General features: G+C 45.9%; 2 protein-coding genes across 2 annotated transcripts; both read left to right on the plus strand.

The window, feature by feature from the left end:
* Positions 1–13,235: 13,235 nt before the first annotated feature.
* Positions 13,236–44,816, plus strand: TMC3 (transmembrane channel like 3). The gene is made up of 23 exons (XM_053364371.1): positions 13,236–14,049; positions 16,164–16,705; positions 21,074–21,217; positions 22,602–22,677; positions 25,904–25,985; positions 26,855–26,961; positions 28,263–28,361; positions 28,474–28,616; positions 29,020–29,167; positions 30,165–30,208; positions 30,344–30,491; positions 31,187–31,296; positions 32,699–32,777; positions 33,352–33,615; positions 34,039–34,167; positions 34,885–34,952; positions 35,442–35,570; positions 38,193–38,303; positions 39,025–39,150; positions 40,071–40,149; positions 40,355–40,397; positions 41,263–41,608; positions 43,863–44,816. Exons 2-23 carry the CDS (start codon positions 16,608–16,610, stop codon positions 44,722–44,724), a joined length of 3,435 nt encoding a protein of 1,144 aa, XP_053220346.1. The 5' UTR covers positions 13,236–14,049; positions 16,164–16,607; the 3' UTR covers positions 44,725–44,816.
* A 5,670-nt stretch (positions 44,817–50,486) lies between these two features.
* STARD5 (StAR related lipid transfer domain containing 5) lies at positions 50,487–60,487 on the plus strand. The gene is made up of 6 exons (XM_053364370.1): positions 50,487–50,805; positions 53,803–53,852; positions 55,210–55,342; positions 55,795–55,912; positions 58,737–58,830; positions 60,315–60,487. Exons 1-6 carry the CDS (start codon positions 50,716–50,718, stop codon positions 60,460–60,462), a joined length of 633 nt encoding a protein of 210 aa, XP_053220345.1. The 5' UTR covers positions 50,487–50,715; the 3' UTR covers positions 60,463–60,487.
* The last annotated feature ends 461 nt before the right edge of the window (positions 60,488–60,948 follow it).

The following is a 60,948-nucleotide window of genomic DNA, read 5'->3' on the forward strand; positions in this document are numbered from 1 at the left end:
AGGCCACACCCACCTCTGGTCACATGTGGAGGAAGTCCGTCCCCAGGAAGTTTACCTGCTTGCTGGACAGACATCCCTCCCCATGTTCTAACATGTACACTCTAGGAATGTTGTCATTGACTGCTCCTGTGTTTACATCCCACAAGTTTCAGCACCTCTTTTTCCAGAAAAATAGCACTGCCTACAGCTGACATCATAGACCAGGATTTCCCAAGCAGTGGGTTGTGCTCCATAAGTGGGTCACAAAGCCTGTGGGTTGTGGGCTTTATAAGTAAACCCCAGATAATTAATCTTTAGCTGGCATGTGATCAAAATCTTTATAACTTTGTTTTTGCAATACTGCAAAATATTGCAATACTGTGTTGACACTTGTAAGCAAACACTGAAAGGATCAGGTCTTGCATTTTGATGTTAAAGAGCCTCTCTTTGGGGGCTGGCAAAAGATTCAATGATGGACCCAACAAGATGCTCATAGGTGGTAAGTTAATTTTGGCTTGGATATCCCAAGAAATGCTTGTAGAATTGGTTAACCTGCAGTTAAAATGCAGAAAGACAATGGCTGCCAAAGACCCGAGTGGATAGCTCAGTTGGTTAGAGAATGGTGCTGATAAAGCCAAGGTTGCAGGTTCGATCCCTGTATGGGAAGTGTGCATTATTCCTGCATTCCTGGGGGCTGGACCACTGGCGTAGCAAGGCCAGGTGGTGCCTGGTGCAGAAAATTTCTTGTCACCCCTCTCCCCCACATTGAAATTATTAAAAGAAGGAAAAATAAGAAACTTAAGAAAAAAAATAAGTTGCAAGTGTTATTTTCTGGTTTATTTATTTAACATTGTGAGCATAAGCACTGAAAACCATTTTTTCCTGACTTTGTCCTCTGCCCTTGAGCAGGGCTGAATCATGTTCAGCTTGTCATCTACTACAGTCCTGAGATCCTTTGCACATGTAGTAGTGCAAAGCCAAGTAAGGTAAAAGGTAAAGGACCTCTGGACTTTAAGTCCATTCAAAGGCGAATATGGTATTGTGGCGCTCATCTCGCTTTCAGGCCGAGGGAGCAGGCGTTTGTCCACAGACAGCTTTCCAGGTCATGTGGCCAGCATGACTAAACTGCTTCTGGCACAATGGGACACTGTGACAAGTGCCAGAGCGCACAGAAACACCATTTACCTTCCCGCCACAGCGGTACTTATTTATCTACTTGCACTGGCGTGCTTTCGAACTGCTAGGTTGGCAGGAGCTGGGACAGAGCAATGGGAGCTCACCCCGTCATGGGGATTTGAACCGCCAACCTTTCGATCAGCAAGCCCAAGAGGCTCAGTAGTTTAGACCACAGCGCCAAGTATCTACCATCCCATTTCTTGTGTGTGTGTGTGTGTGTGTGTGTGTGGCTAAATGCAGAACTTTGCCCTTGTCTCTGCCGAATTACATTTGGCTGAGTTTTCCGCTCTGTAAGTAGTTGTACTTTTGCAGAGGAAACAGCTCAGGATATACGTAGATGACATATAGTATTGACACATCAATCAGATTCTGCACACTGAAAGGATCTGTTCAATCATTATTGTTGTCGCTGCACCCAAATGTGGCATTTCACTAAATAAAAGTATCCCGGCAGTTTAAATCCAGCACAGATGGGCAGGCTTCAATATCCTGAAATGAACCCTGTCAGCTGTGTCTCTCTCACAGGCCACCCTTGGCACCCTCTGTGTTAACTTACAGAGGTCCTGTGCCAATTTCCCCCTCCCTTATTGTACATCTGAATTCTAAATACAATCTGCAAGGCCCACACAGCTTTCTTTGTTCCTCGCGTCCATCTGCATCAGCGGTCTCCAGTAGGCAATGTGCTCAAGCGCTCTTTGCTTTCAGATTGCGCGATCAAAGCGCACTGAAGTCAGTGGGGCCTTTTAATGTGTGCTGTTCATTTCCAAAGAAATGCGGTTTACCAGCTCACAACATGAGCCAAAACAACTCCGAGCAAATATTCAACACTAGTATTGCTATTTGCTACTTTGGTGGGGTTTTTTTGTCCGTTCCCCCACCCTCAATCTTAAAAGTGGCATTTTCGTTTAGAAAGTAACATGTGAACTGTTCATGAGGCAATTTCATCTTTAATCTCAATTGTTTGAAGGCAAGGGTGGAGAACCTGAGGCCTTGGGGGCACATGATTCTCATTCTGGCCCTTGGAACACTCCCCAGGCCACAGACTCTCTCTCCAAGCTACATCACCCAATGGTCCCGCTTTGCATACTGAATGTTTTTTGCCGGGCTGGAATGTATCCTTGAACCTATGAACCTATGAAGCAATGCCTCGTTTCCCTGGATGAAGGCTCGCAAGATGTGTGTGAGGGTGTGTGGAACCTCACCTACTGTGCAAAGGTAATGTTTCCATTAATTGTGCTGCCCGCTTTTGATTCCGGCTGCACCCAGGACTCAGCTACATTAGTCAAAAAACAATATTTTGAATAGTTTGAATGTGCTGCATGGAACAGCAGGTGGAGCTGGAGAGCAAAAAATTTTCCATGCGGTTTTTCATAGTGCTTCCCCCACCCCCACCCCATTTGTTATAACGATTTAATTTCTGACTTATTTATAGTGTTTTCTTCCTGTGTGTAGATCCACCCCCAGTGGCATGGGGGGCAGGAACCCTCTCTTGACACCATTCAGAAATCTGAGCTTGTGCACTGGAAACCAGTCTGTGATGGTAGCTGTATGCATGCTGATGCTAGCTGGGCACATCATCTTCCCCAGTTTGGCATCTGACTTCACTTTGCAAATGTCACGTCTGGAGCATTTGCTTTGGCTGGCAAAAATCAGCGTGAGCCAAATCCCTCATATGCTACCGCTGGCTTAAGTTTGCTTCTTTCAATTGTACATTATTTTATGGAGGAAATAAAACAGAAACACAACAAGAAACTCCTTTTAAATTCATGAAGCTACCTTCATGTTTTAGGAAGGAATTAATAGGGCCCCCTGCCATTGGAGAAACAGCAGCAGTGATGAAAGCTTGCACAGAGCTCTGCCACGGCTTATGAGATCTCACTGGAACCTGCCACTGCTGCTGCCACCACCTCTCCTTGCTTCTCCTGCAGTGGCAGCAGTGGGCGGGAAAGTGTGGCCTCAGGCAGGTACAGTGGTGGTATCTGCCACCTCGGGATCCCAGTGGGATCCCACCGCCTGAGCCGATTACCTCAGTTTGCCTAATGGCGAGGCCGGCCCTATGTGCAGAGCCTAATTATCAGCATTTGCAAAGGCAGGAACAATCTGTGCTTATCAGGGACTTGCCTTCTCAGTTCCCCAAGAGCCAAGTGTCTGAAACAGAATAAACCTAAATCCTCTTCCCTCCTGGGCAAATTTCCGGCTCTAAACTGCAGCATGTGACGAAGTCTAAACGCTGGGGCTCTCCGTGAAGCATGAATATATACATAAGCGATAAAGCCGAAAGGAACTTTTGTAGCGAGCTTCTTTGCAAAGGACAATTTTCCAAATCAGTAGCCTTGGTCTTGATGAAGAGGGCGGTGAGTTGAAGGCGAGCCCTTGGCGCCTCCGACACACCCGAGGCCATTCATTATGTGCTGTGCGCTGAGCAAATGAATGCCGGGGAAATCAGAGGCACGCCTTGAGCATAACTGGAAAACTGGTAGCGGTGAGATGCTAAAGAAGTAACTTATGCCAATGAATTCGTTCCATGCAGCAGAAGGAGTGCTATTTATTTATCTAGAACAGACATTCCCATCATCCCTGACCACTGGTCCTGTTAGCTAGGGATGATGGGAGTTGTAGTCCCAAAACATCTGGAGGGCCGAGTTTGGGGATGCCTGATCTAAAACATTTGTACACCTTCAGTCAAAAAGGCTCCCAGAGCGGCTGAAGGTAAAGGGACCCCTGACCATTAGGTCCAGTCGTGACCGACTTTGGGGTTGCTAGCTCATCTAGCTTTATTGGCCGAGGGAGCCAACGTTTGTCCACAAACGTTTCCGGGTCATGTGGCCAGCATGACTGAGCCGCTTCTGGCGAACCAGAGCAGCACACGGAAACGCCGTTTACCTTCCCGCTGGAGTGGTACCTATTTATCTACTTGCACTTTGACGTGCTTTCGAACTGCTAGGTGGGCAGGAGCAGGGACCGAGCAACGGGAGCTCACCCCGTCACGGGGATTCAAACCACCAACCTTCTGATCGGCAAGTCCTAGGTTCTGTGGTTTAACCCACAGCGCCACCCGCGTGCCCCAAAGCGGCTTACTTGCAAGCAAAACAAGACAGTCCCCACTAAACCTAAAAAAATAAAATAAAAGGGGGAAGGAACAGGGAGGGAAGAGGAAAATCATCTCCAGCAAAGCCAGAGAAATGAATGAGCCCTGCTTCCTATCTCTCCCACTGAGGCAGTCTGAGGGAATGGCAGCCCCCAGGTGGCAAGCAGATGGCAGAGGAGGTCTAATGAAGCTAGTCTGCCAAGGGGTGCCAACTTGAATAAAATATGGGAGGGGGCAGGTAAGCCCATATTTGATCACATGACATGCACACACCATTTGAATGGCAATGCCCATCAACTTTGGGCCCTTGGCTCCCTCAAGCATTTTTTTGGGGGGTGCAAAGAGACCTTGGCCCCTAGGAGTTGGCTCCTATGGGCCTGCCGCAGCAGAGCCAATGAATAAGCATTAGGAGGCAAATGGGGGCGGGATGACAGGGAAGGGGCAGGCTGTGGCAATTAGACTCTAGTGCCCATTTACAGAGTATGCGGAAGACAGCCCTGGGTCATTTAACCCTTTAATAAGTTTTCTAGAAAAACTACACAAGACACTCTCTTTTGAAGTTTAAAGAACACATTAACTTTTACTTAGTGTACTTACGGTTGCAGATTGAAGAGACAATGCAGGTAAGTGATTCTTAAGTTGCTAATACAGTCATAGCTCGGGTTAAATATGCTTCAGGTTGCGCGTTTTCAGGTTACGCTCCGCGGCGACCCGGAAGTAACAGAATACGTTACTTCCAGGTTTTGCCACTCGTGTAAATCGCAACCCGCGCATGCGCAGATGTGCAGACACGGGTTGCGTTCTCTTCAGGAATGTGAATGGGGCTCCGGAACGGATCCTGTTCGCATCCAGAGTTACCGCTGTATGTCTTAAATAGGACTCAGCTACACTGGTCAATTATAACATTAAAAATGTGTTATAAAATGTGACACCAGAGGGCGCTGTAGAGCAGCGATCCATCGCCCATGGTAAATTGTGTTGAGATATATATATATATATATATATATATATATATATATATATATGGATGGCGTTTTTTTCATGTCAGTGCCGATCCAGCCATAGATTACGGACTAACTAGCTCTGAGACAGACAGCACAACATGACATGCTTGTTGCTCTGACTGTTCAGACTGTTCAGTTAACTGCCATAATGGAAATAACGGCCATAACGGCCACAGAGCATACGGCATCACAGAGTTCTACAGCTCTTGCAATTAACCCTTTTCATAGGCATTTTGGATACTAACATCCCACCCAGGCTGGCTGCAAGAATCGCTTAAGATAGGAAGTAGGGCTCATACAATCAGCTCTGCTGAAGGATTTCCTCTGCCAGGCAGGGGGGAGGAAGGGGGGTGGGGGGATGTGGGCCACCCCAGGTGTCACCACTGAGGGGGGTGACAAAATGGCGGGGGGCACTCACCTCGGGGCATGGGAGTGACGCAATGGCTTGGGCGTGCACAGGCTCCACGCTGCCCAAACGGTCCGCCCGCTGCCTCCCCTCCAGCTGTAGGGCAGTGAGAGGAGTGAGAGGAGGCAGGCAGACTCTGGAAGCCCCACTGTGCACCTTGCCCCTATGGGCGGCTCACCCCAGGTGCCTGAGCGGCTTCCTCCGCAACTGCTGCCAGGCCTCCTCTATCTCACTTGTTGCTTGGTAACTGCCGTTCTAGCAGCCTGCTTCAGTGAGAGAGATGGGAAGAGTCCCTTCTGCCGCTGAAGTGTTGCCATTCCTGCTGGTCATTCCCTTCCATTATTCTTTAACTTTAAGAACCGGCGCCTGTATTGTTATTTCATTTTTTCCCTCCTCCCTCCCTGTTCCCTTTTCCTTTCGTGCCATGACTTTTAGATTGTAAGAACTGCAGACAGGGACTGTCTTGTTTGATTGTTAACCACCTAAGGAGCACTTTGGGCTGTAGAGCAGCGTACAAGTGCTCTAAAGAAATAAACATTAAAATGACTAGTCTGGTTTTCTTGACTCCAAACAAAAAAACCCACTTCCCCAGGAATGGTTGGAGGGTGGGGCCCCTGCTCTCTAGTTAATAGTTGCACAGAAGAGGAATTTCAGCAAGGGTGGCTTGTCACATGCGGCTGCTTTAATGTAAAAGTAATAATATTTGATGTTTTATCATGATTTTTATGTTCTGTTGGGAGCCGCCCAGTGTGGCTGGGGAGACCCAGCCAGATGAGTGGGGTATAAATAAAAAAATTATTATTATTATTATTATTATTATTATTATTATTATTATTATTATTATTTATATCACTGGGGGATCTAGTCACAGATCTGCTGTGCAGGGTGTAGCTTAGCCTCAATATGAACAAAGGAGGAAGCATTGGGGGGGGGGTTCCCATGATTTTAAAACAATTTTTTTAAAGTATGAAATTCTTTCATGTCTAGTGATAAGGTTAACAGTTTGACCCATTATGCTATCTTGCAGTCTCTGCTGCCATCTGGTGAGTGGTACCTATAAAGCTGGAATGTCCTGAAATGTCTTGGTTATTAACTTGAAAAATAAAAATGGTAACCTCATTCAGCCTTTGGCAGCCTGGCGTTCTCCAGGCATTTTGGACTGCATCAGGATAGGAGAAAATTACATATTCAGTCAATCCTAGCAGGGACATTGGTCCCCATTCCAGAACCTTTGGTAAACAATCTGATCTTGGTCTAAGGCAGCTTCCTAGGTAATTCATGCAATTTGCAGGAATTCCTTGTTCTCTGTTAACTCCCACAGCAGGATCTTTAAAATAGATCACCTTTAAGATGCCATGGGAGTTTTTGCTTCTTTTCCTGCAGCAAACTTTGATTTGATGCTACGTTTGTGATGTACTTGCTATGTCCACAATTTTGAGTCCCAAACCTAGAGATGGGCAAAATCTCTCAATTTCAGTTTCCCATTTTTTCCACTCTTTAAGTTCAATTTCTCCACATTTCCACAATAATGTGCCGTTCATTTATTTTTTAAAAAGTACTCTGCTCATGAAAATTCATTAGCATTTTGATACACATTTCTCACAATATACATATTATGGTATGCAATTTTGCCCCGTGAACATTTTTGCAAACCAATTTCCTGCATTACAATGCATTTTTGTACACTTTACTTTGCTAGGATATAGCTGTGTCGCAATATTCAGAGGAATGCGAATTTCAAACCATAGGTGTGTTTGGGTAGAGCTGTGCACCAGATTCGGTTCAGGCCTGAGCCAAATTGGGCATATTGGGACGACATCAGCTGGGTTGGGCTGGGTTGGGAAGGCCCCAGTTCACTTTAGGTCAGGTTGGGTGGTCCCAGATTGACCTGGGGCTGTCAGGAGGCACAACATCAAACTGCACCACAACTGCATCTTCACAAGAGAATGTAGGGTGACCCCTACCAGACCTCTCCTTCTTCCCAGGCCCTGAAGCAGCACTATGCAGTATCGAATCCTGTTGCTAATAATAATAATAATAATTTATACCCCACCCATCTGGCTGGGTTTCCCCAGCCACTCTGGGCGACTTTCAGCAAAATATTAAAATGCAACACCTCATCAAATATTAAAACAGGACTGCCTTCAGATGTCTTCTAAAAGTCAGATAGTTGTTTATTTCCTTGACATCTGGTGGGAGGGCATTCCACAGGGTGAGCGCCACTACCGAGAAGGCCCTCTGTCTGGTTCCCTGTAACCTCACTTTTCGCAGGGAGGGAACCGCCAAAAGGCCCTCAGAGCTGGACCTCAGTGTCCGGGTAGAACGATGGGGGTGGAGACGCTCCTTCAGGTGTACTGGGCCAAGGCCATTGAAGACTTTAAAGGTCAGCACCAACACTTTAAATTGTGCCCAGAAATAGCCAATGTAGGTCTTTCAGTACTGGTGTTATATGTTCTCAGCGGCCACTCCCAGTCACTAGTCTAGCTGCTGCATTCTGGATTAGTTGTAGTTTCCAGGTCACCTTCAAAGGTAGCCCCAAGTAGAGAGCATTGCAGTAGTCCAAGCTTACCAGCTTCATGGTGCAGGTTGCTGTTCTTTCACGAGCAAATGAGCAGCACCCTCCAGGATCAAATCCTGGCTGCTCTTGGTCAGCTGGGTGGAGAGGAGGAGATACAGTGTCTCCTCCTACTCCTCCCCCTCCCAACCATATGTTAAAGCCTGACCCTCAAATCACGTTGGGGATGGATCTGGGGTGAGGCAGGTGGTCCATGGGTTGACCCAAGGCAACATCACTCTGATTAGGGACTCCTGGATCAGGGCAATAGGGGAAATCAGTGGGGGGCCATGCATAGCCCCACATTTCGGTTCACATTCTGAAAGTGCAAATTAGGTCTAAAGGTAAAGGGACCCTTGACCATTAGGTCCGGTCGTGACCGACTCTGGGGTTGCAGCGCTCATCTCGCTTTATTGGCTGAGGGAGCCTGTGTACAGCTTCTGGGTCATGTGGCCAGCATGACTAAGCCATTTCTGGCGAACCAGAGCAGCGCACGGAAACGCTGTTTACCTTCCCGCCGGAGCGGTAACTATTTATCTACTTGCACTTTGACGTGCTTTCAAACTGCTAGGTTGGCAGGAGTTGGGACCGAGCAACGGGAGCTCACCCCGTCACAGGGATTCAAACTGCTGACCTTCTGATTGGCAAGTCCTAGGCTCTGTGGTTTAACCCACAGCGCCACCCGTGTCCTTGCAAATTAGGTCTATTCACCTTTAAAGGTGAACCTGATCTGTTTCCCTCCCCGGCCTGCACTGCAACACTGATTCTTGAAATGCAGCGAAATGCACAAGTAGATGATATGGCATCTTCCCATGCCAGTGGCGCAGCTCCCCAGGGATGGCATAGACAGGGCAGATTTCCAGATCTGCTGTTCTGTAATAACATGATGTCAATTTCAGTCCCCTTTGGAAATGCAGCAGCCGCGGCGTATCTTCGAGGTTTCCTGGATACCAGCTGTTGTGTCTGTTCCGCCGGGCCTGCTGCTTTTTCTGAGAGGTGAATGCTGTTTGTCTTATTGATATGGTGGCTTCACATTAGATCATGTTACAGATACCAAATCTGATTATGCTGGAAATCAGATTAGCCTCTCGGCCTCCCAGCCCCAAAGCTGCTCTCCAGACAAAGTGGTAGAGGTGCTGAATATTTGATACTGGCAGACTTTGGCTTGATATCTGAGCAAAATCAAAAGATTTGCACAATCTGAAAAGAAACCAGTGCCTGGCCTGGCTGACCTCTGCTGACTAAGGCAAAGGTAAAGGTAAAGGACCCCTGGGCAGTTAAGTCCAGTCAAAGGTGACTATAGGGTAGTGACTTTCATCTCACTTTCAGGCCGAGGAAACCGGTGTTTATCCACAGACAGCTTTCTGGGTCATGTGGTCAGCAGGACTAAACCGCTTCTGGTGCAACAGAACACAGTGATGGAAACCAGAGCGCATGGAGTACTGTGAGGGGAGAGACTTCTTCAGGCAAGGCCTTCTTTCACCTGCCTTGCCCCACTCCCCCAGCCCTGGGACTCCTCATAAGGGAGCTGTGCCTGGAGGAAGTACAATTTCCATTGTATTATTTTATGTACTGTGGCTTGCCGTCATTTTATTGATTATAGTTTAGAAATTATTTATCGTAACTGTTAAGGGTGAATTTCTGTTTAACTTTTATATGCTGATATTATTTTATACTATTCTAATGATTGTTGAATGTTACTTTTTGATGTAGGCTGCTTATTTTAAAGTTAGGTTTTATTATCACATTTTTGTATTGCATTAGATTGTTATAAGATGGACATTTTTTTGTTTCTTCAGCTTGTAAACCGCTTTGAGTATTGTAAGATAGAAAGACGGTATACAAATTAAAAATGATGATGATGATGATGATTTACCTTCCTGCCACAGTGGTACCTACTTATCTACTTGCACTGGCGTGCTTTCAAACTGCTAGGTTGGCAGGAGCTGGGACCAAACAATGAGAGCTCATTCCATCATGGGGATTCAAACCACCAACCTTCCAATCAGCAAGCCCAGGAGTCTCAGTGGTTTAGACCACAGCACCACCCGTGTCCCTAACTATGACCCTGGCACCTGTGTCTGCTGACTATGGCATGCTCAAGCATCTGTTATACCCCATGAGCCTGTGATCCTGCATTGGGATCCACTTGTGAAGCAGAACTGGAGGAAGATATGGGCAACCACCCACCCACCTCTGCAGTGTTTTAAGGGCAGCCCAGCAGGTTGGAGGATACCACCTTATGTCAATTAAAATTTGTTTTTCAAAGGGAAAAACAAAAGCAGCATAAATTTGAGGTCTCCCATCAGGATTTCGTTTCCCCTGATGGTCAGAAACAGCCTTTGCCTTCCAAGTATTGAGGTCACATGATTGTCTGATGATATAATCTAGGACTGCTTTGGAAGCAGCGGGGCAGGTTTCACCATTTGTATCTGTTGCACCAAGTAAAGTAAAGGTAAAGGGACCCCTGACCATTAGGTCCAGTCGTGACCAACTCTGGGGTTGCGGCGCTCATCTCGCTTCATTGGCAGAGGGAGCCGGCATACAGCTTCCGGGTCATGTGGCCAGCATGACTAAGCCGCTTCTGGCAAAACCAGAGCAGCACACAGAAACGCCGTTTACCTTCCTGCCGGAGTGATACCTATTTATCTACTTGCACTTTGACGTGCTTTCAAACTGCTAGGTTGGCAGGAGCAGGGACCAAGCAACAGGAGCTCACCCTGTCGTGGAGATTCGAACCGCCAACCTTTTGATCGGCAAGTCCTAGGCTCTGTAGTTTAACCCACAGCGCCACCCGCGTCCCATCTGTTGTACCAAGTGGAGTGACATTGATTTAAACCCTGCCCCTTTGCTTGCTCCCTTTTGTCTGGCGCGTTCTCTCTGCCATGGCAGCACTGGGCGCTGTGATTACATCTCTGCTCCATTTCCTTTATAATTTATGTGGAGATCCTTCCATGGCCGGGAAATACAAAGTGCATGAAGCATGGAGCAGCATGACAGTGTGTGAGATTTAGGGCAGGCATTAGAAACTGAAGGTGGAAAGTGGTCATGACTCAGGAAATTTCAAGGTCGTCCAACACAAAATGTGCCCGAGTCACAGAGCAATTTTATGTCCTGGAGATATTACTGTATTTCATTGCTTCCGAAAACGCCAGCGATTGCCTGTCACCGCTTTTTATGTATCTCGGTGTTTTATCTTGGGAGGAAAATGGATCAATAGTATTCATTTTGTAATGTTTATTACCAGAGGCTTAATCACTAGCTTGCTCGATATCGCACAGATATTTGGCTGAACTATAACTCCCCTCACACCTGGCCATTGGCTATGCTTGCTGGCACTGGCGGGAGTTGTAGTTCAACCATGTCTGGGCAGCCCAAAGGTTCCCTCCACCTGCTTTCAACAGAAGCACAATCCATCTCTCTATATTGGGAAAGATTGTGACCAGGGTGCCTATGGGCCTGCTTTGTCTGTGGCTCAAGTACTGCTAACTGCTGATGGGGAACTTCAAGGCCTCTGCAGTCACTCTTCTGGTTCTTGATGTCTAAACCACACACTTTTACCAAACCACCCTTCAAACAGAGGGTTGTCCTCTGTAAAGTTGGACCCGTGGCCTCGCTAACCACCACAGGTGGCAGTAAAAAAAGAGAAGAGAGAATGAATGGTATTCAACATGAGTCCTACCAAGAAAAGACCCACTGAATTCAAGAGTTTATGAACTAATTATTATGGCCAATGTTGGCTATCCCCCAGTGAATGCAGCAAAATGAGACTGAGGAGAAAGGCAGGATAGAAATTTGATTAATAAAAGAATGAGTGTCACAGCACTGTCAGGCAAGGAATGTCCAGATCAAGAAATTCACTCGTTATTGTCAAAAGTAGACTTGCATATTAGGGGAACGCATGCCCATCAGTCCTGCATCTCTTAGCTACTCCTAGGTGTGAGACTCAGGTGGTGCTGTGTTCCAGCAAAATACACATCGTTGCTTTCTCTTTGATGCCTGGGTTGCTTCTATGTGATAAGAAGAGATGTGGGTGGCGTTGTGGTCTAAACCACTGTCCCTCTTGGGCTTGCCGATCAGAAAGTTGGCAGTTTGAATCCCCATGATGGAGTGAGCTCCTGTTGCTCTGTCCCAGCTCCTGCCAACCTAGCAGTTTGAAAGCACACCAGTGCAAGCAGATAAATAGGTACCTCTGTGGCGGTAAACAGCGTTTCCGTGCACTCTGGTTTCCGTCACGGTGTCCCGTTGTGCCAGAAGCGGTGTGGTCATGCTGGCCACGACCCGGAAAGCTGTCTGTGGGCAAACGGCGGCTCCCTTGGCCTGAAAAGCAAAATGAGCGCCACAACCCCATAGTTGCCTTTGACTGGATGTAACCGTCCAGGGGTCCTTTACCTTTTTTACCTAGACCCACTGAATTCAGCAGTTTATGAACTAATTATTATGACCAATGTTGGATATCCCCCAGTGAATGCAGCAAAATGAGACTGGGAGGAAAGGTGGGGTAGAAATTTCATTTAAAAAATAATAGGAATGCCCAGAGCGAGGAATTAAATCATTATTGTCAAAAGTAGACTTACACATTAGGGGAAAGCATGACCCTCAGTCCTGTGTCTCTCAGCTGCCCCTAGGTGTGCACTCAATGAGGCAATTGCTGCAACAGAGAGGCCCCAGCCCGAACTTTAGCTTATGTATCTCCTTTATTTGAGGTGTGCGCAAGCAGGCAAAGACTACGCCTGTGTGCAGGGCCATCTTACCCATAGGTGCTAGGGGTGTGGGGCACCTGGGAGCTGGGTTCTCAGGGCTGCCAGGCCGAGAGTCCGGGGCCCGAGAGTTGAGTCTAGGGAAGAGCCCGCCCATCAGTCGGAGCGCCGTGACAGGCTCTTCTGCTGTGGGCTGCTCTGTGCCACAAGTTCAGGGGCGACCGAGCCAGCTGAGGCGGCCAGCCAGCTCCAACCTCCTGCATGCCTGGGCCTGGGCAACCTGGGGGGAGCACCCACCGAGTGGATCTTTGCATCCCGGTGCTGCATGTGCTTAAGACAGCCCTGCTTGTGTGTAACCTGTTTCTCTTCCTCTCACTGCAATCCTCTTCTGGTTCTGGAAGACAGTGGAATAGGAGGAGAAGGTGTAGAAGCCCTTGACTCTCCACCAGCCAGACCTCTCTCTCTCTGCTCCTGCACCTGTGCTTCACTCTCCAAGCCAGCAGCTTCTCCTGCCTCCACCTCTTGTCTCCTGGCTGTTACAGGTTCTCCCAGATCACTGCTCCCTTCTCCCAACCCTGCTTCTTCCATCGCCCACTCATCATACTGGCAGGGAATCTTCTGGACCACTTGTGTCAGCCACCCCCTTTCCTGTATCTCTGCCAATTGCTTCCAAATTTCTACCTTCTGCATTTCAGCTGCATCCTGTTCCTGGTTTCCAGCGATTCAGGTTCAATGCCAAATAATCCAATTAAGACGCTTTCAGAAAAGTCCCTGGTGGGCTGAATATATTTGTGACATCCAGCCTACGTTCAAAGGGGCCTGAGAAAGACAGTCTGACTGGAGTCGCACATGGAAGGTTGTATATTATCTGATGCTCGTCTGAGATCTTTAGTCTCATAGGGGCAGCCAGCAAAATTAGTTCAGAATCTGAAGTAGGCTGGGAGCTTGGAATCTGGTCCGGTAGACTTGGGCAGCTCCAAGGGACCCTGCTAATGTAGCTGCTGGGTATGTTGTCTCTGCAGGGAACTATATCATGTCTAAGTAGTCCTGGAAAATGGTACCCACTTAAGCTGTTATGGCTGTGAGCATCGCAGGATGCTTCAAGGGAACAGTTTAAGGAAATTATTATTTATTGCAGAAAGGTATTCCTTTTAAGTAAAAGCTTCTGAATTCAACGTTTGCTGTTCTTGTTCCATTTTATCCATTTCTGATGCTGTTCACATACTCTTAAATCCACACACAGGAACTTGGGCTTGGTGACAAGGTCCTCAACCAGTGTTTCTCAAACGTGGGTCTCCAGCTGTTGTTGGACTACAACTCCCATCATCCCTTGCTAGTTGGACCAGTGGTCAGGGATGATGGGAATTGTATTCCAAAAAACAGCTGGAGACCCTGGGAAACCCTGTTCTAGACTAAAGAATGGGGTGCTGTCACAGGACTGTACCTCCCATCACCCCTGACCATTGGCCATTCTGACTGGGGCTGATGGAGTCCAATAACATCTGGAGGGCCACAGGTCCCTCACCCCTGTTCTAGACATTTCTGTTGGTTATAATAAAATAATTGGTTCCCCATTAATTAATTTAAAGATTATTTTTTAGATGAAAGCTGCATTTAAATATGATTGTGTGTCAAAATACTCAAATTTAAATATGCATTTAATTTTCAGACTAATGCGGACAGGGAATGGGATGGAATTATGAGTGATAACATGTTAAATTGGCATGGGTCAAAAATAGTCCGATTCACCCATCCCTAAGTAGGTGCTCAAGACTATTAACTGATGCTTGAGACTAGACCAGTCAATCAGCCAATCTAACTGCTCCATTTTATTGTCGTTAAATCATTAGATGAGAGGTTTATCTAGCACCAGCATGAAAAGGGGCGATCCGGCAGCTTGACTCCAGTTTATGAGCAAAACAGAATTTCATGGGCTTCTGTGATGTTCCACACAGTTATCTTAAACCATTCCATCTGGGAACTCGAGATAAGCATTGCAGCTGAGAGATTGGAGGAGGGTATTTTGGAGTTGATATATCTGTGACGTTTGGCTGCTTATTTGTGCTTGAATTTAATCTGTGGCCTGATTGGCAATTATGCCAGCCAGGCAATTTTGTAGGATTGTGACTCAGGGGAGGTGACAGAGAGAGAAAGAAAAATTAATGAGGAAATTGTCTTACTTAATTTATTATCATTATAGTGCACTTTTTCTAACAATAAGGACAAAACATGTCCAGCACAGGAATGTGCGTGTGAGAAAGTGTTCATGAAACTTGTTTGTTATAGGTTTGGGCACCATATATTTTTGCACAATGGTTTCCTGGGATCAAGGAGTAAGTTCTCATTTGTTTGGATGCATTTGAATGCCATTTTGAATCAAGATGGTGGAATGAACTTTCCAAAGCTGCACTGGTTTCAAAACAACACTTTTAAAAGCATTTGATGTTTCTTAATCATGAGAGAGAATATCACTTAAAAACCTAGTATGGCTACCAAAGAGCGACAAAACGGGTTGGGTAAGAGAAGAATACTTCAGCCATTGCATTTTGGTTGCCTGAATGCATACAGGGTTTAACTATGGCCATTTAAAAGGGACATTTTTTCAGCTAACAATGACACAGTAGATTAGCTGGGAGTGTGAAGAAAAGCCAGCTGCCCTCAGCTACAAATCTAGTGGAGAGAACTTAATGTTCCGTCTTGAGAGAGGAGACGTATAAAGTGTGCAGAGGCCATGGGTGCCTAATATAGGCAGCTGAAGCCTCACATCCTTGCAAAATCTCAACCAGAGGACTCAATAAGAAATGAATGTGGCCCTCCAGGCATGTTTATCTGGCCCTCAGGACTCTCCCCAGGACGCCTTACTGGTCCTGCCCTGAACTCTCAAGTGCTTTTGCCTGGCTGAAATGTGTCTCTGAGCTGTGATAATGCCTTCGCTGGATGGAAAGAGGGTTGTGTGTGTGTTTGTGGAATGTGGCATACTGTGGAACAGTGGTGTAGCGTGGGTTGCCGGTGCCCAGGGCAGGGCAAGTGTTTTGCCCCCTGGTGGACTGGGCAGCTGGGGTATGGGTGGGTGCTCCAGGGGGTGTATACAGAGCCCACCTCCAATAGGCTCCTCACCTGCCCAGACATGAGGTTCCCCCAGGGCACAGCTTTAGGAAGCTCCGGTGTTACACACTTGAAATGCAAACGCTGCAAAATTACCCTTTTAAAATGGCGGCCACAATCATTCTTGACTCAGGGTTTTATTTATTTCTAGCGTCCAGAGCAGGCTGCATCGTTTGATGATGATTTTTGTGTGCCTAATGCAGTAGGCTTTTCCGTGGGAAAGCGATGCCTTGATGAATGTGTGCTACGAGACGTGTCGTCTTTTTCCTTTGCTGCAACAGACCAAGAGCACCACAGCTGCTCCCTTGGACGTGAAGGAGGAGATCAAGCATCGCTGCTACTGTGCTACAGGCTTTGGTGCACTGTACCTTTAAGATTATGTCTGTGTTTCCAGCTTTCTGGTCTTTCCCAGACTCAGGAGTGCCAGATGCCACCAAGAGGGGAAATAAGGGAGTCCACTTCAAGATCCGTCAGCTTCTCCTTCTGCTTTGAGATACGTGGTGGTACCCAATGCTTTCCCCCCATGTTCTCGAGATCTGATTGTTGCTGCTGCCTTTCAAAACCCTGAGTTTTGAAGCACCCAGAAACTCCTGAGATGTCATCTGGAGGTGCTTCTTCAGCAAAGTCCTGCAAGAGGTCGAAAACGGTGAAGCGCCATGCCAGCATCTACACCTACCAGGAGCCACCCCACAGGTGAGAGATTGCCTTTGGATAGGATAGGATAGACTAGAAAGGCTATGGGGAACCAGGTACAAAGAGAGACTGCTCCTGTTCAGGGTTGCTTCCACAAAGCTGCTGCTGAGGTTAGATTCTATTCAGTCCTTATTAAGCACTCTTGTTTATAGGGTGAATTTGTCCTGCATTCATCCTGATTTGCTTACAGGGTGTTTATACATCTTCATGTTATTCATTCATCCCACCCTTTTCAGTGCTTTTCCTTGTCACTTTCCAAACTGCAAAAAGTCAGATTCATACTTTTTTTAAGGGACTTTGCTGCACCTGGGTGACAGCACACTTCAACCCACTTCAGTTGCACAAAGCTAAATTTCTGGTATGTGCCGCAAAATAGTGACAGTCTGGAGAAGCCCTAAGAGAGGGAATTTAATTAGGTGCTGATTCTCTTATCCTTGCCTGACAGGCTTCACTAGCCAAAAAAATGCCCCCTTTTATTCAGCTGTTCCAAGTACAAGAGCATAGTCCCTTTGGGGATTTTCTCATTCTCTCTCTCTCTCTCTCTCTCTCTCTCTCTCTCTCTCACACACACACACACACACACACACACCCCACATCTACTTCCTTGTTCTTATTAATAGAAAATCATAGATGTCCCTCCTTCTGTCACTCAGACACCCAAGGAGTCTGACACACGGTTTAAAAATGAACACACTCAGAACACTATTCTGGGTATAGCACCCGCGCAGTCCAAATTAACAATCTAACCCAAGCACTGCTTTTACAACTGGCCTTTTGTAATGCCCTGAAATGATGCGTGCAGGAACCTGCATTTCAAAATTTTCAGATGCTGTTTCTCTGCACTTCCAGTGTTGAATTCCAACGCAGCGTATTTCTATTTCTGAAAGATCCCAGCTTTGATTGATTGATTTTGGCAGGGTGGCAAGCGGTTAAATCTCTTTGGTTGTTTATTTGTTCGGAGACTCGTTTTATGAATGTAGGAAAGTGTGGTCTTCTGCATCTCCTTCACACACACATCTTCACAACCACCATTACAAAGAGGAATACTGTCCATGAAGTTTATGCCTCTAGATGCTGTCTGAATTCAGTAAATGTATATTATTATTATTATTATTATTATTATTATTATTATTATTATTACTACTACTACTACTATTACGACTACTAGTAGTATTGTTATATGCGTACCCCACCTTTTCTCCGATGAGCTCAAGGCAACTTACATAGGTCTCCTTCTTCCCATTTCACCATCGCAACAAGCCTGTAAGGTAGGTTAGGATGAGAGATAATGACTCTGGCTCAAGCTTCACGTCTGAGTGGGGATTTGAACCCTGGTTTCCCAGGTCCCAACCCAACCCTCTGACCACTGCACCACACTGCCCCTCTTATGTGCAACAGGAAATTGTTAGCCATGAGTCTTGGTTAAAAAAAAATTCAGGCACATGCTGCCTCCTTCCCTCAGAGTGTAGTCCTGTGTGTATCAACTCTAATGTAAGGGGAACCCAAATAAAGCTCAGTGAGGCTTACTCCCAAGTAAGCATATATAGGATTGTTTTCCTCCTCCCTTTTCCCTTGTGTGTTGTGGATTTTTTTAGATGGCAAGCCTGTGGATAGGGACTCTCTTGATTGTATGTTTGCCCCTCTGGGAATCTTTTTGGATAAAGAGTGGGGTACAAATGCTCTTAAATAGATAAACATATAGGATGGCAACCTCAGTGGCAGAGGAATAATATTGCTTTTTTAAAACTAGGGTTGCTGTTGTCGTCATATGCATATTAACTTCGGAGCAAATCCAGTTGGGGGACCTATATCTGGCTAAATATGCAGAGGATCTGGTTGCAGAACCCTTTATTCACAGTCCTGGGGAACTGATGGCCTTGAGCCATTTATTCTTTTATTATTTACACATACACACATTTCTAGAAAGGAGCACTGTGTTATCAGTGCGGCTCAGACGGAAGACGATGCGGAGCTGCAATTAAATGTGCAGCGAGCGCTTGTAATGGAAAACGCAGACATGCCACTTCAGTCCTACGGAGCCATGTGTTTACAACAGGGTGGTCCAAAATGCAGGTAGTTCTCGAGGCCTTTTTTCCAGCCCTCGGCAACATTTGAACTCCCCCCCCCCCGAAAAACCCCTTGTGCTGCCTTCCCAAAGCCAGGTAAGAGAGTTGCTGGGCTTGAGGAAGGAAGCATGAGGGCTCTGGCAGCTTCCTAGTGTTATGTACTGAAGTTCTCACCCTGGGCCAGCAGGGGGATACTGTAGATAGTTATGCAAATAAGGGATCGAAAGTGACGTTCAGTGATTGGATAGTTACAGAAAGTTGTTATTGTTGCTTTGTAGTTGAGCTCTATATAAGCAGGTTGGCTGAACCCTTCAGTTCAGTTCTGTTCTGGCCTGTGAATAAACAAGAGCTGTTTGAAGAATCGCTGTGTCGTCTGATATGTTCACCCACAACTTAACACCTAGAGTCCCCCATCCTTCTTCCCAGAGCCTAGAGAGCCCTTTCCCAGCTTTGGGAAGAAGGTAGAAGGGCTCTAGGACCCTGGGAGAGCTTTGTGCCTCCTTCCCAAAGCCTGCCACATCACTTATCCGGCTTTAGGAAGGCAGTATGAGGGCAGGGGGCACTCAAATTTTGGCCTCCCTTCCAACATGACAAGTACAGCCTGTGGGTTCCATGTCTTTTTCCCCCCATTTTTTTTAATTGATTTTCCAAAATTTTTGAACAAACAAACATACATCTTAACTTTACTTGATCCAATCTTGGTAACATTGTTAAGTGACTTCCTCAAATCTCCCTGGCTGAATTTCAGTGTATATCATTGTAATAGTTTTCCAAAACCAATTTTCTCATAAAATTAACTTAATCACTTAACATCATTCTTTCTTTTCATTTTGACTTTAAACGTATTATTCTCTAACGTCACATATTTAAATCCTAAGCCTATCTGGTATTTGCAAGTTTTCCCAATTAAGTTATCTTAGCATATTTAACTAAATAGTCTTTGAATTTCATCCATTCCTTCTGGTACTCCTCCTCCTTCTGGTCGCGGACTCTTCCAGTCAGGTTGGGTAGCTCTGAAAAGTCCATTATCTTCATCTGCCATCCCTCCACTGTTGGGACTTCTGGTGATTTCCAATTCTTAGCTAACAAAATTCTAGCTGCAGTTGTGGCATACAAAAACAATCTAACATCTTTTTTGGGCAATTCCAAACCTATTATTCAAGAAGAAAGGCCTCTGGTTTCTTAATAAATGTATATTTCAACATTTTTTTTCAATTCATTATAAATCTTCTCCCAGCAGTCTTTCACCTTGGGGCAGGTCCACCAAATATGATAAAAGGTACCCTCCTTTTCTTTACATTTCCAACATAGATTATCTCTATTATGATATATCTTTGCTAGTTTTACAGGGGTTAAGTACCATCTATACATCATTTTCATAATATTTTCCTTTAACACCATACATACAGTGAACTTGACCATGGGTTCCATGTCAAAATACTCTTGTGGCCCGCTTGGTATAAAAAGTTAACCACCCTGGTCTACAAATAAAGTGCCTTGGTCAAGCCTTGAAGTCAGAAAGACAGGTAGCCCGGCTTATCTGGGACAATTTCAGTTCTCTCGGTTTCTTACTTTAACAATCTTAAATTCAGTTCTCCACATTTCTGCAGCAATTTGGGATTTTCTTAAGGAAAATAAATCTCCCCAGGAAATTTTTGTATCGTTTTGTTGCAGGTTTCTCCCAGTAGGCACATTTTTAATACAGTTTTGACTAATGTGCACATTTTTGCAAGCAATATAATTCTGCTACAATTTTGTAAGTTTTTTTCACTCATATGTCCATCGTTGTGCACACATTCTCCTAATGTATGGCATTTTTGTCAACACTGGTTGGAAAACTGCATCAAAAAAAAATCCAGGTAACTGAATAAAATATGGCTGGTTCATTTAATTTTCTTATTGTTTTGAATGAGTAAATGTGATAGATTTGTCTTTAAATGTGAACTGAGCTGAATTTCCTCCCTGGGCTAGATTTCCCTACTTGGGAGTAAGCTGAGTAAACTGAGCGATGTCTGATTAGAGATGTGTTGAAATGTGGTGTTGGGGGCTGCGTTTGTCAGTCTGCTGTTTAAAGCACAAAAGCATTCAGAAAATGTGGACTAAATTAAGTAACAGAGTCACAAGGATTGAAATATCCAACCATCTGTTTGTATGATGGGGGTTTCTAGATTATCTGCACTGATGCAACCTGTATGTTTTACTGATGCAACCTTTTGCTTTTGGCTGAAAAATCACTGTGATGATAACTCACCTTGCGCTGTGTGTGTGTGCACATGTACCATGGGATATCGGCCGTACCTAGCAACTCAGATGAAGATAATGGGGATGAGAAGGTTGACAGCAGTGACCCAGAACAGATCTTCCAGAATATACAGTTTCAGAAGGAGATCATGGCCAACATCCGTTGCAGACCCTGGCCCATGAGGCAGAAACTCAGGGCGTTAAGGTAATGGAAATTCTCCAACGACATCAGTCATTTCTGAAACATACACCCTTGTGGGTTTTGTGATCTCGAATCATTTACACTTTCCAAGAAACAAATCAATGGCTGCATCTGCCTAGTGATAAGCAGTGGTCGGCGGTTCGAATCCCCATGACGGGGTGAGCTCCCGTTGCTCAGTCCCTGCTCCTGCCAACCTAGCAGTTCGAAAGCACGTCAAAATGCAAGTAGATAAATAGGTACCACTCCGGTGGGAAAGTAAACGGCGTGTCCGTGCACTGCTCTGGTTCGCCAGAAGCTGCTTAGTCATGCTGGCCACATGACCCGGAAGCTGTACGCTGGCTCCCTCAGCCAATAAAGCGAGATGAGTGCTGCAACCCCAGAGTCGGCCCTGACTGGACCTAATGGTCAGGGGTCCCTTTACCTTTACTAATATTCTGTAAGTCAACAGTAGGACCGTTAATCTGCAGGATTTCAGAGGGTGATCTTAGGTCTACCTGGAAATAATACATACATACATACTTACACCCCGTCCATCTAGCCAGGCCTCCCCAGCCACTCTGGGCAGATTCCAGCAGGATATTAAAAACACAATAAAACATCAAACATTAAAAACTCCCCTAAACAAGGCTGCCTTCAGATGTCTTCTAAAAGTCAGATAGTTGTTTATTTCCTTGACATCTGGTGAGAGGGCGTTCCACAGGGCGGGCGCCACTGCTGAGAAGGCTATGTCAGGTCTCCTTCAGGCACTGTAGTAGTTAAACACCTTCTTCCTTAGTTTTTGTTTTCTTAAATTTCTTTGTTTAAGAGAAAACATTACAGACCCTCCAAGTGTCCCAATTTTCCAGGGAGAGCCCCAGATTTACAGAAGTCAACCCAGTTTCTGATTTGATCCCAAAATGTCTCACTTTTCCTTAGGACGTCCCTATTTTCATCGGAGAAATGCTAGAGGTTATAGAGTTATGCGACCCCCGAGCCAAGTAAACCTTTAGAAGACATCTGAAGGCAGCTCTGCATAGGGAAGGGTTTTTTCTAATGTGGAATGTTTTATTAAACTTTTATATGTATTGGAAGCCGCCTAGAGAGGCTGGGGCAACCCAGTCAGATGGGTGGGGTATAAATAATAAAAATATTATTATTATTGAATCGGACATCCCTCTTTTCATCAGAGAAATGTTGGAGGGTATGGATTTAGCATTGTTGCAATGCTCCAATTTCTTTTAAGTGTAGAGAGAGAGGGGAAGGTCCACAAGGCTGGCTGCATTTTGCAGCAGTATTTCGCGCTCCTTGGCAAGTTCGTTAGGTGTTATTTATGAGAGGGGGACGTCAGGAGCTGGGGATGTAATGAGATTTTGGCCACGCGGAATGAATCTCTCGTCTTCCTCGGCAGACAAGCCAAAGAGATTGTACTGAAGTACGAAGGTCGGCTGACTCGAACGAGAGGCTACCAGGCAGCCGGAGCTGAGGTTGGTCTGTTTTTCATTACAAGCTCCTGAACTCGCTTTCCATGAAAGTGATTGAGGATTTCCACTGGCAGAGGGAAATGTTTCCAAGTCATCATTATTAACTAAATGGAAAAAAAGAGGGCAGAAAGGTAGCGGTTGCCTGCGTATCTGTCTGGCAGAAATTCTGAAGGGGAAGCTTTCACAGCCTTGCAATATATATACAGTGGTACCTCAGGTTACATATGCTTCAGGTTACATACGCTTCAGGTTACAGACTCCGCTAACCCAGAAATAGTGCTTCAGGTTAAGAACTTTGCTTTAGGATGAGAACAGAAATCGTGTGGGGGCAGCAGGAGGCCCCATTAGCTAAAGTGGTGCTTCAGGTTAAGAACAGTTTCAGGTTAAGTACGGACCTCCGGAACGAATTAAGTATTTAACCTGAGGTACCACTGTATAGGACTAAATATATATAAATATAAAGGACTAGTGGGGCATGTCTGGCACCGCCCAGGAATTTTTAGAAGTATAATTTCTAAGTTTGGACCCATCATGCCAAAAATTGCCCCAAGTCATGCCCAAGTCACATGCTGGTCTGCCATCTTGATTCAAAATGGCAGACAGCAACATGGACAAAAACTGCCTCCCCCACCTCAGGAGCCCTCCTGCCAAGTTTAGTGTCAATATTTCAAGAGGCAGCCAAACTTTTCGAGAACCGTTTTCCCAAATATTGTTACAGATTTGGGAGGGATCCCTCAAACCCTATAAATTAATACAGTGGTACCTCGGGTTACATACGCTTCAGGTTACATACGCTTCAGATCATCCATGAATCTGCCCAACCCTATTTGAAAGCCACCACTGCCTCTTGTGGCAGCGAGTTCCACAGATTTAACTGTGCTCTGGGTGAATTGCTCTCTCTTTATCTTCTAGCATTCAGCTCTGTCTTATGTCCAATACAGTGGTACCTTGGGTTACAGACGCTTCAGGTTACAGACTCCGCTAACCCAGAAATAGTACCTCAGGTTAAGAACTTTGCTTCAGGATGAGAACAGAAATTGTGCTCCGGCAGCGCGGCGACAGCAGGAGGCCCCATTAGCTAAAGTGGTGCTTCAGGTTAAGAACAGTTTCAGGTTAAGTACGGACCTCCAGAACGAATTAAGTACTTAACCTGAGGTACCACTGTAAATGGTAGTGTTTACCCCTTAGCCATTTCTTCTCCTGAAGATATCCTTCAAGGCAGTGGAGGTTTAGATGGGCTACCTTCCCAGGTTGAAAATTCCCATCTACCCCACACTTCCCTCTCCAGAATGTGCAGAAACCACCTTCTTGACTGTTGCACCCACTAATGGTCATGTTCGCTCAATCCACCAGAGCTCACATGCAGCGGAAGTCGCTGACTCACCGAGGGTTTGAGACCCATCAGCTACCGTCACCTGGTTTAGCCGACCAATCAAAGCTGTTCCTGGAGTGTGGCTGCTGTCACATGCTGACAGCTTCTAGGAACCATTGATGGGAGCTGAGTGCAGGGTGGGGCCCAAAGGTGGACAAACCACCCTAGAAGGAGCATGTGTCCCTCACCGGAGGTACTTACTGAAGTGTAGGTGGGTTCCCACGAGGCAAGACACAGCGATAACAGCAAGAAGCTTTATTGAACCACATAACTGGGAAACAGGGGCAAAGCAACTGCTTATATACATTCTTGAAAGCTTGGGCCACTCCCACTCCCAACGTGATTGGCTGTCTAAACTTCCAAGCTGCGAATCATGACTCACGAGTTCAAGGGCCAATGGCAGAGGCCCAAATCCTGAAATGTTCTGTGACTGGACATCATGTATCGAATCAGAACACAGGAGCTCAGAATCCTTAGTCCAGACTCAAGCTCAGGCAAACACAGACCACTGAATACATAACACTAACCCTCCCCTATACACCCCATGGAAGTTGTAGGCTAGCCACATCTGGAGGCCGGCAGATGCCCCTTTGCTGCTTTACAATATATTGCCTTTGGTGTGGTTTTCTGATTGATCGAGAAGGTCTGTGCCATCTGTTAATTTTTTGTTTAATTAAAATACTTCCACTTACAGCAATAAAGCCTTGGAAGACCCGTGGAATTAATTAGCTTTGACCACGGCATTGATTATTCATGAGTTAAGAAAAATCTGGCTCGAAAGAAATTGACTGTGCATGAGCAACTAGCGACCAGAGAAGGCGGCCACTTGAGATTGACTAATGGGCTGAACCATCACAGGCACGGCAAAGTTATTGCTTTCTCAATACCATGGAACGAAAGGGTCAAATGAGGAATTTTGCCCAAAGCGCAGTTCAGCATGAAATGGAGAGTTACTCCATGAGCAAAATGTCTGAGGAATTTTAAAAGAAATACAGTGGTGCCTCAGGTTAAGAACTTAATTCGTTCTGGAGGTCTGTTCTTAACCTGAAACTGTTCTTAACCTGAAGCACCACTTTAGCTAATGGAACCTCCTGCTGCTGCCGCTGCGCCGCCGCTGCACGATTTCTGTTCTCATCCTGAAGCAAAGTTCTTAACCCGAGGTACTATTTCTGAGTTAGCGGAGTCTGTAACCTGAAGCGTATGTAACCTGAGGTACCACTGTACATGTTATCAAATGTCAGAGAACTTTCTCCTCTGGGCCAGGTTTGAGGGGGACACTGGGGATCCCCCGTGTCATTATAGTCATATGTTTGTTTGTATTTTGTTTTGCCAAAAAGTGTGCCCAAAGTGGCTTGCAACATATGATATGAACACAAAAGTTGTTGTTGTTGTTAATACCCCATCTATCTGGATGCGTTTCCCCAGCCACACTGGGCAGCTCCTAGAATAATAATAATAATAATAATAATAATAATAATAATAATATGATAAAACATCAAACATTAAAAATTAATAGAGAGGACTTGGTTGTGGCTGGGGAAACCCACCCAGATGGGTGGGGTATAAATACAACAACAACAAATTTAATAATTATTATTTTTATTAAACCACTCTGGGAATTGTAGTTCTGTGAGAGGAATTGGGGGGGGGTGTCTCTTAACAACTTTCCAAGCCCTTAACAAACTACACTTCCCAGGATTCCTTGGGGAAAGCTGTGACTGTTTAAGGTGGTATGATACTGCTTTGAATGTACAGTGCAGATGGGACCTAAATGTTGAGAACGATCCCTTGTGTGGGCAGAGTGTATTCCTTTCACGTGAACTAAAGCTGTTTCTAATATGTCTGTGTTTTTCCTAGCTGTGGCGAAAATTTATTCGGCTTGCATATAACTTTGTGGTCATCTTTATTCCCTGGGAAATGAGAATTAAGAAAATAGAAAGTAAGTATGGAGGGAGGCTAATTAACTAAGATGTTGCCTGTCATGGGAAAGTGCTGGGAATAAGGCTTTTTCTTTGGCTTATTGAAAATATTATATTATAGATAGATAGATGATAGATGATGATGATGATAGATAGATAGATGCTTCCAACATTTGTCAAATTGAGCCAATTTAAAAAAATTAAATCAACATTCCCTTATTCTTGAGCTGAGGTTCTAAAGCACACTTTCCTCAGAGTAACACTGCAATCTTGCCTGTTTCTACTTGGAAGAAGGGATGGAAGAATCTGCCAACTTCAGTCTGTCATTTCCCCTCCCAATCTAAAGTTTAGTTCGTCTCATTTATGAATCAGTTTGTGATTATCAGTGCTATTTTGGTGGAAAAAGAGGTGCCGGAACTCACCACGAATGCCTTCCATGTTCTTTTAGCATGGCAATTGCACCCATCTGAGAGGTTCTGGGTTCCGGTGAGTTCTGGCAGGGGGAAAAACCCTGATGATGATGATGATGATGATGATTTTAATGCGGTGTGAAAATTCACCAGCATTATTCTGTGAATTTCTCCTAATGCCTGGGAGAGGGCAATCTCTGTGGTAGCCTCTTAAGCTGCCAAAATCCCCCCCCCCACAGGAGGGACCTTTGTTATGCAGCTACCATCAAATGCTGAAGACCTTCAAATGCTGAGGACCCAGGCTTTTGCCACTTCAGATGTATGTTTTTAGGGCCCGTGTTATTTCTGTGGGGGCAAGTTGTTAGAAACTCTTTTTAATATTGTGTTTTAATTGTTGTTACTCATCCTGGGACCATGGGGGTGAAGGGAATAGAATAGAATAATCATGCTAATACTCCCCTCCCCTTTTGTGGTTGAAGGTCACTTTGGCTCTGGAGTCGCCTCTTACTTTATTTTTTTGAGATGGCTATTTGGAATCAATATTGTTCTCACCATCATGACAGGAACATTTGTTGTTTTACCAGAGGTAAGCAATGCTTGTTTGATGGTATTTCTTGGTGGGATGTGTGGAGAGTTCTTATTTATTTATTCAGTTTATTATTGCCAGTATTTTTTTTTAAAAAAAATAAGCAGTGGTATGTGCATTTTATTTATTTATTTATAAATTAAAGCATGTATATACAGTCATACTTCGGGATGAATACGCGTCGGGTTGGGCAAATTCAGGTTGCGCTCCGCGGCGACCCAGAAGTAACTGAGCACGTTACCTCCGGGTTTCGCCACGCACGCATGCGCAGACCGTCAAAATAACGTCATGCGCATGCGCAGAAGCACTGAAACGTGACCCGTGCATGCGAAGACACGCGGAACGGTTCCCGTTCGCATCCCGAGGTACCACTGTACTGCATTTTGGCCCTCAAAAGGGCCATTCCAGGTGGTTTGCATACAATTTAAAAATTGAAAGCAATAAATATCTAGGTGGTATTGCAGTCCTGAGCTGTTTTCACATACCCTCCAACATTTCTCCGATGAAAATAAGGACATCCTATTCCATAAGAATAAGAATAAGAATTTTATTATTTATGCCCAGCACATCAGACTGGGTTGCCCCAACCACTCTGGGCAGCTTCTAACATATATAAAAACATAATAAAACATTAAACATAAAAAACCTTCCCTTTACAGAACTGCCTTCCAAAGTCTTCTAAAAGTTATATAGTTACTTATCTCCTTGGCTTCGGGGGGTTGCATAACTGCACACCCTCCAACATTTATCTGATGAAAATAGGGCTGTCCTAAGGAAAAGCAGGACATTCTGGGGTCAAATGTCAAGGTTTCAGGGAATTACAATCCCTGAACACTGTCTCTATTAAGTAATGGTGTTGCTCCAAGCCAAGTCCCACCCCCTCAGTCCCTCCTATTCTACACCACCCCTAATCTGAGCTTTCTGCCTCTGAGCTTTCTGTTCTACTACTCTCAATGCACGCCTGGTTCTGGGCGAGGGGAGTCGGGAATGCTTTCTAGAGACACCGAGTCTGTCAACTGTCCCTCCCCTGGTGCATCGTCTTCCTGCTGCTCTCTCAATATTTCCCAGCTTTCCCCCTCTGCAGCCTCTGAACTATGCCCTTCTGCAAACCACCCTTCTAAATCTATACTGTTCTCCTCTTCTCGTAAGGTGCAGGGAGGGGGGGCAGTCCCCACCATTCCTCCTCAGTCCAGCCCCTGAGATCAAATCAAAAACTGGGACGGCTTCTGTAAATCCGGGACTTTCTCTGGAAAATAGGGACACCCGGAGGGTCTGTTTAAACCTTTGCTTTGTTATTACAGATCCTGGCTGGAGAGCCCTTTGGAAGCACTCCAAGCAAGAGCATCCCTGCTGGGCAAGAAGAATCTGCACAAGATCTCGATACAATCTGGTCTTTGGGGGCAAGGCGAAAAATTATATTATCGTATCAGCGATTGATTGGGCCTTTTTTCTTTCGATGGACTGGGTGGCTACCCTGCTAGATGCTGATTTATTTCCTTGGTGTTTCCACAGGGCTACCTCCAGTACTCGGTTTTATTCTACGGCTACTACGGACAGGCGAGGAAGATTGGGACAGCAGGCTACCGGCTGCCCCTTGCTTACTTCCTCGTCGGAATGGCCGTCTTTGCTTACAGCTTCATCATCCTCTTAAAGAAGTAATGCAGCTCTTTTGCTGAAGGCAGCGGTCGCCAAACTTTGGGGCATGGGGCAGACATTTTTGATTTTCGAGAAAACGCTGTGGTCACAAAATGGTTGCTATGGGGCATGTGGGAGAGGACGGGCAAGTAGGGGCTGGGCATCAGGTTCAGCCAATGCCTGAATCCCAAATCCAGAGATGGGTGAATTCAAGGTGGGATCCAGGCTTTGTCCAAGTGAGGTCACGGTTGCCCCGAGTTGGGCCACCCAAAGCGAGCCAGAGTTGTAAGGGGGCAGGGAGTTGGGCAGGGAAACAGAGGCAGACAGCCTCTGCAAAAAAAAAAGCATGGGTTTATTTGCAAGCAGGTTTTTCAGCCTTTGAGCAACTCACATTTATGCAACATCTCCACTGCTCTTATCCAGGATGGCTAAAAATTCAAGAATGAGCCTAGCAAGCGCTTCTGATGAAAATTACACATTTTGTTGGCGTGTCTTCTGTGCCTGGGATTATCTCATTGGCAACCCTGAGGCTGCAGAGAGCAAATCAGCTGCCATAGTTAACAGCATCAGGGTAAGCAACTGGTCTCTGTAGCCGGAAAAGATGCCTGCCTGTGATTATTGTGCGTGAGGCAAATGTGTTACGGAGCGAATGCAAAGAGAAAAGAAAAATGCAATACATTAATGCTCCAAAGGTGCAATTCTTGTTAGTGTTTGAAAGTAACACTGTTCGGTGGTAATTGTAGATGCAGCTCTGCAAACAGCAGACAGAACCTCGAAGGGATCTGTGGAAAAAAACAAAGATTCTATTTTTTTGCCAAGGAAACAGATGACTTTAGAAGAATTAAGAGCTCTTCTTTTAATGGATTGCTAGCTACAGGGCATTATGACCTGCCAATAAATCATAAAGACTTGCATTTCTAAAGAGAGAATAATAATCATCTAGTAGAATCTAAGTAGACATGGAAATAGCAGCACATGGTCACTCCTAAAACCTATTATTCTAAGAATTCAAATGGTCTGCCTCTCTTTTCTGAGTGGGGGTGGTAAAAACAACAAAAAGGAGTTGTGGACCCTAAAAACCTTGACTTGCACCCTAACAGTTCTCTAACACCTTAGAGCAGGCACAGGCAAACTCGGCCCTACAGATGTTTTGGGACTACAATTCCCATCATCCCTGACCACTGGTCCTGTTAGCTAGGGATGATGGGAGTTGTAGTCCCAAAACATCTGGAGGGCCGAGTTTGCCTATGCCTGCCTTAGAGAGGGACAGGAGAGTCCAAAAGGGGGCTGACCCAACATTGCAATCCTATGCATGCCTACTCAGAAGCAAGTTCCACGAAGCTCACCACATGCCATAGGAGCCAACTCCTAGGGGCCAAGGTCCCTTTGCCCCCCAATAAAATATTTGAGGGGGCTGCCCCCCAGAGTTGATGGTCATTGCCATCCAAATGATAAGCGTGCACTGCATCATGTGATCGATTATGTGGGGCGGGGTTTATGTGCCCCGCCCCCAATATTTTATTTAGGTTGGCATCCCTGCTACATGCTATTATTTTTGTTTTTCACAGGAAGCCATACTAGAAGAACAGGAAAAGAAGAAAAGCACAAACATGTATGTATATGTATCATTTCCCAGCCTGTGTTCCACGGTTGCAAAAGTGGAATTGTCTTCCTCCTGTCCTTTTGAAACAATATGAAAATGACTTGCTGAAGCAATATCCATACTTTGTCCTACCCTTGTGTAAAGGGCCGTGACCATAAGCTTAAGGATCATCGCCAACATCCTTGTTCTCCTCTCACTCGCCGGAAGCATTTACATCATTTACTTCGTAGTGGATCGATCCCAGAAATTAGAGCGCACGAAAAAGGAGCTAACACTCTGGGAAAAGAATGAGGTAATAAAAGCACATCCTCTTCGTCTCCGTCTGCAGTATGGGGGCGATTACCGTAGATTGACCTTTGTTACTGGGCTATCCACACTTAAATACAGGTTTTTTAAAAGACATTTTCTCTCAAAATACACATTTTTAAACCTTATTTTGAATATGGGTTTTGAGCCAAGAACTGGGAGCCACAGTTTATGTAGAAGTGTGGAATCCAAGAGAGAGCAGCAGTTTGAGCTGAACATTAATCCGAGATGTGTGGATCAAGTTATTCTGCACCCTGTTTAGCAAATGATTGAATTCCAAAGGGACCCCTGGCGAAATTGACGTACAAACTGCGAGACAAGCACAACTGTGACTTTAAAGAAGAATGGGAACTTTTTACAATTTATTTAAAAAAACAAATGAATTGGACTCCTTGGCAGGTTTTGAATAAACATACTCAAATTTATTGATTGTTGACATAATAGACAGATAATTTAAAGATTTTTACAATATGCAGAGAACAACATGTGTTGAAAAATCAGAGAGAGGAGCTGAGGGAAGGTTCTTCTTGGGAAGGGGCGAAGGGAAAAATTAGGGGGGGAAGGAAGATAATATGTTTTAATAATTTGTTATGTTGAAATCCTTAATAAAAACTATTTTTTTAAAAAAAGAATTCCACAGGGACCTCTGCTAAAAATCACACGTGTCCCTCTTCTTTCCAGGTAAGTGTTGTTGTCTCCCTCATCACAATGCTCGCTCCTTCTGCCTTCGAATTGGTTGCTGCACTAGAGATGTACCACCCTCGAACAACCCTACGCTTTCAGCTTGCCAGGTATAGGAAGGCAGGCTGGACTAATTGTATACAGTGGTACCTCATGTTACATTTGCTTCATGTTACGTTCTTTCAGGTTACATCCCACGGCGACCCGGAAGTACTGGAAAGGGTTACTTCCGGGTTTCACCGCTCGCGCATGCGCAGAAGCGCTAAATTGCACTTCATGCATGCGCACAAGCGCCAAATCGCGCTGCGCACCTGCGCAGATACCCCACTTCAGGTTGCGCTCTTTTCATGTTGTGAACGGGCCTCCAGAACGAATCCCGTTTGCAACCAGAGGTACCACTGTACAGTGGTACGTCAGGTTACATACGCTTCAGGTTATAGACGCTTCAGGTTACAGACTCTGCTAACCCTGAAATAGTACCTCGGGTTAAGAACTTTACCTCAGGATGAGAACAGAAATCGTGCAGCGGAAGGCCCCATTAGCTAAAGTGGTACCTCAGGTTAAGAACAGTTTCAGGTTAAGAACAGACCTCCAGAACGAATTAAGTTCTTAACCTGAGGTACCACAGTATCATATTTTTGTCTGTATGGTAGGGCTGGGTGATGCCAGGTTTTCAACATGACGGTGTATCACCAGCTAAACATCGCGATATACTGACACATCACAATGTTGATAAGGAAGGAGCGTCAAGCCCCCTGGCCCCAAAAGATGCCAGGGTGAAACCGCTGCTGCTCCCTCTGTCGTCAGTGCTCGGCACATGGAGGGAGGAGCAAGGAGCACTGGTGCTGGCCCTGTGAGGCGCCGGGCTTAAATTTCCACCTCTCCCTCCACCACCAGCGCCTGGAAGGAGAAAAAAGGCAAGGCACTGAGCGGCAGACATGCCCCACCCACAATATACCAGCGGGTAAAGACGCCATCACGATCTGGTCCTCAGACTGGTCCTGGTTGATGTATCAATACATTGCCCAGGCTTACTGTATGGTACAATGGGGAGGCAGTGGTTGGGTGGCAGAACATCTATTTTGCACGCAGAAGGTACCAGGTTTAATCCCTGGCATCTCCAGGTAAGGCTGGAAATATCTCATATCTGATATCCTGGGAAGCCACTGCCACTCAGTGTACAGTGGTACCTCAGGTTACATACACTTCAGGTTACAGACTCTGCTAACCCAGAAATAGTACCTTGGGTTAAGAACTTTGCTTCAGGATGAGAGCAGAAATCGTGCTGCAGTGGCTCGGCAGCAGCAGGAGGCCCCATTAGCTAAAGTGGTGCTTTAGGTTAAGAACAGACCTCCGGAACGAATTAAGTACTTAACCTGAGGTACCTCTGTATAGGCAAGAAGACACTGGAACAGATCCAAGTGTCTAACTCAGTATAATTCAGTTTCCTATATAGCATTGTTAACTGATGGTAGCTTTCTGGACTTGACGTTTCTGTTTTTGTTTTGACAGAGTTCTTGTCTTGTATCTGGGAAATCTATACAGTTTGATCATTGCACTTCTGGACAAAGTGGACAGCATGAGCATCGCTGTAAGTTGCAAATCTCGACTATCCTTGGAGTGTAAGCTCTATGCTTTTTATTTATGTTTTTGGCCTTTATGTTCCAGCTGTTTTTCTGAGGAACTCAAGGTGAATAACAAGTCAAAATGCAAAAACAATATTTCAAAGGTATTAAGAGGTTCCAAATGCATAAAGAAGAGACCGAGGGACAGGACAGCTTACTCTATGGCATTAACCCCTTCAAGCATTAATTAGACAAGCATGCTGGCTATATGAGGCTGGTTATCCCATACTTTGTTGTTCTCCTCTGAACCGCTCCCAGTTGGTAAGATGCTGTGCCCACTGATTTGCCTTATAGGGCTGTTATAAGGGCTAGACAAGAGCCTGCTTAAGGAACCTGTCACCCTCCAAAAGTGGTGTGCTCCATATTCCCATTGTCCCTGACCATTGGCTATTGGCTGATGAGAGTTGGAGAGTTGGCCACAGGTTCCCTAGCTCTGTCCTAAAAGATCCAGATCTCCAAACTGGCTGGAACCAGGATATTTTAAGCACCACCTTCTTAAAGCTTAAGTTTATGAGTTTGACTTTTGCTCCATGATTTCAGGAATCTGAAGTTCACAACAATGGAAGCACCACCACAGTGGTTGCCACCACCACCACCACCTCAGCTACTAAACTTATTAGAGAAGACAACTTTTCAACAATCATTCCCAGTATGCACATTATGAGGACCAGCACCTTTCTTCTGGTTGACAACCACACTCAAAGCTATGCTCTACCCATCAGCATGGTGACCAACAAGACAGCATCTTATGAATCCAACACTCAAAGCCACCAAGATCAATGCTGGGAGACCTATGTTGGGCAAGTAGGTTTGACCTTTATGTGACACTAGACAGGCAGGAACCCAAGACAAGGTCTTTGCAGGGATGGCAGCAGGATTGATGAATGGTTCCACCGTGGAGATCTGTTGAGCCCCTTATATGTTAGCTATTGGATCAGGGATGGGGATTCTGTTTCCCTCAAAATGTTGCTGGGCCAATTGTATTCACTGGATTGATTTCCATTCCAAACATGGGACAGACAAACCAGCTTTGTTAGGCAATTTCTACTCCCATGTCTGCATTTGCTGGAATTCTCTGACATTCCTACCCATGACTAAAGCGTGTGCAACACTGACACAGAATAGAAATAGTTTGATCCATCTATCCCTCTTCCTGGCAACAATGGAAGACACAGAGGGGCATCCCTTGCCCTGGAATATGATATTTCTGCATCCTTCCTGTTTCAGGAAATGTTGAAGCTGTCGATTATTGACATGCTCTTCACCGTGGCGAGCATCCTGTTGATTGACTTCTTCCGTGGGCTATTTGTCCGATACTTAAGTGACTGTTGGTGCTGGGATCTGGAAAGCAAATTTGTGAGTATATCTTTCCTATTAGTAAAGAAGGAGAAGGGGAGGTAAAAACTGGGGGCACATTACACAGGCATGGAGGTAGCTGCTGAAAACCACATCCCTATATTGCATCGCCCAGCCCTTTCGCTGTAACACAATGGTGGGGGATCTGTGGACCCTACAGATGTTGTTGGACCATTAGTCACTCTGGTGGAGCTGATGTGAGTTGCAGTCCAGCAACATCTGGAGGGCCATAGTTTCCCTACCACTACTGACGATTGTATCTGTGATTATTATAACACCTCCAGTCAATAGGTGGTGCTGTTCCACATCCTTTGTTGTTGTTGTTTAGTCGTTTAGTCGTGTCCGACTCTTCATCACTCCACCCAGTTAATGTTCTATACCTTGTCCATCTTGTTCTTCTTTCTTTGGGGGTTCTTAAATATGACAGATCTAAACTGGGGGGCAAAGCACTGTTGTTTTAACTTTCTAATTCGTTATAAAGTCTGCTCTTCTAAGTGAGTGTTAACAATAATTTCATTTAGCCACCATGCAACATTCCCCATCTTTGCTTTACAGTAAGCATCACTTGGTATTCCAGCCAGATCTGCTCTCTTTAGGACAAAGAATTATATTGACAACAGGCTGTGGGGTATTATTACATTAAGAGTGCCATAGATGAATATTTACTCTGGAAAAAAAGAGTGGCTTTCTAGTTCTGTACTTTTGTTTACTTTGCAGCCAGAATATGGAGAATTCAAAATAGCAGAAAATGTCCTGCATTTGGTCTACAATCAAGGGATGATTTGGTAAGTGAGAACACATATGGAATTTTGTGGGAGTTGTGTGTTTTTTTAAGTTGTAATTGCAATTGATTTTATTTTAATTTTATTCAATATTTGCATTCTGACAATAATAGTGAGCTCAAAACAGCTCAGAATGGCATTAAAAATTAAACAAAGATTGCAGTCACTATTAATCATATCAAAAACGCAACAGCATATAAAGAAGGCAGAAAACAAACAAATTCACCAAACAGTTAACACATTTCAATACAATCTCATAGTGATTCAAAATAACTTTTTATGCGATAGATCTAGATTGTGTGCGAACCACACAGGAAAAAACAAGTACTCTGTCTCACTGATTCTGGAATAAAATGTCATGTGTACATGGCTTGAGAGAGCTCACAATTACCCCGCCTGTTCTGAGATGACCAATGGCAAGCTTGCTTACCTGTATCTCCCCTCTCCTCTGTGCCTTCCTTTCCCCAAATTCATCACTGCTTGTTTTCCTAGGATGGGAGCCTTCTTTTCGCCCTGCCTCCCAGCGTTCAACGTTCTCAAGCTGATAGGGCTCATGTACCTGCGGAGCTGGGCTGTGCTAACTTGCAATGTCCCCCATCAGCAAGTCTTCAGAGCCTCAAGGTAGGTTAGTCAGTGAGTAAGTAAGATGGCCATAGGGTTGTATCCAATGCTAGTCCTATTCTGTGTAGACCCACTAAACTTGGTGTGCACACAATCAACTTAGGTCCACTAATTTTGATTGATCTCCTCTAAGTAGGACTTTGTTGGCTTCACACCAGTCTAGGGAGGTGGAAAACAGTAACTTCTGCTTGCATATATTAAACGAATGGGTGTGTCTTGCTTTTATTTTATTTTATTTTTAAAAAATAACAACTGCTGGGGGCTGGGGCTGGTGGAAACACATGTCCGGGAAGCATATTTTCAATCACTCACCTTTAATTAGTTTGTTTATTTATGTAACAAAACATATAATTAATTAAGCAGTTTATATGAAATAGTATAAAAGATTTATAAAAAAGCACTGATCAAATACTTTTTTTTTAAAGTAGACATTTACAAAACCATCAAAATATAGATAAAATCAACAGTGGCCTCTTCACTGTGAATATTCCCTTTCCTAAAGGAAATTAGTGGGTCTGACCTGATGCCAGGAACACAGTTGGGGAGGCTGTGCGTGTGATTTTTACAGGGACCAAGGAGCTGGGGATGAGGGGAGAGAGTTAACCTCCCTCTCAGTGTACTGCAGTCTCAGTTCCCAATGCCAGTAGCAACATTAGGTGCAGACTTCGTGGTTGAAGTCCGGGGCAGCTTGGGGTGGGTGTGTCATGCCTGCCTCTCAGATGCCAAAGGGTGAAAATGCAGCAAAGCAGCCTGGACATTCCATGGCAGTGGAGGGGCGAGAGGGTAAGGGGGACAAATGGCCTCGGCCCAGTACACCTGAAGGAGCATCTCCACCCCCATTGTTCAGCCTGGACACTGGGGTCCACCTCTGAGGGCCTTCTGGCGGTTCCCTCCCTGCGAGAAGTGAGGTTACAGGGAACCAGGCAGAGGGCCTTCTTGGTAGTGGCACCCGCCCCGTGGAACGCCCTCCCATCAGATGTCAAAGAAATAAACAACTATCTGACTTTTAGAAGACATCTGAAGGCAGCCCTGTTTAGGGCAGCTTTTAATGACTGATGTTTTCATGTATTTTTAATCTTTTGCCGGAAGCCACCCAGAATGGCTGGGGAAACCCAGCCAGATGGACGGGGCACAAATATTATTATTATTATTATTATTATTATTATTATTATTATTATTACCACCAGCATGGCACAGGGGATCCCGAGTAGGTGCTTCAACCCTAATCCCTGGCCATTCCCCTGCATGTAATTGCTGACTTAGCAGGATGCCTCAAAGACAAGCATCCATTTAATATATCCTTCAGTTTTCTCTGGAAGTAGAGTTTTGAAGGGCACTGTAGTTCCTGAGAGGATTCCAAGTGCCTTAAATGAAGGTATTTATTAGAACCGATGGTGCCACAAGGGGTTGCAGCCCCCCAGAGGGTCTGGGACCCCCATCAGTGGTTGAAGGAAGCTGGAGCTCAATGCCATCTGGAGCTTCACAAGTCACCCCCAGCTCTCACAGATCACAAAGAAGCTTCTTCGCCTCCAGGTCATCGATTCGAAGCCAGCAAGGGGGAGAGAAAGGCTATAGCTTGATGGCACTTTGTTAATTGAATTGTTTGAAGTTCATTTTCTAAGTGACTGTACTGCACTGGGATCACATGGGACCCCGGCGAGAGATGGAGCCGTGGGCCAAAGATTGGAGCTAGGCAGCTCAGGGCGAATGCCAAAAGCCAAGCTGGACCAAGAAGTACAGATTAGGTCAGAGGGATGACAACTGGTTGGTGAGGGCAGACCAAAGGCACAGGTAACAACCAGTGAGAGCACAACAATGCCAACTGTGTGGTTAACCACCAGAAACGGCAGCCACCCTGCTCCTCTCTCGGCCAGTAGTATTTAATAAAGCAAAACCTGTGATGTCATATGATGTGATCACCTTCCTTCCTCTCTTCCTTGGATTCTGCCACCATGTGACTTGCTATGCTTTATTAAATATTACTGGGAGGGGTGTAAAGAAGAGATAAAAGGTAAAGGGACCCCTGGCCATTAGGCCTAGTCATGGCTGACTCGGGTTGTGGCGCTCATCTCGCTTTATTGGCCAAGGGAGCCGGCGTACAGCTTCCGGGTCATGTGGCCAGCATGACTAAGCCACTTCTGGCGAACCAGAGCAGCACATGGAAACGTCGTTTACCTTCTTGCCAGAGCGGCACCTATTTATCTACTTGCACTTTGACATGCTTTCAAACTGCTAGGTTGGCAGGAGCAGGGACCGAGCAACGGGAGCTCACCCCATCGCGGGGATTCAAACCGCCAGCCTTCTGATCGGCAAGCCCTAGGCTCTGTGGTTTAACCCACAGCGCCACCCACGTCCCTCTAGACCTTGGTTATATCCCCCCAATAACCAAAACAGGAACTTCCGAGGTGGGGCAATGCCATATATCTTCCTTCCTAGCTATGGGATACAGTGGAAGACTTTGGGGTCAAGAATTCAAGTTTGATGGGTAAGATGCCCAGGGAGAAGGAAAATCCTGCTCAAGGGAGGATTCCCCTAGCAAAATAATTTGCTGTGAATGAGTTAGGGTGTTGCTAGAACCCTTTATGCAGAAGAACTGGGTATTAACTATTTCTTTCCTTGTAGATCTAATAACTTCTACCTGGCTATGCTGCTCTTCATGCTGTTTTTGTGTATGCTTCCCACCATATTTGCGATTGCCCGCTATAAGCCATCCCTCACCTGTGGGCCATTTAGGTGAGTTGATGCTAGTGAGGCTTTATTTTGGGTTTGTTGTGTTGTGTGAGAATCCTACAGTGAGACAATCATTTAGACGTCATCTAGCCCATACACCCTTGCTCAGCACAGGAATCTGACGTAGTTTGGAAAGACAAAACTCAGATATGCTCGTCTCCATCCTTTTCTCCCAGTCCTTTCCCCACTTCCCCAACAAAGGCTGGCCTAGCCGCCTACACGAGAGTTCCAGTTATGGCTCTGAAGCTTACTGGGTGACCTTGGGCTAGTTACTGCTTCCCAGCCTACCCTATCTCACAGGGTTGTTGCGGGGATTAAATGTGGAAGGGCAGAACCATGTACAGTGGTACCTCGCTTCAGGTTACAGATGCTTCAGGTTACAGACTCCGCTAACCCAGAAATAGTACCTCAGGTTAAGAACTTTGCTTCAGAATGAGAATAGAAATTGTGTGGCGGTGGCGCGGTGGCAGTGGGAGGCCCCATTAGCTAAAGTGGTACCTCAGGTTAAGAACAGTTTCAGGTTAAGAATGGAACTCCAAAACGAATTAAGTTCTTAACACGAGGTACCACTGTATATCACTTCGAGCTCCTTGGAGAAAAAGGTGGGATAAGAATGCAATCAATGATATGGCTGTTACCAGAAGACAGCTATGAAGTGTCTTAAGATGCTGGGGATTATTATTATTTTTCTCCCGAGAGAGTAACTGAATGTTTTTCACCCTAGCGGACAAGAAAAAATATATGACATTGTGTCCGAAACCATTCAAGCTGACTTTCCTGTCTGGTTCCACAAGATGATGATTTATGTGAGCAGCCCTGTAGTTGTCCTCCCGGCTTTATTGCTTCTCTTGTAAGTCTATAAACCTCTTTTATCGATTTCACTGCTAACATAACAGTTGCTGTTGACCTACATGTTCAGAACATCCTTTGACCCTTCTGCAGACTGTATCATTTTAGAATGATCACTGACACCACGGTGGAATATGGTCTCCCATGACAAATTCTCCCCAGGCATAGAAAAATTAGCATGTAAATAAACACTTTAGACCTGAAGCTTTCTTCCTGACATACTGTCTTTCCAGATTTTATTTTTATTTTTAATGGGGAGGAGTTTCCAGGCTTCCTATTTATAAACACACACACAAGCATGCACACAACATGTCTGGATTTGGGTCTATGTCCCATTGAGCTCAATAGGACAAGTCAGCTGTGACTTACTTTCATTCTGCTAATTTCAATGGGGTTTTTAGCGTGACAAGCTGTCTCTGGTTTGAGGCCATACATCTGTGTATGTATGTTGTCCTGGGAGGTTCACGGGGTAACACATACAATAAGGCCACCCTGTCCACTTCAGCTGAATACTTCAATTGAAGGTGGCTTGGAAAGGAAACTGTACACAAAGTTCTCCAGTGAAATGAATGGGAAGAATGAATCATGTGCATCATAGTTCACACAGGGGTCTGGATCAGGAGTTTAATGTGTATTTAAGTCTTACTGATAATGGAAGATTGTTGCATGGTGTATTTTGGATTGGAGGCTATCTGGTATTCTTCTAACCTGCTCTTATGTAAGTGGTCTCCCATTTCAGTGTATTGATCAGCTTATTGATCAGGTCCACACCTGCTTAGTTTCAGCAACTCTGCAAGATTAGAAGTTTACACAACATTCACTGATCTTCATGGAAATGAATGGTTTGCAGTTATAATCATATCCCTGTCCCCGCACCAGAGCAATGTGGTTCAGTGATGACCCTGTGTTTCTCTCTTCCAGCATGCTAATTTATTATCTGCAGAGTATTGCTAGGTCGTTAAAATTCACTAACAATCAACTGAGGATGCAGATCCAGAATGTAAGTACTGATATCTTTCAATTTTTAAAAGCTTTTATTTTACATGTTTAGTGGCATTTCATAAAGGACTTAGCACCAAAATATTGGGTGGGCGAGGACTGGAAGAGGAACTGTAATATTTATTCTGCATTAGCAATTTGCACTGGGTGTTTCTGTTATTGACAGATCCTATTCAGTCATCCCAAGTGTTTTGTGTGCATTCTAGGAAAGAACTGAAGACAAGAAAAAAGTGGTCCAAATGGCAGCAGGTGAGAAGAAAGGCTAAATCCACAAACAGGAACCTAAGAAACACTTAGCTGTATTTGATTGTATGCTCTTTGGGAGCACAGACCATCCATTTCAGCAACTACTTCCACCAGAACCATTATGAAATCATGTCACATTTATGTCAGTGGGAGACTTAGCATCAATATTGGGTGCAAAATTGTCCAGTGCTTTGTTTCGTGAGCTCGTCAGTAACAATGAATGGATGGCAACTGCAAATACAATATTGGACGGGCTTGACAGTTTCCAAGTTTTTAGCTTTGTTTACTAAATTAGAGCACTCTGGGCAGCTTCCAACATATATAAAAGCATAATAAAACATTAAACAACTTCCCTATACAGGGCCCGTGGCGGAGCTTCATGCTGCAGCACCGGGGGGGGGGGAGAGCAGGTGGGAGCGGGGCTGGCATGTGTCCCAGGGGGGCACGCCACCCACAGGGGCGTGGTCACATCCTGGAGGCGGGGCGTGCTGCCTGCGGGGGCGTGGCACCCAGCACGGGCAGGGGGCAGCCGTGATGGCACCCCACTAGGATCGCGCTGCTGGGGGTGGTGTGCTCCCCCCGCACTCTTCTTCCTCCGCCAGTGTACAGGGCTTCCTTCAGATGTCTTCTAAAGATTATATAGTTAGTTATCTCTTGGCTCCCCAATATTTCTTCAATAAAAATTGGGACATCCTAAGGAAAAGCAGGATGTTCCAGAATGAAACCAGAAACTGGGACAGCTTCTGTAAATCTGCGACTATCCCTGGAAAATAGGGACACTTGGAGGGTCTGCAGTTGTGAAAATAAACGTCGTAGTTTATGAATAAAGAGGCTATAACCGTGTTCTTGATTTAATCCGCATCTTTAGCTAGAATACAAACTACAGAAGGAAACGACATAAGGCCGGAGCAGGAGAGTGACATCATCAGCCAGGAGTCCTCAGTCCGGTGCTCAACGCCAAGGAAGAACGGCAGTGTGGTGAACTTTGAGTCGCCCAAAGGCAGGAGAATACAAACCATCTCCCAGTCCGTAGCACAGCCTGAAGTAGCCAAGCCAGTCAGCCCACCGCCGGCAAATGCTCCTCCTGCGGCCCCAGCACCTATAGCGGCTCCCTTGCCCGTAGCATCCCCAGTGCCTATAGCTCCGACACCCGTCACTCCAACGCCATCACTGCCCAGTGTACCAAAGCCGAGAGCTGAACCCATCGCCAACAGGTAAAACCCTCCTCTTGAGCTCTGGAAGTAAATGGAGGCCCACAAGAAGCAGCTTCAGTTGTTTTGTTCATGTTACGCTATTGCAGACCATAAGAAGATCCCTGCTGGGTGCCCAGGTAGTCCAGCATCCTGTTCTCACAGTGGCCACCAAATGCCTATGGGAGACCCACATGGATGCAACAGTATTCTTCCCTCTAGTGAATCTCAGAAACTGGAACCCAGAGGCAAGCTGCCTCTGGCAGAGAAGGTAGATCAATAGAGATAGGAAGAATTATCTGAAGCTCGCCTTGGATTGTTTTGGAGACTTAACTTGCAAACCAAACAACAACGAGAAGACCTAAGTCTTTTCCCTCTCTAAACCAAAATGAGGTACTATTCCTCAGAGTATGAAGAGCCAGCTAGAACTGGCCTAGTTGCTGAGATTGGAAACCAAACCATAAGACTGCATGCCAAGGCACCCAAGCCCCAAAGTTCCCAGGAGAACAATAAATCACACTGACACGGAATATTTGGTTTATGGGTTCAAATAGGCCACAACTTTATTGGTTACAGATGTGAGCGGTTTGGCGGTGAAGCCAGGCTATATCTTGACTCCTGCCCATCTGCAGGGAGTCCACGGAAGGGTAAACCACTGATAGGGGGCGACTTAGAATTACTTCAGATAGTGGCACCCCATGGGGTCCCCGTAGGGGCTGTGACATGGCCTTTGCCCATGCCCAGGCTTCGGACAGTATTCACACCTCAGATTTCCTTAGCAGGATATCCTTACTGAGGAGGAGCAGGCAAAGGCAACAACCTCCCCTCCAACCAACCAAAGGCTTATCCAATGCCTAACCTCACAAAAGTTGTGACTGCTACTAGGTAGGAGAAAACCCCCAAAGCTGGTAGCATTTGGCAATGTGTCTTTCAGGAAGATAGTTGGCCATTACTGACGATCTTGCAGAAGGACACCCATTTGATAACAAACTGGTGTAGACTAAGGACGAGAACTAACATGAGAACAGGCCTTCTCTGCTTTGGCCCCCCATCTGTGGAATGCTCTCCCCAGGGAAGTTCGCCGGTGCCTTCATTATACACCTTTAGGAGCCAGGCAAAAACGTTCCTTTTTAACCAGGCCTTTGGTTGATCTGCTTGACATCCTATGCCCTTTAAAAATGTTTTTGGGAGTGGGGCATTATTGGGTTGTTGTTTTTATTTTGATTATATATTTTGTGGTTTTATACAGTGGTACCCCGCTAGACGAATGCCCCGCTAAACGAAAAACGCGCAAGACGAAAGGGGTTTCCGATATTTTTTCCGCTTCGCAAGACGAATTTTTCTATGGGGCTGTCTCGCAAAACGAAATTTTTTCCGTGGTCTCCCTTTTTTTTGCCTTTTCTGAAAGGCGCTAAGCCGCTTATCTGCAAATTGCCGCTTATCCGCTAAGCCGCTAAGCCGCTAAAAGCCGCTAAAAGCCGCTAAGCCACTTATCTGTCAATTACCGCTTATCAGCTGATCCGCTGATAGCGGTGCTCCGCAAGACGAAAATCCCTGCAAGACGAAGGCACCCGCAGAACGGATTAATTTCGTCTTGCGGGGCACCACTGTATTTTGATTTTGTTCTGTGAACCGGGCGGTATATAAATCAATAAATAATCATAATCCCCACTTCCGCTTGTGCCATGCCTAGAAAGCATGGTTCTGAGCAGTTATCGCTCATTTCCCAGGGAAAATCCGTTTTTTAGATAGACAGGAACAAATGGCAATCCAGGCAAAACCCAAATAGGTAAAGGTAAAGGGACCCCTGCCCATTAGGTCCAGTCGTGACCGACTCTGGAGTTGTGGCGCTCATCTCACTTTATTGGCCAAGGGAGCCGGCGTACAGCTTCCAGGTCATGTGGCCAGCATGACTAAGCCTCTTCTGGTGAACCAGAGCAGCGTACGGAAACACCGTTTACCTTCCCTCCAGAGCGGTACCTATTTATCTACTTGCACTTTGCGCTTTCAAACTTCTAGGTTGGCAGGAGCAGGGACCGAACAACGGGAGCTCACCCCGTCAGGGGATTTGAACCGCCAACCTTCTGATCGGCAAGTCCTAGGCTCTGTGGTTTAACCCACAGCGCCACCCACGTCCCATAAATAGTTGGCCCCAATTGAGCGCTAAAGAGCTGTTTTCCCCAGGGAGGAAAGCAGGAGGAGAAGTGGAAGTGTGGATAAGCCCTAAATTAATCTGCCTTCTCTCACACACACTTTCTCTCTTTCTCTTTCTCTGTAGATACCCAAGTGCTGCCCATGGCAGTGCAAGCGACCTCTGCAAAGCCAAGACTTTCACCCCTGTGAAGTACAAGAAACGCCTAGAAGATGTTCACTCAGAACCTCTGTTCAGGAAGAGCCTCCGACAAGCCAACCCCGAGGTTCGCGGCGCTGGCGGCACCCCTGCTTTTGTGGGCCGCCGGTCTCACACGGCCAGGTACTTCCTTGTCAACGAGCACGAACCCCGGAAAAAGCTCCTCCGCTCCACCACGCGGCTGCCAAGGAATTTCCGAATGGACGAGTCGGGGGACATTGTGGAGCTGTATCCGAGAAACATCCGGAGGTACATGGTTCGGACGCCACACAGGGCCTACTCCCCTCATTTCAGCGAAGAGGAGGAAGAAGAGGAGTTGAGGAGAGCTCTGGCCAATAGATCCCACCGCCCACGGTCGCTCTCCGATCTCCGAGCAGCCCCCCGCTTCTACATTGGGGAGTGTGCTGACAGCCAGATCCTTAGTAGCAAGGCGCTGGCGAAGATGCACTACAAATCTTGGGAAGATGGCTTCGGGCTCACGTTTGGCAGGCCCCCTCACGCCCACCGGAAGATTCACCTGAAGAACATTGAGCTGGACCCGCGCTACCCGGAGCAGCACCCGAAGGCGAAATCCAAACACAAGCCCGAGCCGTCCCCGACAGAGTCTGACTCCATCTCTGTCGAGTCGAGCAGTGACCAGCCAACTAGCGGCAACGACCAGTACATCCAAGTCATCCACAGCAAAGACAAGTACCTGAAACCTGGAGCGACGTTAACCAGGAAGAAATCCAAGACTGGTGCCGACTTGAACATGGCCGAGGCTAATGAACTGATATGCTCAAATGTTTAGTGGGGAAGGACGAGGCTGCTTCATTTGAGAGCAGAGGTTCCTCAACTTATTTGGCCTACAACACCCCCGCCCTTTCAGAAAAGAAAATGCAGTGGTACCTTGGTTTTTGAACATAATCCCTTGGAGAAGACCATTTGACTTCTGAAATGTTTGAAAACAACATCTGTTGTGAAAAACAACAGATACATGCAGCGGAAGCCGTTCGACTTCCGAGGCACATTAGAAAATGGAAGCATTTACTTCCAGGTTTTTGGCTTTCAAAAACCAAAGCATTCGGCAATGGAGATGTCCAAAAACTGAGGTACCACTGTACTCTGTGACTCCCCCCCCCCTTTGCAGGAAAGGTTTTTCAAAACTGGACGAAGGATAGGGTAGGCCATGGGATTAAAAACCCATGGGGTGGACCAGAGTCCAATCTGCCCCAGGGGTGGTGCTGCAGCCCACCTGCCATTGGCCCAATAGGCAGGCAAGCTGAGATCCACTTTCTGGGCTGGGTGAACCACAGCTCCTATCAACCCAACTGGCCATGCTGGTTGGGGCTGATAGTAACTGGGGTCCAGCCATACACATTGTACACATCCCTGCTTTTAAAAATGTTTTAAAGCAAAGAGGCAATTGCATTGGACTTAGAGCAGATACCAATCAGTCCTTATACTGAGCAAGATTCTCTATATTCAATCATTTGTGGCCAAACTGTTACTGTGAAATGATATTGCAGCGGTAGACAAAGGCATTTAAAAGCACTCAAAAGAAACGTACAGAAACCATTGTGTGAAGCTTATTCCACCCTCTCATGAATCTTGGTGTAGTATACTCACAAGTAAGCCACAATGCATTCAAAAGGACATATTACTAGGTTAAGTGTGTATAAGAACACAACATGAAGTATTGCATTCTGCATCATTGCCAGAAGGTGGCACTGCTGTGTTGCTCTCTGTTATGCTTGGGTACCACCTATGGCTGGAGGATGGTACTACATCTTCCAGTTCAGCAGTTGCCACGTGACACAGGTAGCCCAATAGGGTTCCACCTGGCTGTATAAAATCACTTGGATTGGCTCCTCCTTGCTCCGAGTTTGTATGACAACCACTTTCAGATTGCAAACCTACTTAGCACCTCATTGCCTGTTCTGCCTCCACATCAACAGTGCACTTTCTAACTCTGTACAATACAGTGCTCATCACTGGCATTAAATAAAATATTAAAAGCAGTAGTTGAACATAGTTCAAAACTCACGTCTGGTCAACTCCCTTCTTAACATCAGTGTTTAGTATCTGCTTTGCTTCAGCTTTGCACAGTGCCCGTTTCCAATATAATGACTAAGGCTGCAATATTATAAATCAGTTTAAAGTTTAATTGTTCTAAGAGGTGAGGACAAATCTCACTGAAGCAGCAAAATATATTGGGCTGACCCTAACACAGAGGAGGTGAGAGGCTGGACTCATATGTTTACACACAGTAGCAGTGAAACTGGTTCTTCCACATTTTATGGAAGGTGGAGGCAAAAACGGATTGCAAAATTGGTCTGTAATCCCTGCCTCCTTATTATATTAGTGACGTACTCCACAAGGGTAACTTTATAGTGAAGCAAAAAGTCTGGTGGCACCTTGGAGACTACAGTGGTACTTTGGTTCTCAAACATAATCCGTCCCGGAAGTCCATTCCAAAACTAAAACATTCCAAAACCAAAGTGTGCTTTACCATAGAAAGTAATGCCAAACAGATTAATCTGTTCCAGATTTTTAAAAACAACTCCTAAAACAGCAATTTAACATGAATTTTACTATCTAACGAGACCGCTGATCCATAAAATGAAAGCAAGAAACAATGTACTGCAGTCACACAATCAATCAGTAGCTGAACTGGGTCCCACACAGTCAGAAAAACAAAACAAAAAAGAGCTGCAAAAACAAAAATGCAAAATAGCAAAAACAGACAGACCACAGCATAACACTAAAAATGGAAGCGTGGCATTAAAAACGGAAGTGTAGCACTCAAAACGGAGTACGTTCGGCTTCCAAAAAAAGTTACTTCCGGGTTTGCAGTGTTTGGGTTCCAAGTCATTTGCATACCAAGGCGTTTGAGAACCAAGGTAGCACTGTGCAAATTATTATAGTCCATCTTTCCTCCCAGGAGCTTAAGAACTCTGACCCTTCCCCATTTTGCATTCGCAATCTGCTTAAACCAAACCCAACCTTCTGTTCATCTGTCTCATTGGTCTTCTGAAGACCAGGAGAATGCAGTACCAGGCCACAACCTTGTCTAAGCTGGGCCACCATGGCAGCACTACCAACATACAGATATATCATGGAAATGATGGTCCTTGAGTCTGAAAAGGCTGAAGATTATTGATTAAGTTGGTATGGTCAAGAGCAGGGTTACCCAAACTTGGGTCTCCAGCTGCTTTGGGACTGCAACTCCCATCATCCCTAGCTAGCAGGACCAGTGGTCGGGGATGATGGGAATTGTAGTCCCAAAGCAGCTGGAGACCCAGGTTTGGGAAACCCTGGTCTACAGCAACTGGCAGTGGGTCTTTGGGGTTTCAGACAGACACCTTCCCCAGCCATATCTGCAGATGCCAGGAAGTAGGGAGGGCGAGGCTTCTTGCTATATGAGAAGACTGGCAATGAAAGAGAGAGGCGTGTTAAATAGGGCATAAGTGAAAACAAGATCCAGTCGAAAGTGTAAAAGGTTCAACCGGAGTGGGCGTAACCCTCTCCCAGCTGATAATGAGCTGGCAAAGCAAGATTTGTAGCAGGCACGAACAGAGGGCACATTTACTTTCTACAGTGAGCTAGCCACACCCAGTCTCTGTTGAGCCCAAATCTGATAATATCAAATTACACATGAATTCCAGCTCAACAGATTGGAAGTGTCCCTTTGCAACAGGCAATATATGCCATTGCGTGCTAGCAATGACCACTTCCCACATCAAATGGGGGTGCTTTTTGCATGGTTGGGCGCAGCCCCCCAGATCCCAGTGCGACTCCTGATAGTTCGGGCTGGCTTCATCCTCCCCAGGCTGGATACCTGGAGGTCTCCGCCTACCTCAGCCAATCACCCAATCCCACCTAGGGAGGCATTGCCAGGGGATCGGCCAGGTAAGGGGAGGGACTGCCCTGCCCACACAACAGAAGGTGAATCTTACCTGCGAAGGGTCAGTTGGCTCCAGAGCTTCTCCCACCCTTCCCTCCCTCAGTTAAGTCTTCTTTTGCAGAGTAACCTCTTCTCCACAGGTACACAGGTGCTGCCACATCAGAGTCGCTGTTGAAGGGCCAGAAAGGAATTTTCCTGCTTTGGCAGGTTTTGCCTTTCCCGTAGCAAAACGTCACAACTTTGGCAGTTTCAGGCCTTGGGTGGAATCCTTAGTCTATCTTCCCTAAATGGGGTGGTGGTGAAGCGGTGACCCACGCCCCCCTTGCGGTGGTGATCCCAGGGTTCCCATTAAAGGGGTCTTGAGGGGTGGTATTGGCCATACACCGAGAGGTTGCCATTGCTCTCCCCTCCAACAGTGGCAAAACGGGGGGTGGGCTCTCTGCTTGAACATATGTTCTCCAGAGCCAGCCCAATCCCCACACATTCTGGATAACCCTGATGTCTCCCAGATCCCCGGCTGGGGACTGGGAAGGATAAACGCCCAATGCCTGAGCCAAGGTCTCCCTACATCTGAAACTTAATAAAGCTGTGGCCAATTTTAATCCCATAGCACATTGTCTTGAGTCATTATTCCGCTCGGGGGTCACCAGGGGCTGGGGGGGCTCCGCCTGTCCACGCAATTGCCATTCTGTTACAGCTGGTGAAACTGGACTCTCAGGAGGATTAGTGGAAACAAATTGGACATGGCTGTGGCACATCTCTCTCCTGCAGCTGGGTCTTCGGGTCTTACTTTTCAGTAATACTTTCACACCCTTTCCTGTCCCATCTGCAGCTCGGTTGTCATGATCATCATGCAGAAGCCCCTGGGTTCAGTCCCTGGCATCTCCAGGATCAAGTGATGGCAAAGCCTAAACATTTGGAGAGGCCACTGCCAGTCCCAGTAGACAGTACTGAACCAGATGGGACAAACTGTGGGCAGCTTCCTATCTATAGAGCACAGGGATTGCTGGACTGCAACACCCATCAGACTTAGTCAGCATGACCAATGGTCAAGGAAGATGCAGGATTTATGTTGTGGGGGGAGGCCTTTTGTTGGGGGGGCAGAACGGAGCTATCTGTGACTCAATTGGTCAGTTAGCTAAGTACTTTTACTTACTTGATTGGGGGGGCAGCTGCCCCCCTGAACCCACCCATGGGATAATGAGAGTTGTGGTCCACCATCAATAATAGGATACCACATTGGCTACTTCAGTACAGTGGTACCTCAGGTTACATACGCTTCAGGTTACAGACTCCGCTAACCCAGAAATAGTACCTCAGGTTAAGAACTTTGCTTCAGGATGAGAACAGAAATTGTGCTCCGGTGGTGCAGCAGCAGCAGGAGGCCCCATTAGCTAAAGTGGTGCTTCAGGTTAAGAACAGTTTCAGGTTAAGAACGGACCTCCGGAACTAATTAAATACATAACCCGAGGTACCACTGTATAACTTTTTTTTAAAAAATGGAGAACACACTCTTAGCAGAAGTGGAAAGAGTAAAAACCTCAGGTGCTTGAAATAAGATTTATTCCAGGCCTGACTTATTTTGGAATAAATCCTTCACGTTTTTAGCCCAAGGAAGGATTTGTTCCAAAAAAACACATCGGGGCTGAAATATATCTTATTTCAAACACATGGAGCACCATCCTCTTTCTTCTTTTCTTTTCTTACCTGCATAAGTGCCAGCTGAGCATAAACACTTCATGCATTTTGCAGAGTTGCCTGTATCCTACAAAAGCTCATACATACTACAGTAATGTCTTGCTTACCCTTTAAGTTGCTACCCGATGCTTTGCTGATTGTCCAGAGGAGGGCAACCAAAATGGTCAAAGGCCTGGAAACGATGCCTTATGAGGAACGGCTAAGGGAGCTGGGCATGTTTAGCCTGAAGAAGAGGAGGTTAAGGGGTGATATGATAGCCATGTTCAAATATATAAAAGGATGTCACATAGAGGAGGGAGAAAGGTTGTTTTCTGCTGCTCCAGAGAAGCGGACATGGAGCAATGGATCCAAACTACAAGAAAGAAGATTCCACCTAAACATTAGGAAGAACTTCCTGACAGTAAGAGCTGTTCGACAGTGGAATTTGCTGCCAAGGAGTGTGGTGGAGTCTCCTTCTTTGGAGGTCTTTAAGCAGAGGCTTGACAACCATATGTCAGGAGTGCTCTGATGGTGTTTCCTGCTTGGCAGGGGGTTGGACTCGATGGCCCTTGTGGTCTCTTCCAACTCTATGATTCTATGATTGTTCTTGTTAGTGCTTTCTGGAATTCTGCCAGTAACGCGACTGGAAACGGAACTGTGAAAGGTTCCTGGGCGCACGGCCTGTAATTTTATAGTACCAACTTTTATTCCAGCTTTAATTAAAATGTACTGAGTGTTCCCATATATAGGACACTCCCGTGGCGAAGTGCCCCTTATTTTTGAAATTGATGGAGAGGGGCTAAGGTTGTGTGGTGCTTTAATTTCCTCTTGGATGGATGAAAGGCATGCGCCTTTTTCTCCTTTAAAGGCGCGGCCGGGGGAGGGAGCACCGGGAGACCGGCAGCCAGCCACCCTCCCTCTCCCACCCGATTCAGCAAGCGATGGCACGCAACAAACCTCTTCCCTCCTCCTCCGTTTACACGGGAACCGTCGCTCCGCTCCGGGCCATTCATCCGCCCACGTGCGCAAGCGGCGCTCCCTGGGACAAGCCGAGGAGAGCGGCCCCGGCGCCGCGATGCTGCCTCCAGGCGGGGGCGCTTCCACGCGGAGGCTCGGCCCCTTTTCTGGGCCGGCCTGGGCAGCTCAGTTTCCCCGCTTCCGAGCTTCTGGGCCAGCAGCCGGCAGCGCCAGAGCCATTTTGCCCTCCCTCTCGGCGACATGGACTACCGGGAGGCCGCCAGCTGGGCTGCGGAGCGCATGCAGAGCTATCGCAAAGACTGCAGCGGATGGCGCAGCTGCAAGCGCACGGTGAGGCCCGCGCGGCGCGCTTGGAGAGGTTGCCCCCTTCTCACCGCTGCAGCCTGGCTGAGAGGGGGTAAAATCCTGGTGACTCTCCTTTTGAAGCAGAGGTTGGATGGCCATCTGTCATGGATGCCATAGTAGAGATTCCTGCATTGCGCGCGCAGGGGAAAGGGGGTTAGACTAGATGACTCGTGGGGTGCCTTCCACTCTACAATTCTAGGAGTGTACCGATTATGGACAGGGGGATGCGCCTAGCTTGTTCGTCCTGAATCCCGGGTGAGCCGCTGCCGATCCGGGCTGGCAGGTGGAAAAAGAGGCTGGCCCGAGATGTAGTTGGTGGCTTGCCCCGTGCGTGCATTTAATGCGCAGCAGCGCAGGGACGCGAAATGCCAGCAAGCTGCTTCCTTTTTCCATCCCTTGTTAGTCTGCTTTGGCAACAGCAGAAGGAATTGGTTGCAGAAGGTTCTTTCCGGGGCCACGAGACGCTTTGTTGTAGCTGCTGAATGTGTGCTGAGAAGGCATCTGTTCTGGCTTGAGTCCCCCGGGAACTTACAGCGTGGGGTGGACGCACGGGTTATTTATTGGGAGTAACTAAGTGTATAAAATTGTGTCTGGCATTGGAGAAAGTGGAGAGGGAAAAGCCCCCTCTCTCGTAACGCTAGAAGTACAGTGGTACCTCGGGTTAAGAACTTTATTCGTTCTGGAGGTCCTTTCTTAACCTGAAACTGTTCTTAACCTGAAGCACCACTTTAGCTAATGGGGCCTCCCGCTGCCACCGCGCCGCCGGAGCACGATTTCTGTTCTCATCTTGAAGCAAAGTTCTTAACCCAAGGTGCTATTTCTGGGTTAGGGGAGTCTGTAACCTGAAGTGTCTGTAACCTGAAGCGTATGTAACCCAAGGTACCACTGTATTGGACATAAGACAGAGCTGAATGCTAGAAGATAAAGAGAGAGCAATTCACCCAGAGCACAGTTAAATCTGTGGAACTCGCTGCCACAAGAGGCAGCGGTGGCTTTCAAATAGGGTTGGGCAGATTCATGGATGATCTGAAAAGGAAACCTTGGACAGAAAAAAATGGGGGACAATGCGTTATTTGGAAGGGGCGGGAGAGGGCATGAACCTCTTCAAGTGCGTGAAGAGGGGCTTGTAATCTCCGTCCCCCGTCCCCCCCCCGCACGCTGCCCCTGCACCTCTGAAATGTTGGAGGGAATTCATTCAGTTCCCTCTCCCCTTGAATGCTCTTTGGTGTCTGTTCCTGCTGTGAACAAGCAAGCAATGTGACACTCATTGTTTAGCCTGGAGGAGGGGGGGAAGGGGGAGGCACCAGCAGGTCTCATTGGTGCATCTGAGGACATGCTACAGTGTGATGTTGCCAGCTGGGAGGAGACAATGTGGTTTCAAGGAAGCTGCAGCCGCCAAACTTGTTTTCAGTAGTACAGTGGTACCTCGGGTTACAGACGCTTCAAGTTACAGACACTTCAGGTTACAGACTCCGCTGACCCAGAAATAGTACCTCGGGTTAAGAACTTTGCTTCAGGATGAAAACAGAAATCGTGTTCCAGCGGTGCGGCGGCAGCGGGAGGCCCCATTAGCTAAAGTGGTGCTTCAGGTCAAGAAGAGTTTCAGGTTAAAAACGGACCTCTGGAACGGATTAAGTTCTTAACCCGACATACCACTGTACTTTAAATTGTAAAACAGACAATTCAATAAAAAATATATACAAACGTTCTCCAAAATCCACAAGAGACTGGAAGAAGGCTGGAAGAAGTTTAAGGAATATTTGAAAAAATATGTTAATGTTTAAACTTTAGAATAGCTTTGGAAGTGGATATAGGCTGTAGGGTTAGAAGTAGAAGAGAGGGTATTTTAAAATAGTATTATTTGTAAGTGATAAAATGTGAAGTTATTTTAAGTATGATAAAAAAGATGGTTAGAAATTATGATATATGTAAACTGCTAAAGATGAAGTAAAATGAAAATCAGATAGGTGGGGAAGCCAACTTAACAATGTTTAGAAAAATAAGGATATGACAAGAATTTGTTTGTATTGTTTGTCTTTTCTGTCTGTGTTTTTTATTTGTGTTATAAAATGAATAACAAAAATTTGGAAAAAAAACCCAAAATGCACATGTATCCTGTGTTTTGTTTTAAGATATCACTGTTGGTGCCGTATTTCTCAAACCAACTTCTTGCTGATCGGGCTCCTTAAGGCGTTCCTCATTTGTCTCTTGTGTGAACACCTTGGCATAGTGTAAAGGCACCCCTGTCTTGTCCCTGCCCCCTGGTGCATACACAGGCAGAAATGAACAGCTTCACTGCACCCATAGATATTTGGAGAAGCTGGCTCTGTTCCTGATGATGCTCTGTAGAACATCTGCTGTAGAAAGCCCCAGGCTCCATCTGCAGTATTGCCAGTCAGTGTAGACAATATTGGACCCAATGGTCTGACTTCGAATAAGGCAGTTTCGTATGTTTATAGACAGGCTGGTCTAGTCTATGAACATTGATGCCACACTAAATGCGTTAGCCTTTGAAATGCTGCAGACCTCTTTGTTTCGAAAGGTACCCTATTTGAATGCTGGTCCTTGGCATTATTTCCCTGAAACAAATAAATATGTCTTCTCAACAAACCTGTAAGATGTAAGACAGAGAGTTGGTGACCGTCACAAGATAACCCAGTGAATTTCAGGGCTGAGTAGGGATTCAGACCTGCATTTCCCTGAATTTAATCCAGCGTTCTAACTAATTCAGCACACTGGTTTAAGCCACACATTCTGTCTCAACCATGTTTCCCCACCTGCAATATAAGAGGATATTTATTCTGACTATCTTACAGGACCGTTGTGGAAAATACAGAGATAATAGATTTGTAGAGAGCTTGAAACACTTCTTAAGTGCTATATAAGTGCGGAGTTTTAAAAAAGTTTTCCCCCCCAATAATCTCACTCGACACAGTTATACTGTGGGAGTGGATTTTGACTGATTTAATTTAATTTTTCTAGAATGAAGTTTCAATATCTTGGAGACCATCAACTGAGTTTCATGGAAACATGTAAGTCAAGTTGTATACACACACACACAAAATGAGCATATTTATTTAGGAGGTAAATTACTTGGGGGATAAGGTAAATCCCACCACTTTGGTCACATCTGCAGTACAATCCTATATATCCTGTGAACCATCCTGAGATCTTTTGATGAAGGGCTGTATCTATATTTAATAAATAATAAATAAATAAGAATATATATCAGAAATAAGTTCCATTGGGGCCTATTGCCAAATAACTTCAGTATAGGATTGAAAGGGAAGTTTCAATTCAGTTTTTATACATCTGAGTTCACAAATATACGTTCCAAGCACAATTCAAAGTGTTGGTGCTGACCTTTAAAGCCCTAAACGGCCTCGGCACAGTAAACCTGAAGGAGCGTCTCCACCCCCATCATTCTGCCCGGACTCTGAGGTACAGCTCTGAGGGCCTTCTGGCGGTTCCCTCTCTGTGAGAAGTGAGGTTACAGGGAACCAGGCAGAGGGCCTTCTCGGTAGTGGCACCCACCCTGTGGAACGCCCTCCCATCAGATGTCAAGGAAATAAACAACTACCTGACTTTTAGAAGACATCTGAAGGCAGCCCTGTTTAGGGAAGTTTTTGATGACTGATTTCATCGTGTTTTTAATATTCTGTTGGGAGCCGCCCAGAGTGGCTGGGGAAACCCAGCCAGATTTTGGAGGGGGGTGGGTTAAATACTATTATTATTTCCAGATTTTGAGTTTGTGATAAATTTTTGTTGCAGCTTTCTCTTTCAACCTGCAAGAGAGTTAGGTTGAGAGGTTGCGGTTTTCCACCAAGCAGAGCAGGCTTGCAAATAAGCCACACAAGTTACTAGTCTGCAGATTTTCTCCCCAACCTCCCCACACAGCCTCTAACCAACTGGCAGACTAATTTTTAAAAATGCCTTCTACCAAGTGGACTATGGGAAGAAGAACAGGGTGACCTGTCACTCCCCACCCTACATCAACCCACTATGTGTGCATCCTGGTTGTGGGGAGACGCCCCTTTCTCCTCAACTAGCACGGACACCGAGCGAGCTGGAGGAAAGAGGGATGGAGCAATCCATCTTTCCTCCACCAGCCCATCCCTGTATGAAATTTGTAGTCACCTGTAGGAGCAGGTGGATTGTTAAGTACAAGACCAAAGCAAAGTCATTGGCATGAATAATGCATTTCCAATACACATGGCATTTGATTTGAGTTTATCATGTGGATGGGACATTGAAAAATCTTTAGTCTGGAATGGGATCCTATCATCTCTAGCACCAGGTCTGCCTACAGAGACCGAAATAAAATGAGGTCAATTTTTTAATTATTTGTTTATGTCTGTATGTCCCTTTTGTTCTTCCTTCCCCTGAAAGATACAAAGCGGAAGGGATTATGCCTGCAAAACCGGAGGATGTCTTTAAATGTTTGAAACCAGAGACGGGTGGACTTCGAGAAAAATGGGATCCAAACGTGAAGGAGATTGAAGTCGTTGAAGAGATTAGCGAAGTAAGTATAACACAGTTGGACTGTGGCAACTGGTAAAGTGCAGCTGCTACATTTTGGCTCCATCAGCGCTTAACATTTAAAGTAGTCTCATTTCACTTTTAAACAGTCCCCCAAATCATGAGAAATGTACCTTGTTAAGGGTGCTGAAAGGTGTTAGAGAACCTTATTCCCTTCACTGAGCTACATTTCCTATAGTGGTTTAACGATAAGTCCCTCTTCCCAGGGAACTCTGGGAACTGCAGCTTCCATAGGGGAATCAGAGTCTCCTAACAACTCTTGGTGCCCTTAGCAAACTACAACTCCCAGGATTCTCTGGGGGAAGCTACAACTGTTTAAAGGAGTATGATACTTCTTTAAATGTATGGTGCAGATGAAGGCCAGGATGGGGTACCTGCAGTAGATCAACAAATACGCCCCAATATTACATCATAACCCTGGTATGTGCTTTGTAGGATGTTTCCATAGTCAGAACTATCACACCGTCGGCTTTTATGAAGATCATCTCTCCGAGGGAGTTCATAGACGTCGTCCTGATTAAGCGGGATGAGGATGGAACCATCACATCTAATGGTAAGATGGCCAAAGCCTAAATATATTGGCCTCCAGAGGCTGGTGCCCATGTTAGTATGAGTACTCAATACCAGTGGCTGTGGGTATGGACTGGCAGCAACCTAAGGCAACCAGGAAATTCTCTTTCTGTGGTGCTTGACCTGTCATGCGCCATCACACACACACACACACACACACACTCCCCATAGCTGTCAACCGTCCCTTATTTGACGGGAAACTCCCTTATCCCAGCGCCGTGTCCCGCTGCTATCCCTTATTGATGATGTCCCTTAAATTTCCCGGGTTTCAAAGGAAGCAGCTCCTCTCCCTCCCTCCCTGCCGGCCAGGGAGGAGGGAGGCTCCAACTGTGTTGCTTGGCTGCGTTGCTCACCCAATAAGGAGTCTAAGAACGACTGGGGGATGGAGCTTGCATGCCTTGTGCCGATCAAATTGGTCGCGTTGCCTGGGGACTCGCCTTTGCTCAGCGGAGAGGTGACGGTGGTTTTCCTTGCTGCATCCCCTTTGCCGGGTTGCTGCGCTGTGGGAACCACCGCTTGAGGCTTCGTTTGGCTGGTGGCTGGGCTTTCTGCCTATGGCTCAGAGGGGCTCAGAAGTTGAACATACCTGTGCCCAGAAAATCCCTTATTTTGGCTGCTGATCCCTTATTTTCGAGGCTGCTGGCCCCTTATTTTTAAATCTGTAAGTTGACAGCTATGACACATACACACACCACTTCTTAGATGTTGCTGCCATCAAGCAATGGTCTCACATGTGTGAACTGATGCTGTGAAAGCCAGTAGCCATTCAGTAACAGCACAGGTGAGAGACCCAACAGTCTCATACGTAGCACAGAATGCAACAACCTGAAAATTTCAGTTTTGATCCCCACCAGTAAAAAACCAGAAAAATCCTAGAAGCTGGCAACTAAGCAATTAACTGGCTATTTCAAATCAATATGATGCACACGCATGCGTGCGCGCACACACACACACACACACACACACTGGCCTACCCCCTGCTGCAAACTTTGTGCTTCTTGCCACCTAGAAAGCTACCTTGCGTCAAATGAGACCGTTGGTCCATTCTAGGGTGTGTACTTTTCTACACTGACTGACAGTGGGAAATTATGGTCCTTGGGATGCATGCCAAGCAGATGCTCTACCAAAGAGTGGACTTTCCCCTAAAAATAAAGTAAGACTCTAGTCCTCATGGATAAAGAAACATAAGAAGCTGCCTCATTCTGAGCGAGATATTGCATTATAATGTTGCACCTCACCCTGACCTTAAAAGTGTTCTACTCTGTTAGGTTTACAAGGGGTTGCTCGTGTGCAAGCAGGGCAGACCTCTCCCTGGCTGGCTGCTAATGTAAACTTTATGTGTCCGAGTTACAGATAGGTAGCCGTGTTGGTCTGCCATAGTCAAAACAAAAGCCTGTTGATAGGTCTTACAGGAAAAAGCAAGGGGTGAGGAGGTGAAAAATGGCTTTGTCATGTATAATGAGATAAGAATCCAATGTCTTTGTTCAGACCTGGTCTCTCCATGGTTTTAAGTTTGGTAATGAGTTGCAATTCAGCAGCTTCTCTTTCCAGTCTATTTCTGAAATTCCTTTGTAGTAAAACAGCTACTTTGAGATCTTGTATAGAATGTCCTGGGAGATTGAAGTGTTCTACTGGTTTCTCTGTCTTGTGATTCTTGATGTCCAATTTATGTCCGTTTATTCTTTGGCGTAAGGTTTGGCCTGTTTGTCCAATATAGAGAGCTGAAGGACACTGTTGGCATTTGATGGCATATACAATGTTAGACGATGAGCAATTAAATAGTCCCGAGATGGTATGTGTGATGTTGTTGGGGCCTTCTCACCCCTTGCTTTTTCCTGTAAGACCTATTGCAGTCGTTAAGAGTCGTCAACAGGCTCATCACAGCTATCTGCCAATCACCCATTCCCACCACCCTTCTGAGTAATACCCCTCCCCACCTTCTCACTATATAGAAGGATCTGGCAACTTCTGTTTCAGTGTATCTGAAGAAGTGTGCATGCACACGAAAGCTCATACCAAGAACTAACTTAGTTGGTCTTTAAGGTGCTACTGGAAGGAAATTTTTTTTTTGTTTTATCTGTCCGGAGAGCCACTCGCCTGTGGCTGACTCAATTGCTGGCAGAATCCGTGAGTGGGCGTTTCATAAACTTCTTCCAGCAAAGAAGCTCCTTGACACCCAGTCTCCGCCTTCCCTGTCTGCGCGAAAGCCTTCTGCGCAGAGAGGGCGTGGGCAGCGGAGGACCCCTTCCTTCCTGGTTGTCCCAGGCAAGGAGTCGTGGGACCGCCTCGACACATCCGACTCCTGCACCCCCTCTCCACTGGAGCTGCGTTTATTCTCTTCTCCAGAAGAGGAGCTGCTTCTCCCAATCCCTGGGGGCTCTCTATAATCCCTCTGGCTTTTGCTCTCTCCCTCCGGCACTGATGGCAGTTCCCTGACACACTCCTCTTGCTGTTTTATTACAGTTGCACCTTGGAAGTCGAACGGAATCTGTTTTGGAAGTCCGTTCTACTTCCAAAATGTTTGAAAACCAAATCGCGGCTTCTGCAGTCAATCAGAGCTCCTGCAGCCAATCAGAATCCACAGACGCCCCATCAGATGTTCAGGTTCCGAAAAAACGTTTGCAAACTGGAACAATCACTTCCGGGTTTGTGGCGTTTGGGAGCCAAAACGTTTGAGTTCCAGGGCGTTGGGGATTCAAGGTACAACTGTATTTCTACTATTATTATAAAATTGAAAAGGCTTTCTTTTCCCCAAAGCACTAAACGGACTTTATCTTGTGCATTATTTTCATATCTCTTCCTTGCAGCAACCAATGTGGAGCACCCACTCTGCCAACTTCAACCAAGTTACGTGAGAGGCCTTAATTATCCCTGCGGCTGTTTCTGCATCCCAGCCCCAGGGTAAGATGGGTGGAAATGTTGTAGTACCACAAGCATGTACAGCGGTACCTTGGTTCTCAAACTTAATCCGTTTGGGAAGTCCGTTCTAAAACCAAAGCATTCCAAAACCAAGGCATGCTTTCCCATAGAAAGTAATGCAAAACGGATTAATCCGTTCCAGACTTTTAAAAACAACCCCTAAAAGGGCAATTTAACATGAATTTTACTATCTAACGAAACCACAAAATCAAAGCAATAAACAATGTACTTCAGTCACACAATCAATCAATCAGTAGCTGAAGTGGGTTCCACACAGTCACAAAAACAAAACAATAAAGCCACAAAAACGCAAAATAAATAGCAAAAACAGACAGACCTCAGTATAACAGTCAAAACAGAAGTGTGGCACTCAGACTGGAAGCGTAACACTCAAAACGGAGCACGTTCGGCTTCCAAAAAAAGTTCACAAACCGGAACACTTCTGGGTTTGCAATGTTTGGGTTCCAAGTTGTTTGAAAACCAAGGTACCACTGTATATATATGGTGCATGTTGTTGGGTTCTTGCTTTCATTGAGTGGGAGGAGTTGTTGCAAAGTTTAGGGAAAGTTTTGCCCACCATCCAACTAGATGCTAAAGCCTCTAAAGGCCGATTTGATACAAGGAGACTGAATTTGCTGAGAGATGCAGTCAGCTTACTGCAGGTAAAATGGCTGATTGCTCTGTGAGCAGCTTCTTCCTGGTTCATTTTTGCAAAGGCTTCTGGGAGGTTGGGGCCTTTGAAGCCAGAGTATCATAATGCCTTCTTATTTCCAATATATGCAGGCTTTGAGCACTGTTGCTGTATGGGGCTAAAACAGCACACACATTCCCAGAGTGGTTTAGCAATCAATCTCTCTTCCTAAGGAATTCTGGGAATTACAAGCAATTCTCTGTACCCTCAACAGGCCACAATCCCCAGGATTCTCTGAGGGAAGCCATTCCAGTTAAAATGGTATCATAATTAAAATGGTACCATAATTAAATTTATAATGCAACATGGGAGACATTGCCACATGTCCTGCTATTCTGATAATGGCCACATTAACATCATACAAAAGCACTGTGATACCAATTTAAACAGGCGTGGTTTCCCCCCAAAGCATTCTGGGAGCTGTAGTTTTCAAAGGGTGCTGAGAGTTGTCAGGAGACTTCTGTTCCTCCCGCAGAGCTACATTTTACAGAGTGATTTAACAACCAATCTCTCTTCACAGGGAACTCAGGGAATTACAACTATGTGAGGGGAATAGGGGCCTCCTAACAACTCTGAGCACTCTTAATGAACTACAGCTCCCAGAATTCTTTGGGGAAACCATGACTTCATGAAGTGGTATCATAGTGCTTCAAATATCGGAAACCTTGGGCCACATGGGTGGGACTACAGGAATGGGCTCTCCTGCATCTTTGGCTAAAACTGGTGATTTCTGCTGACTTATTTGGGGCTTTTTGGTTTGTTTCTCTCCCTACAGAGAGCCATGTAAGACGCAACTCCTCACTTTCTTTCAGACAGACCTAGGCGGCAACCTTCCTCAAACAGTTGTGGAGTCCTTCTTCCCAAGCAGCATGACCGGTTTTTACAGCAATCTGACCAAAGCAGTGTTGAAACTAGCGGCTTAAGCAATTAAAAACAAACAAACTCCAATTGCACATGTGTGTGCACAGAATTCTGTGATTGCCCTCTGCAAGTAATGTGGGGATGTGGGATTCAAAACTGTGGCAGCTTTGGGGCATGATTGAAACAAAGTTAAGCAATTGCAAATCCCATTGGCTTTTAGTTGGGGAAGATTTTTAACAGATGCCTTGACATCAACAGGGCTTGCCTTACAGTACTTTGGTATAAGCCTGGGCTGGTGGGTATTGAGAGTCCCAACAGCATTTGGGGTGGCGGGGGGGGGGGAGACCACATTGGCTACCCCTGTCCTAGTTCTTTTGCCATTCTATAATTATGAACTGTGGTTTTCCAGTACAGCGAGGGACCCCCTTTTGATTCCAGTTTTTTTTAATCCTGGGCTGTCATGAGTCCCATCCCACTTTTAAACACCTCTGAAATCCCTGAACATTTTTTGTGTGTGTGTTCTGGAGCTGCTACCACCTCTGCAGTGA

Source organism: Podarcis raffonei, chromosome 14, assembly GCF_027172205.1.
Source record: "Podarcis raffonei isolate rPodRaf1 chromosome 14, rPodRaf1.pri, whole genome shotgun sequence".
NCBI classification, from domain to species: Eukaryota; Metazoa; Chordata; class Lepidosauria; order Squamata; family Lacertidae; genus Podarcis; species Podarcis raffonei.

Excerpts from the sequence above, each read along its gene's own strand:
- TMC3 (XM_053364371.1), top strand. The coding sequence starts at position 16,608 with ATGTCATCTGGAGGTGCTTCTTCAGCAAAGTCCTGCAAGAGGTCGAAA. Across the intron at positions 26,962-28,262 it reads CATTTGTTGTTTTACCAGAG|ATCCTGGCTGGAGAGCCCTT; the intron begins GTAAGCAATGCT and ends TTGTTATTACAG. Across the intron at positions 30,209-30,343 it reads AAGAAGAAAAGCACAAACAT|GGCCGTGACCATAAGCTTAA; the intron begins GTATGTATATGT and ends CCTTGTGTAAAG.
- STARD5 (XM_053364370.1), top strand. The coding sequence starts at position 50,716 with ATGGACTACCGGGAGGCCGCCAGCTGGGCTGCGGAGCGCATGCAGAGC. Across the intron at positions 53,853-55,209 it reads ACTGAGTTTCATGGAAACAT|ATACAAAGCGGAAGGGATTA; the intron begins GTAAGTCAAGTT and ends TTCCCCTGAAAG. Across the intron at positions 58,831-60,314 it reads TTCTGCATCCCAGCCCCAGG|AGAGCCATGTAAGACGCAAC; the intron begins GTAAGATGGGTG and ends CTCTCCCTACAG.